The sequence below is a fragment of the Heterocephalus glaber genome, unplaced genomic scaffold (genome assembly GCF_053883595.1).
Source record: "Heterocephalus glaber isolate CG9 unplaced genomic scaffold, H.glaber_assembly_v1.0 deba00000474, whole genome shotgun sequence".
Classification (NCBI taxonomy): domain Eukaryota; kingdom Metazoa; phylum Chordata; class Mammalia; order Rodentia; family Bathyergidae; genus Heterocephalus; species Heterocephalus glaber.
In genome coordinates this window covers 215713-287801 of record NW_028258146.1, presented here as the reverse complement: position 1 = coordinate 287801, position 72089 = coordinate 215713, and the positions used below count along the sequence as shown (strand labels likewise).

The window sequence follows — 72089 nt, the reverse complement described above, 5'->3', positions numbered from 1 at the left end:
TGCAAACTATACTGCATCATGTTTAGAAAAAGCCTTAGGGATACTGAGAGTCTGAAAAGTTGATAGATTCAGTGTATTACTGTATTTAGGGGCTCAGTCAAGAAAACTGAAGCAACCAGGAGGCACCAGAGCATACTTTCCTGTCAGGTATGGAAAAAGCTCATGAGGTGATCTTAAAGTGACTAACTTGAAGATAAAAAGCTTCCCCTCATGAAGAAGTTGCCATTTCTCTAGTCTCCATGCTTTACCCACATTTTTTTGGAGGTTTTAGTTCTCCATATGTTGGTTTGTCTTTAAGTCTCCAAGCCCTTAAGAAAGTAGATAAGGCATGCAATCAGAATGAGCCTAAGTTACATGGGTGACCAAAGACCAGTGGTCAGATTGGAAACAAAAAGCAAGACTTCAAATAAACATTTAGTGAAGCACTATATTTATGTCAGTTTTTTGTTTATTCTGTTTTATATTATGGTATATGAAAACTATAGAAAAATTACAACAGATTTGTGCTCTCCTGAATCCTACACTTCTGTCCATACTTTTGTCTTCTCCCTATTTTCTGTTACTTTTAATTCCTTCTCATTAGGCGTTGTTTTTTGATGAAAGAAAATTTGGATAGAATTTAAAGGCATGATATTGGAAAGCATTGCCATGAGGGATGAATGGAGTATATATCCAGCAATGGTGGAAATCACACAAAATGAGAATAAACTGACTTTTCACACAAATATAATGAACAGAGAAAATCGTTGGAGGGAGTCAAGATCAGTGGAAAGGCTTAGGGTCAGAGGTCAAATTAGGAGAATGGTTGACAATAAAATATAGGGAGTGGAGCTCAACTGTTCATCACCTTAGTATTATTGGTTGGGAGCAGGAATTGAAAGCTATGTCCTGAACTCTTAGACCAAGTCTAGCCCATTGCCTGTTTTATGAATTTTACCGGAACAGCTGCACTCATTTACATCTTTTTTTGTGCAACAGCAGACTTGAGTAGCTACAACAGAGATTGTTTGGGGGCTGCTATTATCAAATCCCATAAACTGGGGGTTTTTTTCTAAATATGTTCTCATTTCCGTTTATTTATTTGGTACTGGGGATCACTCTGGTCCTTGAGCTTGCAAGGCAGGCGGCAGAACCACTGAGCTAAATCCCCGGACCAAAACTGGGTATTTTATAAACAACAGCAATTTATCTCTCACAGTTCTAGAACCTGGAAAGTCCAAGATGGAAGTGCTAGTAGATTTGTGGAACTGCTTCCAGATTCACAGAAGGCACCTTCTCTCTATCTCCTCACGTTGTTGAAGGGGAGAATATTTCCCTCTTCAGACACTGATCACCTTCATGAAAATTCCATTCAATGATCTTATCACCTCCTAAAGGTCATAACTCCTAATACCTTTATGTCAATGATTAGGTTTCAGCAAAAATTTCTGAGACTCCACTGTCCATACCAAAGTGTACATTCCCAAAATTGTAAAATATTTACTATTTTGCTCTTTACAGAAAATGTTTGCTAGCCTCTGTACTAGAGAATTCATACATATCAAGAGATACTGTATAGAGATTAAATCAGAAATCATGTAGAGTGGAAAAGTTGTGATAATGATGAACTTAACCTTTCACTAGGGACTAAAGCCATTATAGTTACCTTCTTAATCCAGACTGATAAGCAGAGTAATCAGTGCTCCTGTCACTTTTTTTTAAAAGGTTACATACTATTGAAAGAGAAAAAGATATGGGGTGGGAAAAATAGAAAATGATGTATAAATGATGATCCTAATTACTAGGGTGTTACTACATTTGTTGGATATTTGCAGCTATTAAAGCTTTTTCAGTATGCCAAAAAGCTTGAGTGAAAAGAAATTTAGTTGGAGTCCAAAATTTGACTAATGAAATAAGACCAACGTGGACTTTTCAAAGTTGAGTTTGATTTCTGCCACTCCCTGTCAACAATTAGAAGATACTGAAAACCACTTATACTTCCTCTGAGTTTTGATTTCTTAACCTATAAATGGGATAAAGCATCCTCTCCTCTTAAGGTCCTCATGAAGAATAAAAGAAGATAATTACATAGATAGCCTCGCCTCTATCCAACCCAGCTCCTTCTACTTATTTATGCCTATTTATGAGCACTCTGCATATATACGGTATACATATATAATAAAATGTGTAATTTTTCTTTTCAGCACCAGGTATTGAACTCAGCCCTCGTGGTTGCGAGGCAGGTGGTGGAACCACTGAGCTAAATCCCTGGCCCTGTAATATTTATTTTAATATGTATATTTTTAATGAAGTATCTAAGCATCATGCAGTAGAAGTTACTTAAAAATGAATAGGTTCCCCCAACTTATGTTTACTGATTAAGAAGTGTGACTATTCTGTTCTAGTTTAGAGAGGTAGAGCTTCACTTTTGCTTTTGCTTCTGTTTGGTGCTATTATGGCTTCTGTGAGACCTTGTCTAACCTCTTTTTCCTTCTGAATATCATTAAGTAGGAGCTATCAGATGGTTCTAGAGACACAAGTTTGCAATCTAACTGCAGTGTTAAGGGACTTGTCTTAGTTTTATTGAGATCTCTGACTCTTTGCATTTCTATGCCTGATGTTCAACTTGTCTACATGTTTATAGTTCAGCATGACTATTGCTAGTTGTAATGATCTGAATTTTTAAATATTTTTGTTACCTCATATATACTAAATTTGAGTGGTCTTATTGACTTACTGTGAATAAAGATGTTTGTATGTTTATTCTCAGAAACTTCTGTGAATTGCATTTAAATTCTCTTAATTTAGCATATTTTAAGATGGAAAGAAACCAGATACTCAGTGGTGAATGCTTTTAATCCCAGCACTGAGGAAGACTGAGACAGGAGATTGCAAGTTCAAGCCCAGCCTAGGCAACTTGGCAAGCCTCCATCTCAAAAAATAGGAAAGGGGGCCCAGGGATTTAGCTCAGTGGTTCTGGCACCTGCCTTGCAAGCACAAGGTCCCAAGTTCGATCCCCAGTACCAAAAAAAAAATAGGGAAGGGGCTGGGGATGTAGCTCACTGTGAAGGTCCTGGGTTCAATCCCAGGTACTACCAAAAAAAAGAAAAAAAAATTTCCACTAAGTAGTGGTGAGTCTTCAGGCCAAGTATAGTACCACTCATTTAGCAGGAGTGGTGGGAGGAAAACAGAGAGAATGTCATATATAAAGTGGAGTTGATCTGGAGTGTGAATCAGTGCTAAAGTGAAACCCTGGGTTTGAACCCCAACACCACAAAAACAAAACAAACAGATACAGAAACACACTAAACTTGGCAAAGTATGGGAGAAAAAAACAATTACAATACATCTGGTTTGGGGGAAGACTATGTAACATCACTTATAAATATAAAAATGAAGCCAGGCATGGTGATATATTCCAGAAACTATGTGTGATTTCATTACCCTTAAAGAACAAGACTAGCAGCAGTGAGAATTGAAGATATAGTGATCATCACTGGCGAGGTCTTGAAGGACCTTGCCACATTAATTTAGATTTGAATCTGAAGGACGTGGAAGAGAAAGAAGAAGCCTTGGGTTGTTATTTTTACAGTACTTTTTTTGGTACCAGGGAGCAAACTCAGAACCTTGCGCTTATGAGGCAGCTGGGCTAAATCCCCGGCCCTTGGGTTGTTATTTTTAGCAAATAGGATAGCATGATCAAATTATCTATTTTTAAAAGATCACCATAGCTGCGTGTGAAGAATGGACTGGGGAGTAGCAAAGTTGATGACCAGGTTAGAAGGCTGTATAGCAGGAATTAGGCGAGAAATAGTGATATTCAACATGAAGCTTTGTCTTTCTTTCCCTCCCCACTTCTGTAGAGTTTTTTATATTCTTCCATTGCTTAAAGATACAGGTACACGCATACACTGCTTGTAGATATTTTGTTTTTATTATAACATTCTCATAAGAAAAGCAGTTTTTACTACACAGTACAGAAAATGAGATGCTAAATTTTGTGATTTTCTACAGCCTGGGAGATAACGCATAACAAAATATAATTTTTAAAAAGTTAAAAACATGATTGTCATATAATAAATCTGTGTCACAGATTTATTGAACTCATTAATGATAGAATTATCAGGCTGGTATGGATAGCTCAAAAGAAGATGCCAGAGACTGAAGGAAAGAATGCTGGGATATGATCGCTAAATTAGATACAAAACTGGCTAAGGTCCTACAAGACTATTGTAACCTTTGAAGCCAACTTTTCTAACAAATCTTTTGCAACTTAATAGGTTTTGTATTCAATTTTACAAGTCAACAATGATTTAACAGTATAGCTTTAGTTAGTAGTAAATAATAAATCAGAGAAAGTTACATTTCAGTGAAGAGTCAGATAACCCTTAAATGGCCTTGTCAGAGAAAGTTCAGTTTGGCATGGAAAGTACACATAACCAGCCTTTTGTTTTATATCCAAGTTTTGGATAAATTTTTCTAAGCACTCTTCCCTGTGTTTATAAACAATTACAGATTATTATTGATTTCACAAAAGAATTAGATTCTCTGTGGTTGTTACTTAGCTCTGTTAATATACATGGTATGGCAATAAGAACAAAATGACTAATTGACTATAGGCTACTTTGTTGTGTTGTCTCAACACTGGGACTATAGTTCTGAGCACCCATTAAGGCCAGAGAACAAATTTCTGTTAAGAAGCTTTGTAAAGAAGCCAAGTTTCAGTCATTATCATTCCAAGTTTCACCATTATTTCAGAGATTTTAAAAAAATTATTTGTATTTGTATTTTTGGTCCAAGATTAAGAAACCAAACATAATAGATTCATTTCTACCAGCCTTCGCCTACAATAACAACAAATATAGATAAACTCCTTTCTTCTTGAGGTTCTCCAGGTCTGATAAGGCTCCTGTCCTGTCCCAGTAAGGACCTTTCCTTACCATTTGTAGGGCTGGGATCTTGAAAGCCATAGGATAAATGGAATAAGTACCATACATATTTCCAACAAAGATTTTGCAGGTATTGGTTCCATGTATGAAATAAAATATTCTTTCTTAATGGTGGGCTGGCTTTTCATGGCTGATTAAGAGATTTTTAAATATAACTCCAAAGTCTCATATGACAAATTTATTCAATTAATATGGTAACAAGGACAAATTTTTATAGGGTGTTTTTTGTTGTTTTTTGGTGCAGTGTGGAGCAGAACCTAAGAACAAATGTGGACTGGAGTGAGCCCAAGAAGAACAAATTCCTTCTGCAGTTATCCTATGCAAATAACTACATTGTCGTAAAAGTAAATAAACAGTAAAAAATCTGTTCTTTAATTTTGACAGTGAAAATGAAATTCTGTTGAACTTTAAATTTTACATCTAAAAATGTTCTATTTTAGTTTGCAGAAGCATAGAATGCTAAGTTAAAAGTCCAAGATAGATCAAGAGAGAAAGACTTTCTTCATATGCCCACCAGATAATTTTGAAAATACAGTTTTATACACAATGAACATGACATTTCCTGTATCAGTTTATTCATTCCTCTTCAGTTCACTCTTGTTCTTCTGAGTCTTTGGTTAGCATTCTTCTCTCAGAAAGTGATCTGCTTCTAGAGCAAAAAGAGTCCTGGAAATCCCAGCCAGTCTGACAGTCCTTTAAGCAGTATCAGCTTAAGCTTCAAAGTGTACACCCCTGAGTCTTCTCTGAGAGCTATCAATAGTGAAAAATAACAGCTATTTCCACTAAATGCTAGCATCTTCTTCCTTTTTTAAAAGGCTCAATTTCTGTTTGATTTTTTTTTTTTTTTGTACTAGGGATTGAACTCGGAACCTTGCACTTGTGAGGCAGGCGCTGGAACCACTGAGCTAAATCCTTGGCCCTCAATTTGTGATCTGTAGCTTATAGAAAAGCCATCAGGCAAAGAAGAAAGGAAAATATAAACCTATAGAGAATTATACCGAATAGCTCCATTTAATTAATTATACTAACCAATAATAGAATTCAGGGGGGTAGAATCCTTTAATTGGTATATAACATGACTATCTCAAGGGAGAATTTATCTCATTCCTCTGAGGATAAGAGCATATTATGGACAATGTTGAGAATCTCCAGAGTTTTCCAATCAGAGAAATGTACAGTCCCTGAATCATGTGTTCCAATAATATTATCTTACAAAATTAATCTAAGCATGGCTATATTCTTATTTGACACCTCTTCCCATGATTATAGCAGTGCTTAGAATAATTTTGAATAAATAATTATAAAACAGTCTGTTTTGTGTTGCTATAAGAAATACCTGGGGCTTGGTACTTCATAAAGAAAAGAGATTTTATTTAGCTAACTGTTCTAGAGGTTTAGTTACATGGGGCCAGCATCTGCTTGGCTCTTTTGATAATATGATGGTGACTGACATCATAGTGATGAATGTCAGCCAGGCTTACTTATAACAACCTACTCTTGCAGGACTTCTACAAGAATAAGAATGCACCCCCAAGAAAAAAAGGATTAATCCTTAAAAGCTTAATCACCTGCCACTGGACCTTACCTCTAAATTTTCTACAATTTCTCAACACTACCACACTGGTTATTATGTGGATTCAGCTTGACATGACTGCAGCCAGCTTGAGTTGGTATTATGATTGCCTCTGATTAACACTGGTCAGTTTTCTTCTAGTAGATTTTTCAGCATGCTATAAATAGACAAAACCACTGGGGTAATACATAGAGTTTTACAGTTGGACCCTGAGGCTAGGATTGAGCCTGCTATTTTATATTAGCTTGAGATAAACCAAGTACATTCCACCTTGGATGAAGTTACTTTTGTCCTAACCAATATGTACACCCATACTTCTGACCCATGTGCAGATCCACCTGATCTTAGGGCTTCCTAGGACCATGCTTCTATCAACAAGTTCCCAATAAATTAAAATATTCTTTGCAATCCTGGATCTGCCTACCTCTTTTCTTTGGTCTCACCAACCTCAGGGCTGGCTCTCATACCCTAGGACTGAAATGCTCCAGAACAGCAGACCAAGCTTCTAGTGTATGAACCTTTTGGGAAAACACTTAAACCATATTCAAACCATAATACATGTGAAATAAACCTAAGTAATTCTTGCATTTCTCCTGCTTGTAAGTGTCACATCATAGGGTCCAAGGCAATAGATTATATTTGGTTTATTTTTTATAATAAAGGATGGGATAAAATTGGCACATGTCAAAATTTATTTTATGATTTAGATCTAGAATGTCCCTTGAGGCTTCATGTGATCGGGACTGGGGCTTTTAAAGATGACTGGAACATGAGGGCACCACTCATCAGTGAATTAATCCAGAAATTAGTCCAGAGGTAAGTGTGCTGCAGGAAATGGGCCCTGGTCAGGGGAGACAGGGCACTGAGGACATGAGCTGGAAGGTTATTATATCACCCTGTAGAGCCATCCAGACACTCTGAGGATGCTGAAGCCATGATTCAAGGGAGGCTAGCTTCTACTCCAGCTGGCAGTAGCCCTTTGCATCATCCACGGTGCTGATTTTATGGGTATGCAGAATACAAGAGTCTTGGGATCAGGGAGGTTTCTACCCAGATTTTAAAAGAATGCCTAGGAAACCAGACTGTGTGTCCCTGAGAGTGCAATGCATAAAGCTGTGAGAGTAAAGCCAAAAGTGGGGACCGCAGGGAATTGGAGAGGCCAGGAACACGGAATGTCTCCTGAAGACAGCTGCAGGGAATTATCAAAGTCAACCCAAATGAGAGGCCATGAGCGCTACAACAAGCAATGCCATAGTGCCAGGGCTGCCTAAGCCCTTTGAAGCTCACACCTCACCACCACCTGCCCCAGATGCCAGGCATGAAGCTACAGGATTTAATGTTTGTCCTGCTGGGTTTCAGTCTCCTCTCAGTCCTATTTTTTTCTATTCTCCCTATTTCTCCCTTTTGAAATGAGAATGTTGACCCTGTTTCATTTTATGTCAGCAGTGTTTAACATTCCTTTTGATTTTCACAGGGCCTCACAGCTAAGAGTTTGCCTTGAGTCTCCAGAGGATACTTTGAACTTGGACTTTTTAGCAATGCTGAAACTATTAAGATTTTGTCAACTCTTAAAGATAGGCTAAATGCATTTAGCATAAAGAAATGAACGTGAGTCTTTGGGGACCAGAGGTGGAATGTTATTGTTGAGATCTAGAATGTCCCTCAAAGGCCTCATATGTTAAGAGGTGGAGCTTTTAAAAGATGATTGGATCATGGGGTGTGTACTCATCCATGAGTTACCATGGATGGGTCCAGAGCTAGTTGGTTCTTGGAGGTGGGCCTGGCTGAAGGAGGTGGGTCACTGGGGACATTACCTGGAAGAATATATCCCTCTCTTTGGTTCCTCCTTGCTCCCTCTCTGCTTCCTGGCTGCCATTACATGTGCACCTTTCCACTGTGCAAGCCTTCCTACCATACTGTTTGTCTATTTAAGCCTGCCAAGATGGAATAAAACTTCTGAAACTAAACCACAATAAACCTTTCCTCCTTTAAGTTGGGAGTATCAGTTACTGTATTGTGTCCCAGCACTGAGAAAGTGACTAACACAATGTAATTCTGGTGAGACACAAAATCTCTGCTGTTTGGGGAAATCGCACAGAAAGTAAAGAATGACCTTTCATTTCCTCTTGTAAGACCATCATTTAAGCAAAGATTTTACTGAATTCTAATCTTATATGAATATAATGTTTGGAATTAAAGGTTTCACAAATATTTCAACAAATAAACCTATCAAAATCGAATCAATCTGTCATTTTCCCCTCCATCCCTTCAAAACTTACCATGTTTCCTCCAGTTTTGTCTTTTCACATTTTCTTCATATTTTGTCACAACCATACATTTTACTTGAAGACAAAATTACTTTTATTCCACTTGATAAACCAAAACTACATCCTATTTCTTTACATATATGTTTGGGAGGCCCAAAGACCATTCCCATTCACTAAAATAATTCACTGAATACAGGCAGGCAAGCTCATTAGAATATCTGAAGTTTGTATTTGGTGCTGGACACATAGACACTCTTCTCTAACATGAACCTAAACCCCACACTTCAGAAGGAAAGCAGATGTTCAGAATAAACCACATTGTATGCAAAATTCAAGAAGAGTGATCCACTCTTAACAGTTCTGGAAATGGCAGGAGCCATCCCAAAGTCAAAGTTATCAGACATCAGCTGTAGGGAACAGGGGAAGGGGACATTACTAGAACCTCTGCAGTAAGTCCTAGTCTCCTGCAAGCCACGGCAGCACAAGGCAAATAACAGGAAAGGTAGAAAAATGAGACTTTGAGAAGAAGCTGAGGTTTGGGTCTGATCAGTGCTGCTCTGGGCAGCAAAGACGAAAGTCCCCAGCTTACACCACCTTCTATTCAGTACATCAGGAGAAACAAATGTAACAAATGACTTGGGACAGAGAGTTCAGTACATTGTCATAAACAAGATGTAACACACAACTTGCAGAGAGTTCAGTACATCGATGTAAACAAGATGTAATAATCCAAGAACAATGAGGAACTAAGTAGATGAAGATTTTGTTCCTCCCAGGATGTCTTCAGCTGGTGTAATCTTGTCCTGGAGTGTCACGGCATCACCAGATCATTGAGGTCTCAGTTGTGACCAGAGGCCAAAATGGAATTATGTCTCGGAATGCCATAGCTGGGCTGTAGGCAGGAGAACTAGGCTAACCAAATGATTTTTCCCTAAAATTATGTAGCATTGCTCCCAACAACCAGCTAGTGCCCAAACTAGTAAGGAGGCCTTAGTAAAGATAACACTCTTAGCTTGCTTTTTTAACTCTGCACAATTTTGTTGCCACTATTTTTCCCATATATTCCCACAACTACTCGTATTAATCACAAATTTTCTAACTAAAGTAACTGGGACATAGATGATCAAGAATGCACACAAGCAATTTAGCAGATGTGAGCAGAGTTCACAAAAAACACAATATGACCTACAACCACACACATCCTTTTACACCATTAAATGGCAAAAGTAAACACATATATATGAGGGGGATAGCCTAGGTCTGTCTATGAAAAGGGTCTACAAGCAATGACAAAGCAATGGCAATGATCCACAATCTATGTGATGAGCACCCAATAAAAACATTGGGTATTGACGCTCTAATGGGCTTTCTTCTTAGGTCACATTTCTGATATCCTTCTCCACTAAAAGTAACCAGAGCTTCTCAGAGGAAGGAAACTCAAAGAAACTGGAACACCTTATTCCAGAACATAAAGTAGTATTTTCAAAATTATGATTAGGTTACAAAGACATAGTAGCCTAACTGAAGTATGACCTTCATTGACCAAATCTGGGACAATTTGAGGAGCAAAACAGTTAATACCATAATGAATGATATGTCATTGAAAAAAATAGTAGTTCATGAATTCACATTGATAAGTAAATAAACAAGAGAGGACAGAGGGCCCTTACTTACGACAGAATATCCAATGCCAGCTGGTCAATGTGAAAGCAATGGCAGTGCTAGAAAACTAATGTTTTGCAGCAATCACAGTAAAGGCTGTTTCAAACTACATCTGAGAGTAAATTTTGCTCAAAAAGTTTCAGATTTTGGAGCATTTCAGATTTTGGATTTTGGGATTAGGGATGCTCAGCCAGTATAGTCTATTAAAATACTGTATTACAAAATTTTTTAAATTCTGAAGGCCATAACTCTCTGGTCTCAGGCATTTCAGATAAGAGTACTCAACTTGTATTTTTTAAAAAAGAATCACATTGTTCAAAATTGTTAATGGCATAAGAGACAAAAATGCCTAAGAACTGTTCCAGATTGATTAAAGACATGTAACAACTAAATATAATATACAATACTTACACAATCTTTTATGACAAGAAAAATTCTGAAAAGGACATCATTGATTTGATTTTTTGAAACTGAAATATAAGCAATAGAGTGCTTATACCTGAAGGGGGGGGGGTGATGGGGAATAAAAAGAAACCTAACCCTAACAGAGACAATATTCAAGGTTCAAGGGGACCAGGAGGACCCTGTCTTTAGTGGACAGACTCAATAATCTCCATAATTGAACCACTTATATTAGCCAAGAAGAAGCACAGGGAGAGGGGTAGTGTACTTTTCCCAGAACAGCCACTACAGTAAGAATGGGACAACAAAAAAACAAGGAACAAGTTAATCCTCACAAAGGGAACCAGTTAATAGGGATTAAGTCCTTTCCCCATACCTGGATTCCTGCATTTTCTTGATTCTCCTTAGCAGATGTTATCTTCCCTTAGGAGCACTGTGATTATGAGCTTTCCCCACACAGCCAGGAAGCATGCAGGCTTCTGCGTGTTTCCCTATTTCTGAAGCAAGTCACACTGACCTCAGGACCTTGGGACATGTAGCCTGGCCCCCACCAATCTATACATATCATGGCTGGTTCTCAACAATAGAGTATTGAATCTATGTTAATTTTACTCCAATTGACCATTATATCATAGTTATATAAAGTAATACCTTATTGCAAAAAACACATTGAGGTATTTAGAGGAAGGCATACATTTTGCAATTTATTCTCAAATGATTCAGGAAAAATATGTGCATATAGACAGAAAAATGGTAAACAAAACCTATGTTAACAATACATAAATCCATCTAAAAAGTACTTGTATATCTTTTGTAATTCTATGTTCTCTGTAAATTTCAGATTAAAAATTAAAGTGAGCATATATATATATTAGCATAACCCAAAGTTAGACCTATTCTGTAATGTATAAAAATAAGAGATAGCTATATGTCTGACATATATTTATTAATTTTTATTTTTAAAGAATTTTACTGGTACACTTTAGATATACATAAGGATCACATTCATCACAGTGATTTCTACCATACATAATATATCTTGATTCTTCTTTTTTCTCTAATCTCCTGCCCTCTCTTCAACCTTTCTTCCTCTCCTTATTTATTAATGTTTTGTTTCCATTTTTCCTTCTATTTTTTCTCTTCTTTCTTTTCCCCCTCTCCTCCTCCCTTGTTTTCCTTCTCTTTTGAACATTTTCTTCCTATTTCCCAATATCTATTCAACATATTGGCTCTTATTCACCTTTTTGGTTTCTCATACCAGAGGAACTGCAATATTTTAACATATGTGTCTGATTTATTTCACTTAAAAGTATGACCTGATGGTGCATCAATTTACCTAGAAATGCTCAAGTTTATCCTTCTTTATTGCAGAGCAGTACCCCATTGTATAAAAAGTCTTTTTTATCCATTCATCTGTTGATGAGCGTTTGGGCCATTTCCAAGATTTAACTATTACAAATTGTGCTGCTGTAAACATGGATATGCACCTATTTGTGTAGTATGATGCTTTTAATTCTTTGGGAAAGATACCAAGAAGAGGAATAGTGAGGAAAAATGGAACCTCTGCTTTCAGTTTTTCTGAGGAATCTCCATACTGATTGCCATAATGATTGCACTGTCTACACTTTCATCAACAGTGGAAAAGGCTTCCTTTTTCCCCACAGCCCTGCCAGCATTTGTTATTGGTTGTTTTCTTGATAATAGCCATTCTTTCTGGAGTGAGATGGAATCTCAGTGTTGTTTTAATTTACATTTCACAAGTGACCAGTGATGTTGAACGTTTTTTCATATATTTGTTTACTGTTTGTACTTCATCTGATACATGTTTATTTGTTTCAGATGCCCATTTTTGGATTGGGTCTTTCAATTTGGGAGGTGCAATTTTTTTGAGTTCTTCATATATTCTAGATGTTAGTCCTCTGAGGAGTAAATGGTAAAAAAAATTTTCCCATTCCATAATTTGTCTCTTTACTCTGTTGGTGATTTTTGCGGTGCAAAAGCTTTTTAATAAGATGTAATCCCAGTTGTTGATTCTTTGTAATATTTCCTGTGCTATGGGGGTTTTACTCATAAGGGATTTACCTACACCTGTGTCTTCCAGAATTTTGCCTATTACATCTTCCAGCAGATTTAGTGCTTCTGTTTTCATATTTATATTTTTGACCCATTTCAATTTTAATTTAGTGTATGATGAGAGATATGGGCCTAGGTCTAATCTTCACCATGTGGAAAGCCAGTTTTCTCAGCACCATTTACTAAAAAGGTTAACTATCTTCCAAATGTAGGTGTTGGGCCCCTTTGTCAAAGATAAGGTAACTGAGTGTGTTTTGGAGATTTTCCTGCATCTTCTAATCTGTTCTATTGATCCTTGGGTCTGTTTTTGTTTTGGGGGGTTTTTGTTGGTGGTGGTGGTGGTGGTGTTTTCCTGTGCTATGCTGTTTTTATGATGTTAGCTTTGTAGTATAATCTCAAGTCAAAGATTGTGCCTTTGTTGTCCAGAATTGTTTTTGCTCTTCTAGATTGGGGAGATCAGATGGGAAGAATGAGGCCTAATTGGCTTCCTCAGTGAACACTGAGAAGAAAGAGGGCATGCAAGCATGCTAACATGCTGCAGGGAAAAGTAAAAACACCTAAGGCTAAGTTGTTTACCCAGAGAAGTACCATGGAGGTTAGGAGACAGATGAATCCTGTGTTAGTCTAATTGCTTGTGCCTGTGTCTGAGGAAATAAAGCCAAGGTGTGCCTGTTATTTGGGGCTCTATGTCGAAGGGAGTTATGACCCTCCCTAGTTCCCCAGATTTCAACTTTTTTCTGTGTCGTTTTATTTTTCATCTTTGTCACCCCTTGGTTAGGTTTGAGCCCAGCTTATAGCCTGGTTCCTACACTAGATCTCTTCTAGTTCCAAATGAAGTTTAGACTTCTTTTTCTCTATTTCTATGAAGTATGTTGGTATTTTGATCAGGATTGCATTAAATCTGCATAACAATTTTAGAAGTATGGCCATTTTCACTATATTGGTTCTTCCTACCCAAAAACAATGGATATCTTTCCATTTTCTGATATCCTCTTTGTTGTTCTTCTCAAAGTACTGTAGTGCTCTGTAGTAAAGATCTTTTACTTTGTTCCTTAAATTGATTCCTACGTATTTCATTTCTGATGCTATTGTTAAAGGTGTTTCCTTAATTTCTCCCTCAGTGAATTTCTTATATGTGTACAGGAATGCCATGAATTTTGAGTGTTGACTTTGTATCTGACTACACTACTGAATTTGATTATTAAATCTAGAAGGCTTTTGGTGCAGTTCTTGGGGTGCGTTATGTAGAGTATCATGCTATCTTCAAATAATGACAATTTAACTTCTGCATTTCCTATCTTTATTCCTTTTATTTCTTTCTCTTGTCTAATTACTCTGGCTAATGTTTCCAGAATTACATTGAATAGGATCAGTGATAATGGACATCCTTGTCTTGTTCCTAATTTTAGAGTGATAGCTTTCAGTTTTTGACCACTATGATTTTCACTGTTGGTTTGTCATAGATGACTTTTACCAGGTTGAGACTGAGCCCATCTATTTCAGTTTTCTGTAGGGTTTTTAAAAATTAGGAACGGATGTTGGACTTTGTCAAATGCTTTTTCTATGTTTATTGAGATCATGAGGATTTTGTCCTTGGTTCTGTTAACGTGGTGTATTACACTTATTCATTTGTGTATATTGAACCATCACTGCATGCCTGAAATGAATCCTACTTGGTCATGGTGTATTATCTTTTTGATGATTTACTGCATTCTGTTTGCCAGTATCTTATTGAGGATTTCTGTATCTATGTTCATTTAAGAGATTAGCCTGTATGTAGTTCTCTTTTTTTTATTTGATCCTACCTTAGTTTTGGTATTAGGGGAATGCTTGCTTTCTAGAATGAGTTTTGGAGTATTCCCTTTGAATTTCATTAAATGTTCTCTACATTTCTTGTAGAATTCAGCAGTGAATCAATCAGGACCTGGGCTTTTCTTTATTGGTAGGTTTTTAATTACATCTTCAATTTCATTGACTGATTGGATTATTTAGAATTTTTAGATCTTCTTGATTCAGCTTTAGTAATTCATTTGTATTTAGGAATCTGTTCATTTTTTCTGTATTTCCATCTTATTGGAGTATAAGTTCTCAAAGTAAGTATTGATGATCTTCTGAATTTCTCCAGGATCTATTATGATTTCACCCTTTTCTCTCATAATTGCATAGATTTGAGTCTTCTCTTTCCTTTTTGATAAGTTTGGCTAAGGGTTTGTCTATATAATGTTTCAAAGAACAAACTCTTCAATTCATTGATACATTGTATTGTTTTCTTAGTCTCAAGTGCATTAATTTCTCCTCTGATCTTTATAATTTTCTTTGCCATGCCTGCATTGGGTTTAATTTGCTCTTCTTTTTCTTGTAGCTTGAGGCTCAACATTAGATTGTTTTTTTCAGTTCATTCTGTTTTTCTGATTTGGAATTCACCACTATAAATTTCCCTCATAGGACTGCTTTTATTGTGCCCCATAATATGCATAAGATAATTTCAATACCTTTGCATTTACTTAAGCATGTTCTATAAGCTAGTATGTGGTCTATTTTGGAGAAAGTCCTGTGTGCAGCTGAAAAGAATGTGTATTCTGATGTTGTGAGGTGAAACACTGTGTAGATATCTACAAGTCCATTTGTTCAAAGGTTTGGTTCAGCTCTGCTACTTGTTGCTTTTATTACTAGTAAATATATCTATTTTTGACAGGGGGGTGTTGAGGTCCCCCATTACAAGTGTAATAGAGCTTATTTGATCTTTTCATGTCTGTTAATCTTTGTTTTATATAGTTTAGTTGCTAGTTTTTGGTGCACATATATTTATGATTGTTCTTTCTTCTTGGATTTTTCCCTTCACAAGTATGTAGTGATCTTCTTTGTCTCTTTGATCAGTCTTGGCTTGAAATCTACTTTGCTGCAAGTAGAATACCTATCCCTAATTTTTTCTGAAATCCTGTCACAGGGAGTACTGGTTTTCATCCTTTGACTTTCAGTCTATGAATTTGTTTTTGAATTAAATGTGTTTCTTTTTTAAAAATTAATTTTATTGGTACATTTTAGGTATACAATATAATGACATTCATCACTGGAAATTTGCACCTGTACATAATCTCTCTTGGTTCTTATTTTTTTCCCCATTCCCCTGTCCTCCTTTCAACCCCTCCATCCTTCCCTATTTACAAAGACTCTTTCCTTTTTGATTTTCTCATACTAATTCCATTTCCTTCTTTCCTTTCCCCTATCCATCCCTCTTCCCTTTCCCCTTTGCCCCTTTTCTTCCTATTTCACATTATCTATTACCATTATCTATTATACCTACTTCACATTATCTATTATACCTAAATAGTCCTTATTTACACTTTCAGTTTCTCACACTAGAGAAACAATTCGGTTTTTACACATGTGTGTCGTATTTATTTCACTTAAGAGTATCACCTCATTAAATGTGTTTCTTTTTTGCACCATATTGTTGGATCTTCATTCTTGATCCATTCTGTGCATCTGTTTCTTTTGATTGGTGACTTGAAATCATTTACATTGATAGTTATAACTGATATGCATTAACTTATCCTTGTCATATTATCTTCCTGTCATTGGTTGTCTTTCTTTCCCCTGTGTTTAATTGCTTTTCTTTCCTGGTGGATTTATTCTATTGGGGTTCATGGAACTGTAGCCTTCATTATCTTTTTCTAGAATATCCTTCAGAACATTTTGGAGTGCTCATTTGGTAGTCATGAATTTCTTCAGCTGTTCTTTATCATGGAAGTATCTTATTTCTCCATCAATTTTGAGAGATAGTTTTGTGGGATACATCAATCTGGGTTGGTGGTTGTTTTCTTTTAGAGCTTGAAATACTTCACTTCCTTGATTCTCCTTGACTCTCCTTGACTTAAGGGTTTGTGTTGAGAGGTCTGTTGATTCTGATTGGTTTTCATTCATAGGTAATTTGTTTCTTTTCTCTAACAGCTTTTAATATTCTGTTCTTGAGTTGAATTTCTGGAATCTTGACTATTATTGACATAGGTTTTCTTTGATCATGGGGTTCTATGTGCCTCAGTTATCTGCATATCAAACTTCTTTTCCATTTCTTGGGAAATTTTCTGCCATACTTCTGTGAACAGGTTTTTTTAATGTCATTTGCACTATCTCCTAATTTTTCTTTAATCCCAATCACTCTTATGTTATTCTTATTTGCATCATCTAGCAGCTGTTGGATTGATTTTTCATGATCTCTTGCTATTTTAAAAAGTCTTTCTTTTCATGATTGCTAACCACCAGCCTACCTTCTAAATCTGAAATTCAGTCTTCACATTGGTTGATTCTGCTGTGTATACTTTCAATAGAATTTTTAATCTTCTGGATATCTGTTTGAATTTGTTTCATGAATTCCATTTCTTTTTCCTATGTTGGGCATTGATAGTTTCCATCACTTTCCTAAGCTCTATTTTTTAAAACTCTACATCTACTCTAGATTCACTGGTCATGTCCTTCAATATGGTCATCATCTCTTTAGTATTCTGAGAAATTATTTCTGATTTGTTTTTTCTAGAGCCTCCTTCATCTGCTTTGTTATTTTTGCTGTTACTATTTCAGATAGTTTAAGTGGATGGGTTTTGATTTGTTCCATCTCACCGTCCCCAGGTTTGCCTTGGGCAAGCTGGAGGTCTGGAGTTGCATCTTGCTTCTGTGTCTCATATTCTATTTTTTTTAATTTATTTTCTGTGTTGATGCTTATAAATTGCTTATGGTAGATCTTTATTATTAGTATCAAAAACTCCTTAAGAAATGACTGCTCTTCAGATATGTCTTTTAGGTGTAGCTGGCTTTGGGCTTGAGTCTGTCACAAGATCCCTCCTCTTCAATTTTTTAGTAAGGAGAAGTTACTGCCTATGTGGCCTAGCCCCTAATTCTTTGGTACTAGACTATAGTATTGTTTATGACCCTCAGACAATCTTGCCTTTGGCATACAAGGAAGAATGACTGGTTAAAACAACTATATCACCTTGGCTAAAGTATTACAATCAGTAATAACAATAGGATCAAGCCCAACCTAGAAAACAATAAGCTATGGTAACTATTTGCCACCTTTAACCATACGAACAAGATTTATAGTTATATAACAAAATCTAAAACTAACCAGAAATTTATATATTGTAAATATCCCTTCAATTGAGTGATTTTACCATCTAGAGAGAAAATATAAAAGGGATAAGAGAGGGCTGGGGATTTAGCTCAGTGGTTCTGCCACCTGTCTTGCAAGCACACAGTCCCGAGTTTGATACCCGGTACAAAAAAAGGGGGGATAGGAGAAAAAATAAGGAAATAGAATAAGATCAATAGATTAGAAGCAAGGTGAAGGACAAAGGAAAATTACCTAAGCTTTTGGAGACTAGTGAATACAGGAGGGAAAAAAGGAAGAAAAAGATAAGAAGTGAACAAAAAACCTAAAAATAATGTTCACACTCATGAATAAACAAGAATATATAATTTAAAGAGAGAGAGGGAGAGAGAGAGATTTCTAGCCTATGGTTATCTTCTGGGGTCTACAGTTTTGTGGTAGTGTCCACTTCAGGGCATGTCTCTGCTGTCACTGGTGGACAACGGAGACAGGCAGAGCCCAGATCCATATTGTATGATCCCAGCAAGCCTGCAGTAGGATTAGTGTGAGATGCAGTATAATCACAGCAAGCCTGCAGTAGGAAAAAATGTGTGTTGCCGATTCACCTCCACAGAAGTTCAAACTGACCCTGATCACTGATTGTGAGCTAACAGTCCTAACAGTTTTAGCATTGCTGAGAAGTACAAGTCCAAAGTCTCCTCTGATATTTAAGGCAAACTATTAGCTGCAAGTCCCTGTACAAATGAAATGAAAGTTAAACACTTCCAACATTCAATGGGATGAGATAGGCATTTCCATTTCAAAAAGTACAAAGAAGGGTATAGAAAGGAATGGGAACCAAGCAAGTCTAAAATCCAACTGGCCAAAGAGTAACTCCTGTGGTTCCATATCCATCATCCCTGGAAATCTGTGTCCAAGTTGTGAATTCCAAAGGGCTTGCGTAGCTCTACCCATATGGCACTGCTGGTGATCACAGCTCCCACAGTTTCTCTCTTGGGCTGGCTCTGCTCCTTCCTTGCAGTTTTCTTCAGATGATCCACATTCCTGGCTTCTCCAAATTTCTGGGGTATTCTAATATACCTTTATCTTCACACTCACAGCTTCAACACTGCCCTATCGGGGTTCTCTGCCTGGCCTCCCACACCTTCTTCTGAAATCTGGGTGGAAGCCTTCCTGACCCCACAACTCTTGCATCTTGCAAGTGTCTAAAACCAACACCACATGGATGATGCCAAGGTCTGCCATCAGCTGGAGCAGTAGCCAGGCTTCCTTCTCCCTTGGCTGTAGGAGTTGAGTGCCTATGAAGGCAAAAGGAACAGCTTCCCTAGGCCACTGGCATTCTGGAACATGGGCTGTGGGGCTCTCTTCTAAAAGCAAGTCTTTCACCTTTGCAACTCTGAGGCTGAAAAGGCTGGAGTCCTGCTGGTTCTTGTGATTTCCTCAGGCCATCTTTCCTGTTGTCCTCTGACATGCTTGGTTGTTTTTGCTAGTCTTTTCAGCAGCCAATTTCTCCTCTGTTCTATCTTTGCAGACTGCAACTTTAATGGAGCTTCCATTCTGGCCAAACTCACAAAGTTGTGAATCATTCTCCTGGGCTCATGGCTCTTGATTCTCAGCATAAATCTGGCTAAAAGCCCCTGACATTATCCATGTCATTGACTCAACATTAGAATACCCTGAAAGTTCTTCTGCAAAATTAAATTACTCCCCCACCCTTAATCTTACTCTCAGGCAAAGTCTCTGGACATGAGAAAAATGCAGACAAACTTTCTGCCAAGGCATAATACACATTGTCTGGAGTCCAACAGCCACAGCAGTTCTTCTTCCCAGCAGAAACCTCCTGAAACTGGTCTTTACTGGCATCATTTCTGTCAGCATTCTGTTCTGAGCTTTAACCAGAATCTCTCATTGCGTACAGCCAAAGGCATTCCCACTCTACTTTTTCAGCTGGCATTTCAAACCTTTCCTAACTCTTCCCCTTCTCACAGCAACAAAGCCAAGCTCCAAAAGCTCTTAAACCACATGGTCAGGTACATTCACAGCAATTTGTTACCAAATTCTGTTTTAGTTACATTTCTCATGTTGCTGAGACAAAAATAACTGACACCCAGAGTTAAAGGGGAAAAGGTTTATTTAGCTCAGTTTGTAAAGGTTTCAGTTTGCCTGGCTCCAAGGCAGGGTGACATAGCAGATAGGCAGTTCAGAGGAGAAAAACAGTTCATGGCAAGCAGAAGGGAGCAAAGCAAGCAAGAGATGACAGCTCTTTCTATCCCTTATATCTTATCCAGGCTACTTAGGGCATGTAGCACTTTATACCTTTAATCCTAGTGCCCTTGCTCCTAGCCTTGCACCAGGAATTAATCCTAGCATCACACACTCTAGATCTAGCCACCTCTGTAAAAACCCCATTTATGACTGCAAGAGGCTTTGGGTGGACATCTAGACACAAACTATAATGATAATGCACACTGGTTTTGTGATCATTAAATACATATAAAGGGCTTAGAACTGTGACTAGCCCAGAATGAATTCAATAGATATTAATCATTATTATGATTCTAGGTCTCACAAATTTAGTTTGCTCTACGTGTATTAGTGATTAGTAATTGTCACCATATTAATGGTGATGACATGGGAGTGAGTCATCATGCAAGGAACAGACTAAAGGCAAAAGAGCACCACAATGGATACTTTACACATAAGAAATAGATCCAGAAGAGGAGCCAGATGTGGCACATCATGAAAGTAGAACTTTTGGGCCTCGGGATGGCATAGGATTAGACTACTGAGAGGAAAGCTTCCTGTGCTGAGGGGAGCAGCTTCAAAGTACTCCAATGTTGTCAGTGTTCTCAGTAAACAATACTGAATACTTAGAACAGAACTGTGGGCAGTGCAAGGAAGAATATTAGCAACAGAAGCACATAGGGTGAGGGCAGGGTTGGTTTTTCCTTTTATAATCTAGCAAACACAGGCAATGGCATGGCCACCTGTGTACCAACATGGTCCCTGCATTTGAATGTTTTAAGTAAGTTATAAGGGCTGGCTGTCTTTACAGTGATCACTGTCTATCTGGTGCTTCTAAGTCATCTGTCCATTTTTTAGTACTTTTATACTCATTCTTAACATGTTTTTATTTTAGGACAAGATCTGTGTAAACTTCCCTTGTGTTAGTCACAGACAGTTGGTTTCCAACATAATAGAGGTCTACCAAGCTGATAAACCCTGTCAATTTTTTAACTTAAAGGAAAGCCCAGCTAGATGGGACCCTAGGACTTTGCAAGCCTAGAACTCCTTGTAGGCCAGGAAGGACACCCATGCCTGGTGGACACCCATGCCTGGTGCACACCCATGCCTGGTGCTGTAGGCCCTGCAGACACTTCCATTGTGTTCTATTGGGGCTCTTGTCAAAGACTAGTTGATGATATAGGTTAAGATCTATTTGTGGACTCTCTTCAGTTCTACTGGTCTGTGTTTCTGCTTTTATCCAAAACATAAGGTTTTGAGTGCTCTAGCCTTGTAATGTGATTTTTAAATCAGGAAATGTGATGCTTCCACATTTATTTTTCTTTCCTATTACTGCTTTGGGTATTCAGGCTCTTTATGATTACAAATGAAATTTAGAATTGTTTTTTCTATTTCCCTGAAACATGTCATTGGAATTTTGATAGGGAGTTGTAGTAAATCTTTACATTGCTTGCCATAGTATGGACATTTTAACAATATTAATACTTCCAATATATGGACAGGGATATCTTTCTGTTTATTTGTGTCTTCTTCATTTTCTTTCATCAATCTTTCACTTTTCAGTCTAATCTTTCTTCCCTCTGGTTAATTTTATTCCTGTGTTTTAACTATTGAAAATGAGATTGTTTGATTTCATTTTCAGCTAGATCATTGTGGGGAGAACCTGGCCAAAGGAGTTTTTGTAGTGAATGCAAAAAAGAGAAAAGGGACTGGAGCTGGGGATTTAGCTCAGTGGCACCATGCCTGCCTTGCAAGCACAAGGTAGTGAGTTCAATCCCTGATATAAACCAAAAAAGAAAGAAAGAAAAAAATAAAGAGGTGCACAGGTGCAAAAGCAACAGCCAGAAACTGGCCAGGATTCCATCAGTAAGTGCACGTGGATCCCAGCAAGAAGCACTCATGGACCAGAGCTTCATAGGTGCACACAGATCCCAGTTAGGGCCCTGCCCAGACCCCAGAAGCTTGGCCCCACAGGCCCCAGCCAAAGGCCCACCTGGAAAAGAGGCAGGCAGGCAAGCAACAGCCAGAGGCCTACCCAGATACCATTGGTAAGTGTGTGCAGATCCCAGCCAAAGGCCCATCCAGACAACAGCTACATAGGGGGTCAGGCCCCAGCCAGAGGCATACCCAGATACCATCCCAAGTGTGCACAGGCCCCAGATAGAACCACACCAGAACAACAGGGCAGTGCAGGGATCCAGAAGGCCACTGTTCTGAGCCCAGAAATTGGCACAGTGGTGAGCAGCAGAAAAAAAGCCTCTGTCTGAGAATAGAAGACCACAGGTGAGCAAAAAGTCACCTCAAAAAGGCACAGCAGGCTGCATCTGCTGAAATGAGAAGACACATAATTAAGTCTCAAAACCAGACCTCCAGATCACCTAAGGCAACCCCAAAGGGAAACAAGATGGAACAACTGGATACTCAACCACCCTTACTCCCTAAACTGGCAAAGAAAGATCTGCAAAAAATGAAGTCAGAAATAATTTCTCAGATAACAACAGAGATTGTGTCCATAGTGCAAGACATAATTAATAACTCTAGAGCAGACACAGATAAAGAAAAAAAATAGAGTACCTGAGGAACATGATGGAACCCCAGCATAGGAAACAAATGGAATCCATAAAAGAGATGCATACAGATATCCAGAAGATTAAAAACTCCGTTGAAAGTTTACACAACAGAATATGCCATGTGAGGACAGAATATCAGATATAGAAGACAGGATTGCAGTTAGTGACCAGGAAAAGAAAAATTTCTTTAAAATAGTAAGGGATCATGAGAAATCAATCCAGCAGCTTCTAGACAATGCAAAGAAAAAAATAACATAAGAATGATCAAAGTCAATGAAGAAACAGGAGAGAGTGCAAATGACATAAAAAGGTCTGTTCACAGAAGTAATGGCAGAAAACTTCCCAAGTAGGGAAAAAGAACTTGACATACAGATAAGTGAGGCATATAGGACTTCAACTAGCCTTGATCAAAACAAAATGTACACATAGACATATAATAGTTAAGATTCCAGAAACCCAACAGAACAACAAAATTCTACAAGCAGTTAGAGAAAAGAAACAAATCACGTACAAAGGAAAACCCATCAGAATCACAGCAGACTTCTCAATGCAAACCCTCAAGGCAAGAAGAGCCTGGAGTATTTCAAGCTCTAAAAGAACAAAAGCTCCAACCCAGATTGATGTACCCTGCAAAACTATCTTTCAAAAGTATTTCAAGCCCTAAATAAAAAAAGTTCCAACCCAGATTGATGAACTCTGCAAAATTATCTTTCAAAATTGATGGAGAAATAAGATACTTTCATAACAAAGAATACCTGAGGAACTTCATTCTTTAATTAGTTTTGGTTTGAAATCTACTTTGTCTGCAAATAAGATTGCTAAACCTGCTTTTTTCTGGGTTCCTGTCACATGGAGAACTGTTTTCCATCCTTTTATTTTCTTTTTTTTTCTTTCAAATCATTTTTATTTTCTTTTCTGAATGAGAATACATCTACATATAATTCTTTAGAAATGACATGCTTGACTGACAACCATGTTTTGTTGTTTTGTACTTTGTCCTATGCCCCAAAATATAGAAAGGAGTCAAAAGAGGGGAGGGCAGGGGAGAATACATCTGTATCTCTTCACAGTGCAGTACTTCCTGTAAATTATCCTATATCAATATCACAAAGTATAATCCTTTTTTATTCTTCTTTTCCAAAGTTTTTTAATATTCTTATTTATTTACATTTCCATCTAAATTTTGATGTCAGATTCCCTGTGCCCATATACTGCTAGAGTTTTTATTGGAACTGTATTAAATCTATAAATCAAATTGGGAAGGACTGACAGTTTTAAACCAGCTGGAAGAGAGGTTAGATAGAACTCTTGAAGACATTCGTGTAGGAAAAGATAGGAATCTCTTCTTATTAAAAAGCTTCTGCACAGCAAGAGAAGCCACCAACAGCACAAAGAAACAACCCACAATATGGGAAAATTTTTTCATCAGCTCTTTCTCAGACAAAGGTCTACTATCTAAAATATATAAAGAACCTAAAACAATCAGACCTCCAAAATTTAAAGACCCAATCCAAAAATGGGCATCTGAAATGAACAGACATTTCTCAGACAAAGAAGTAGAAATAGCAAATAAATATATAAAAAAATGTTCAACATCACTGGTCATTGGAGAGATGCAAATGAAAACAATGTTGAGATTCCACCTCACTCCAGAAAGAATGTCTGCTATCATGAATTGAACCAATAACAAATGCTGGTGGGGCTGTGGGGAAAAAGGAAACCTGCTCCATTATTGGTATGAGTGTAGACTGGTGCAAGCACTGTGGAAATCAGTATGGAGATACCTCAAAGAACCAGGATTATAGGGCCCGTTTGACCCAGCTATTCCCCTGCTGGGTATCTTCCCCCAAAAATTAAAAGAATCATAACACGGCGATATATGTGCACCCATGTTCATAGCAACACAATTTGTAATAGCTAAAACTTGGAAACAGTCCAATTGCCAATTAACTGGAGACTAGATAAAGAAAATGTGGGCATTTTTAATAAAATGGAGTACTACTCAGCCATAAAGAATGAGAAATTAGGACATTTATAGCTAAAGGGATGCACATTGAGGGGATACTCTTAAGTGAAACAAATAGGTCACACGTGTAAATACTGAATAGTTTCTCTGGTGTGAGAAACTGAAAGTATAAATAAGGATCAAAAGGCATAATAGATAATGTGAAATAGGAAGAAAAGGGGCAAAGGGGAAGGGAAAGTGGGAGGGGTAGGGGAAAGGAAAGAAGGGAATGGAATTAATATGAGAAAATGAAATAAATGGAAACAAAGTCTTTGTAAATAGGGAGAGGTGAAGGGGTTGAAGGGAGGGCAGGGGAATGGGTGAAAATAAGAAACAATATAGAGTATGTAAAGGTACACATTTCCAATGATGAATGTCATTATATTATATACCTAAAATGTACCAATAAAATTAATTTTAAAAAAGAAAAAAGAAAAATAGAAAAGGGCTGAGGCTGTAACTTAGTGTGAAGTCCTTGGGTTCCATTTCCAGTACTGCTAAAATGAATAAATGAGTCGATGGATAAATAAATGAATGCAGGGAGACATTCAGCAGGTGTACATATTTTCTAATACATGAGAGAATCCATATGATAGAGAGACCCTTTAGATGTAATTAACATGGGGAGACCTTCAGAAGTAACTCAAGCCTTACTCTACACATTCAAAGGCATACTAGAGAGAACCTAATGGTTGTATTGCATGGGGCAGATTTTTTTCACACAGCCAACCCATCAGTTAACTCATATGGAGAACACTAAGTGTAATTGATGTGGGAAAGCTCTAAGAAATAAGCTATTATACACCACAGATTTCATAGTAGGGACAAACCATTTAAGTTCAGTGAACACATAAAGGCTTCCACATTCTTAATCCCTTATTGCAAATTCATATTGAAATAAAACTTTACCAGCATAATGAATGTGAGAAATAATTCAGGCTAAGATCTCAATTAATTGTTCATTAGAGAATTTATACTGGGAAGAAACTGTACAAATGGACTGAATCCAAGAAAGCATTCACTCACCCAAATAAAAAATCTCACAGAAAAGAAGAAGAAAAATAAGAAATTTTCATAAGAAAATTCAGATTGGAGTAAATCAAAAAGTAAAATATACCAACTGTGGGAAATCTTTCAGAAGTAACTCATATCCTCTATTGTACATCAGAGGACCCATTCTGGAGGAAAACTATATGAATATAGTGAATATTGGAAAGCTTTTAGTAGTATGTCACAGCTCATTCTGCATAAGCAAACCTGTAATGATGAGAAAACTTGAAAATATAATCAATGCAGTAAAGTCTTCACAAGTACTTTAGACCTTTAATGTCCATGAAAAAATACATAATGGACAAAACCCTTTTAAAGTTGATAATTGTGGAAAGTTATTCAGCCAAATTATGCCTGTTATAGAACCTCAAAAAATCATGCTGGTGAGAAACCTTATAAATATGGTGAATATGGAAAAGCCATCAAAAAGTTTTTACTGTGCATTTGAGAACAAGCACTGGAGAGAAGTCTTCATACATGTAAGGAATGTGGGAAGAGTTTTAACAGCTTACACGTCATTGAATAATTCACACTGGCATGAAGCTCTGTACATATGTGTAAGGAATGCAGAAAAAACTTAAGGACTAATTATGCTGACTTAACTGTGGATCAGAAAGTACACAGTGGAAAATTCTTTTTTTTTTTTTTTTTTTGGTACCAGGGATCAAACTTGGGACCTTGAGCTTGCGAAGCAGGCGCCAGAACCACTGAGCTAAATCCCCGGCCCTGGAAAATTCTTATAAATGTAATGCATTTGAAAAGGTTTTCAGGAGTGGCTAAAGCCTTACTATATATTAAAAAACACTTTAAAGATTATGAATGTAAAGAATATGTCATTTAATGTCAATTCTCAAAGCAGCATAAGACACATACTAAAATAAATTAAGAAAACCTTCAGGAATTATATAGTACTTTTATCAAAGACTACATTCTGGAGAGTGAAAACTTAGAATTTAGGAAGTAATTTTATATGTTATATATATACATATCAAATCTTAAACTTTATTAGAAAATTTAGGGCCGGGGATTTAGTTCAAGTGGTTCCACCGCCTGCCTCGCAAGCGGAAGGACCCGAGTTCGATCCTCAATACCCAAAAAAAAAAAAACTTTATCAGAAAATTTACATTTAAGAGGCTAATCATAATTGATATGTTTTTTAAATTTCAATATTTTATTTATAACGTGAAACTATTTTGGTATCAATAATTTTCTTAGATATATTTCCAAAACTCCCTTGGCTACTTATTCCATCAAAGGATTTGGAGGTTTTTCAAGGAATTTAAGTTTTAGGTTACGTTTCACACATCATAATTATTTGAATTTTTTTGACACATTTTTTAGATACCATAATCATACCCTCTGCTTTCACTGAATAGTTTAGAAAATATTTAATGCAATAAAGCAATCATTTAATTCAGTAAATGTAGGAAACTGTATTTTGAAAGTATGTGCAGATTGTCCCTGACTTATGAGGGTGTGACTTATAATGTTATGATTTTACAATGTTGAAAGAATAAATATTCAGTAGAAATAACACTCTTATTTTTAATTTTGATCACTTCCCAGGTTAGTGCTATTTGGTTTATTATTCTCTTATGATGCTAGGCAGTGACAGCCATAGCTCCCAGTCCACCATGCAATTGCAAGAGTAAAAAGCCAGTGCTCTATACCATATTGTATTCTTAAGCTATGATAATCAACATATTAGGTGTATTAAATACACCTTCAACTTACGTTATTTTCAATTTATGTTGGGTGTATTGGGATATAATCCCATTATAAATCACAGAGAATCTGTATTCAACTTCTTTTAAAAGTTGTATTCTTTTCTTTTCTTTTCTTTTTTTCTTTTTTGAGACAGGCTGGCCTTGAAATCACTATACAGCCAAGGCTAGCTTTGTGGCAATCCTCCTGCCTCAGCCTCCTGAGTGCTGGGATTACAAGTATGTACCACTATACTTGGCCCAATCTCAAACTTTAAAGAACTAGAAGGCACTGGCTCTATGATTTCTTTAAAATAAATATAATAGTGTTAATTAACACAGTGAGAACCTGGGTACAAAATTGTAACACTTATATTCTATCACAAAAAAGACATGTAAAACATTTTAAATTTGAAATCTTTTTATTACAAAAATAATAAGAATGTGGAGAAAAAGCAGTCCTTATAATCCCACCAACCCTAAAAATATTGTACATGATTTTTGCTATATTTACTGTTTTTCAAAATAAAAGTAGCCTGTGTTTTTATTATAGCAATAACATTTTTTGTAATAAGTATAAAAATAGGAAAAAAATGTTAAGAAAGTAAGTGACCTCAATCCTACCTCCCAGAAGTATTATAATGTGTTTATTCTGGGCTTTATTTATAATATATTTATATTCTTTATTTTATAATGCATATTTATATTTTGGACTTTATGATAACTCATGAGATAAAGGAATAAGTAACTTTATATTTCACTTTCATTTTAAAAGAAAAAAGTGAGAGTCACAGTCTCCTTCTTTTAGATAAAAATTCAGGCAAGTACCATAGCATTTTAGAAAAAATTCCTATGATCATATTTGTAAAAGTACCGTCATCTTAAATCCTATTACCCAGAAGTATTAGAATGTGTTTATTCTGAGCTTTATTTTGCAAAATATGTTTATATTCTGGATATATATGTTACAATTCATGAGATAAAGGAATAAGTAACTTTATAATTACTTTCAACTTAAAAATGAAAAGTGAGAGCTAGTTCTCCTTCCTTTGGATGAAAATTCAGACAAGTTCCATAATATTTTGGAAAAACTTCCTGTGATTATATATGTAAAAGTACAGGCACAACATAAAAAATCCAACACATTATCCTATATAATTAAAGGATTCAGTTGGAACTAGAGTTAAAGTTACATCTGTACTTCTCTAGTTCATTCTTGGTTCATACAGGTAATCCTACAGTTCAAGAGAACATGAGCAACTTCATCATCTTCCTTTTCCCTTATCATAAGCTGCCTAGAGTTCCTCCAGGATTGAGCTAGCTGAGGAAGGAGAGATAAGAAAAGACCATAATAGACTGGTACCATTGTAGGCTTGCTTTGTGCTTTCTGAACTTTGCAGAGGTTTAAAGATGGCTTAGTATTTCTATGGGTTCTTAAGGAATATTTTGTTGTTCTGTAATTCTCTTGATGTATGCTAATGTATATATACACTATTTGCCTATTCCTTCCTCAGTTCTTAGCTTCCTCTGCTAAAGTTTCCATCTACTCTCTCAGGCCAGCCCTCAGATACAGGATTCAAGATGCTCCTCTTTCCGTCTCTCATGTGGCCTTCATTTGGTCCATGCTCATGTGACTTACATTTTGCCTCAAAGAACTGAAAGATGAATAATTCATCTTTCACTTTTTCCCTCATAAACCACCTCATATTAGCAATTAGACATCTCATCTCTTATCCTTTGGATTTCATAAGAAGAGGTCATACATCAGTCTTTGTAGCCTTTGGCTGCAGAGAAAACATATCAAATACTCCAAGAGAACCTCAGAAGTCTTTTTGTATTCTCTAGCTCTTAACCAGCTATAACTTTAGTGAGGAGGGAAATTTTAGGAGCCATCTAGTCAATTCTTAGCCATCTATTTTAAAATCTGAATCTATCAGGTTCTTTGTTATCTATTGGCACTTATCTTGGAGTCTTTACTAGCATTTTCATTTATGTTCTAGATGCTTTTCCTCAGATATTTTGCCCCCAAATCCATTATGCATTTGTTTTAAATAAGTAATATGTACATATATATGTAACTCAGGAAATCTAAGAAGTATGGCTCATTGAACAAGATGTTATTCTTGAGTTGATATTTAAGTTTATTCTGTTCATTGTTTACCTTATTCTAATTTTTCAGTAATAGATATAATGGATTACAATAATATCAGCATGTTTCCCTTTGTACATATCTCTTTTTGTGTTTTTAATTGTTAAAGAGACATAGAAATTAAAATTAACTGTGCCAAATATATAATGATTTTTATGATATATTTCAACTTGCTTTCAGAATAGTCACACCACTTTACAATGCCACTATGAATATATGAAGATACTATATTCACTAATCTCACAATACCAAAATGTCAACTCCTCTTTTTATTGTATGTAGAAGGTTGAAGTTCCTAAAAGTTTGAAAGACATTATCTGACTGCATTTATCTCATGGGTTTTTGTTTTATTGAGAATTCAACTCTCAGCAATGGCAACACATAAATAGATAATGTTGGGGAGGTCGGATAAGATGACAACCTAGGAAACTCACCTTGTTTTTCCTCAGGTTTCAAGATCCTGATCAGAGTACCTTCTAACTTACCTTTGTTTCATATATAATATCAAGAGTTTTTAGCTGTAATTATCATGGAAGGTGTAGGGAGAAATGTGTCTACACCATCTCATTCCACTACTAAGTTACCTTCATTTATGAAAAATATTTTGGTGGGTATGAATTTCTAGGCTGACCTTTCACTTCTTTCAGTACTTTAAAGATGTTGCTGCAGTATCTTCTGATATTTTTTTTTCTGATGAGAAGTCATTATCTTTTTTCTTTTGTTTTTCAGATGTCTCTGTTCCTCAACAAGGAAACTGAGGAGGAGCAAAGATGCAGATCTTTCTAAAGACCTTGTAGGTAAGACTATCACCTTGGAGGCCAAGCCCTGGGACATCAGCCAGAATGTCAAAGCCAAACCCCAGATAAAGAAGGGCATCCTACCTGACCAGCAGCATCTGACATTTGCAGGCAAATAGCTGGAGGATGGTACACTCTCTCTGACCACAACACCCAGAAAGAGTCTACCTGCCCTTGCTTGGAAGGTAGCATCATTGAGCCTTCCCCACATCAGCTCACCAGGAAGTATAACTGTGACAAGATGATCTATCAAGTGTTATGCCCACCTGCATCTCTGTGCTGTCAACTGCCACCAGAAGTTCAACCATACCAACAACTTCTTCCATAGAAGGTGATCAAGTAAAACCCTTCACCAGCTCCTCATTCCCTGGAATGGCATCTCCCTGCCCAGGCTCCATGGCATTAGGACCTCAATAAAATTTTGAGACAGTGTGGCTAAAACTAGCTGGGAAAGGAGGTGTGACAAGATCCGGGAACACATGCACAGTACAGTTCTCAAAACCCTGCATGTGGACTTCTTTAGGGAACTTGAGCAGGTTTTTGATAGGATGACCTAGATGTGAAACCAGTGTGGGAAATATATAAAAGAGACAGTTGCCATTAAACTCTTGCTACCCTGCCTGCTCAGAGTAGCCCACTGTACACCATAGGGTGTATTTTTTTAATTTTTTCCTCCCTTTTTACTGGATCAAAAGCTTTTCTGTAAAGCGCATTTTCCCTTATCCTTCTGGTTTTTTCTATCTTTAATAAATGTGAAACTCTGCCATTGCTTATGATTGTTTCGTTCAATTCTTTGTCCAGGACAGAAAGGACCTATAAATCACCTCTAAAAGGAGACTCCACACCCTAAAATCTGGTAACAGTTTCACTTATGTTGACTGGGGAACGGTCCCTTGACTATTGGTTTATAGCAATTTGATTATGATGTATGTTGGTATGAATTTGTTTCTGTGGATTTATAATTTCTATCAAATTTTTAAATAGCCATTATTTTTAAAAATATCCTCTCTCCTCTATAACATTCTTATTCCACATTGTTATACTGCTTGATATTGTCCCATAATTCACTTCTGCTGCTTATTTTTTCATCCTTTTTCTCTGATTCATTTTTAGGCAGTTTTTATTGTTACATCTCTAAATTCACCAGTTTTTTCTTTTTGAAGTATGTAATCTGCTCTTATGCCTGTGTGTTCTATTTTCTTTTCACATGCTGAACTTGTGATCTCTAGAAGATCAATTTCCCACTTACGTTTTCCTCTCTGATGGTTCAAGGGTCAATGGGCTATGTCAAACTTACCCCAAAGTATCCACTCATTGTTTGAGCTCCGGAGCCCAGTTCTGCACTGTTTAGTGTCACTGAGCTTTATAATTCCCTGCAGATCCTCACTTGGAGGGGGTGACCCTGTGTGGGCATTGTACACAATTAAAGCAGCAGAGAGAAGTCTTTTTCAATCCCACAAGTGTAGGAATGTATTAGAGAGGAAATGAACCCATTACTGAGGAAGCAAGCAGCTGTGACATCCTCGAGGATTCTATTTGACTAGCTGTGGAGAATATCATCTTTGGCTATTCATATTATAGAACCACGGCAAAAGACATAATATATTATTGTTTAGATGAGCCAAAAAAAGAAAACTCTGGTTCAAAGACCCAAAACTTATAAGGAAGGCATTGGCTTTTCAATCAAGAACGTGAGTGAAAGATAAACGAAACCTTGGGCACACATCAACTCAGCTAGCACCTGAGGTTTTAACTATGTTACATGAGGTCTCTGTTCTCAGTGGGTTTTCTTCTCTTGTACTTTTTTTCTTTTGGTACAGGTGATTGATCCCAGGACTTTGACACTGAGCTACATGCCCCTTATTTTATGTATGTATGTATGTATGTATGTATGTATGTATGTACCTTATGTACTTATTTAGAGACAGGGTCTAGCTAAATCGCTAACTTGCCTTGGGCTCCAGTACATGATCCTCCTGCCTTAGCCTTCCAGAGTACTGGGATTACAGGCTTGCATCCCGTACAGTGGCTTTCTTTATTTGCACAGAAATGTTCAAGGCAAAGATTGCATCAGTCTTCTTTGTGTGGGTAGTGTCTAGTGCTAGTGCTTGACAGATAGACATGGCCTCTCAAAACAAATGCCTTCAATCTGACTGAATTTTTGGGTCACCCAAAGATAAACACAGCCAAAACCTTCATAAAGGAGGACAAAAGCAGAGGGGGAGAGAGAAAGGGGGCCGGTCTCGGCGCTGAGGATTCTGGGAGCTGTAGTTCCGGTGCCCAGCTGCACAGGCGCACTGGACTGCATGGAGACCGCCCTGCCGAGCCCGCGCCATTGCCGGAAGGGTTCCCGCCCTGCTCTGCGAGCGCCCTCAGTCTTCCAACAGAGTGGCCGCCAGGTACTAGTTCCCGGGACTCTAGGCCTAGGTTCCTCGCCGCTCCTCCCTCGGGGCTGGGCTCCCGGCAGCGTCTGGGGCGTGGCCGTTCCCTGCTGGGCCGCTGTCCCTGAGCGGATCCGCCCACCCAGAGAAGCGATTGGGGCTGGCCTTCCGGCCCGGGTGTGGGCTCTGCCTACTCGGCCCTCTTCGCTGGGTTTCCTTTCCCCAGGCCGAGGCGGGGACCTCGGAGGAAGGCTTGGCGGGCCTTCCGGCAAGGGGCTGGGGCCGCGGGGCCTGGGCTGGGGTTCCACGATCTGACCTGACGGATCTTCCAGCGGGACCCCGAGGACAGACATGGGCAGTGAAGGAAAAAGGACAGGGTCACTGGAGAATGTCCACTCTGGCTTCCGAACTGACGAGTAGACCAGGGGTTCAGTCGGTGACCTGCGCTGTGCTCTCTCGTTAAACCAGGCAGTTTTCCCTTGCTGGCTTGTGTTAAAGCATCTCGAATGATTACCTTTAAATCACTTGTCACTCGCTGACATGACAAGGCATCATTGCATTGGTTGGGAAATGGTGACTGGCCCAGGCGCTGAAGTTCTCAGCAAGAACATGGACCTGTCATTATTTTTAAGTAGCTATGACGGCCTGGGAACCACAGCAAATTAAGTTTCTTCTTAAGTCTCGATAATTCTGCAGAGCTTGGAAAGACAGAGCTTGGTTGAAATCAACATTCAGAAAAAATATCGAGGGAAATTATGACTTTGAGGAAATACCTAGATATCTTCTGCACAATGTCAAAAGGCTAAAGTAGAAACATAATTGGTTACCCTTATTTATTAATAACCTATTCGTTGTACTTAAGAGACTGGCCCACTGTCACATTGCTATGTTAGCCAAATCAAAATTAGAAATTGTAGGGCTGGGGATTTAGTTCAGTGGTTTCGCTGCCTGCTGCGCAAGCTCAAGGACCGGAGTTCAATCCCCGGTTCCAAAAAAAAAAATTAGAAATTGTGGAGCCCGGGGATTTAGCTCAGTGGCACCACATGCCTCGCAAGCGCAAGGTCCTGAATTTGATCCCCGGTACTGGGGAAAAAAAAAAAAGAAAGAAATTGTGGTTTGCACATCCACCCTGAGATTTTATTCCTACACCAGACTCTCATTTATGTACAGATACTTCTTACTGTCTAGTTGGAAAGTATAGAAGAGTAGAAAGTAACATTATAGCTACAGGTACTGGAAGTCTAGTAGAGTTTTGGTTTACTGCAGACTTTTTTATCTGTGTATATTTACACAATTACTATTGAGCTGAATATATTTAATTTTAAGTAGCGTAGTTTATTCTGATTACAAAATAAATTTTAAAAGGTTTATTGCAGAGCTTGGCTGTTACACATTTTACTAGCATAATCTATGTGACATATTGCTAAGGAGTTTATTAATTTTTACAGATTTAAAAAGAAATAATAGCTCAGGTCATTCCTAATACATTTTAAAGATGCAGAAAACCATTACCATAGTTCCTTGGAATTGGAAATTCGTTGCTTTCTGTTAGGTCACTTTAGTGCTTATGGGAAAATGGTTATATTTAGTATCTCTTAGCTCATTTTCTCCTCACAGCCTTATAAAACTGAGCTTCTTAACTTGGAGATCAGTGTATGGGTTTGTGGGGAGGACAGTCTTCAAACCCCCTGAAATAATATTCAACATCATATATGAATATGCAGTATTCTGTGGACACTGTTAGGTTCTCAAATGAGCCTGTAACACCTCTCCCACCAAAGTTAACATTTACTGGTGTTAAAATTTGTTAGAACAGTTTCAATTAATGTTTGAAATTATGATGTTCAGTCTTATCAAGCTTTGCTTCTGTGAGGTGAAGAATGTTTCAAACACCTAGGTTGAGGCAGAAGCTCAGCCCAGATAACTTGTGCAAGGCCAAAGATTTGCCTAGGCTCTGAAGTCCTCTTGATAAGATATTTCAATTGGGTTGGACATGGTGGTATACACTTGTAATTCCAGCACTCAGGAGGCTGAGGCAGGAGGATCACCAAAAATTTAAGGCTAGCCTATGCTACATATGGTGAGATCAAAGCAAGTCTGAACTACTTAGGGAAACCCTGTCTCAAAAAAAAAATTACTTGCATTTTCAAGTACGTGAAAAGGAGTCCAGTACTGGCTTTAGGACAGTATCTTTTAAGGTAAGAACCTGAGTTGCCTGCTGAAACTGGAGATTTCTGTGCCTCACATCTGGAGTATGAATTCTGATTTACATTTTGGATGGAGCCAAAGAATTTATCCCCTTTTAAGTAAGCATGCCTGGTGAGTTTTGGACCCTCAGATTTGAGACCCCTCTAATTATATGTGGAGGTTTCCTGAGCAAAGATTAATAATTTCCATTATATTTTCTTCTTCTTTTTGTCCCCACCCTCCAAAGGGATCCATGATCTAAAAAAAAAAAAAAAAAATATCCAGAGAAACGTCGGCACAAGGGAAAACCATTTTGTTGTAACCTCAGGGCTTCAATATGAAAATCCCCCCAGATGTGTTTCTTTACTCAGGTCTTTAGGTCTCAGCACCATAGTCCCAATTTTTTTGGAAGATAATTTATTTTTTAAATTTTATTATTTATTTATTTTTCTACGTGTTTGTAGTACATAATGTTTACATTCTTTGTGTGGAGTTGGTACATGCACATAACACATCTTGATTTCTTTTTTCATCCCCTTTTCCTCTCCCATCTCTTGATCCCCTTCCCATTTGAGAAAGATCTATCTTCCTACTTATTTTATTTTGCTCTTTCTCAGAAACTTTGTAGTATTTAAGCTAGTATATCTGATTTATTTCACTTAACATTATTGTCTCAAGTTGCATCCATTTTCCTACAAATGACTCGTTTATCTTTCTTTATGGCATGGTAGTACTCCATTGGGTGTAAATACCACATTTTCTTTATCCATTTATCTGTTCGTGGACATATAGGACTTCCAAGATTTAGCTGTCATGAGTTGTGCTGCTATAAACATGGGTATGCATGTATCACTGTAATATGTCTTTAACTCTTTTAGGAAGATACCTAGAAGGAGAATAGCTGGGTCAAATGGAAATTTAGTGTTTTAAAGAATCTCCATACTGATTTCCATAGTGGTTGTACTAGTTTACATTCTCATATTATTTCTCCTCACCAAAATCTCTCTTTTTGTGCTTAGTAAAACCTAGTGACATAAACAGCCTATATTTTTAAGATGTTCACATATTTTCTTGGTTTAAACCCTGCTCTTCCTTACCCTTCTAATTAATTTTCTTTCATGACCATTCACTGTTATTTAGGAAGTTAATTTGGCAGCTTCAATAGAATCTAAATAACAGTGGTTTAAACAAGACAGTTGTATCTTTCTCATACAATGATCTGAGTTGATAGCCATGATGGGATGGGTGGAGGTAGGAGGCTCCTGACCCAGGTTCATACCATCTTTTTGTTTCACACCTCCCAAGGGGCATTGTTTTCCTCTCTATGGTGGAAGGTGGTTCACTCCACTAGTATCTGCATTCTAGGCCATTGAAAGAGGAAAGGAAGAAGTGGAGGGTAAGCACCTCCCCTTTATTTTTTATTTTTATGTTTTTATTTTGCAGTATTGAGGATTGAAGCCAGTGCCTTTGCACTAAGCTACATCCCCAGTGGGGTTTTTTTTTTAAGCAGGGTCTTGCTCAATTGTTCAGACTGAGCTCAAATTTGGAATCTTTGCCTCAGCCACTCAGAGTTGGGATTATAGACACATACCACCACATCCAGCTTCAAATACCTCCCTTTGAAAGATGTGGCCAGGAAGTAGGATACATCTCTTTTATTCAGATCCTATTTGCTATAATTTAGTGACGTAGCCACACCTGGCTGCAAGGGAGTCTAGGAAATACCTCTAGCCAGTAGTTTGTGTTTAAGTAAGATTTCAAGTCTCTGTTGTTGCAGGGCGAGGCCCCTGGATATTTCAAGGCAATCTCTGCTGCATCACCACTTAAATTTTCTGCTCTTTGAGTCAGTTTTAGGAAATTTTTTAACAGAAATTGTTCTTTGGGAAATTTTATTGACAGTTTAAAAGTGCTTGTTATGGCTCCTTACATATATTTTTGGTTTATGTCTTTTGTTTTGACTGGCCACTGGCTTGTATATTTCATTATTTAGAGAAGGAGCTCTTGACTGTCAGCTCTTTATGTTTGTATTTTTATCCATGACCTTTTAATTCTCTTGCTTTTCCTGTGGTTGGTTTGTTAATTCTTCTTTAGTTGAATTTTTTCATTCTTTTTAACATTTTTATTTGAAAGTATTTAGGGATAGAAATTGAATTGCTTTAAAGCTTCAGAAGCAATTCAGAAAATTTTAATTTATAGTAGCCTCATTTTCTAACTCTTCAGCAATTACATTTTTAATTTTTCTCTTTGACTCCATAGCTACTAAGGAAGCCTTGTTTTAATTTTCAGATGATAAGTTTTTCCCCCTTTCAGACTTCTTTTTACATTTGTAGTTGTAATGATCACAGGAAAGAATGTAGTCTATTCTTCTAAACCAGAAGTAGAAAAGTAGAGTCAATGCCAGGCACATCTGAACAAAATCACTGCCATCCTATTTCTCTACAATATCAAATGTTTATTAGGCATATTTTTTCAATATAAAAGGAAGACTGCTTAATGCTTTGTGGCTTGAATTCCACTTTATCTTCCATTATCATTAATCCTGCTTCCTTTCTATTTGGGTTTGCCTCATGTACAAACAGTAGATAGAAAACTGTTTGAAAATGAGATTGGGAGGGTCATGCCAAGGTTTCTAATATCATTTAAACTTTGATGTTGTAGTGTTCTCTTTATATGAAGCTATTTAAGTCTGGCTTAATAATTTGACTCTTTCAAGAAAGCTAGGAAAAAGGAGATTCTTAAAATATTTCATTATTAGATGAGTAGGAGATTGTGTCAAGGAAAGATTTAATTATTTTCTTTAGCTTCACACTCCATGTTGTTTGAGTGGAGAAGGTATAGGCCAGTGGTGGCAAAACCTATGCACCACACATGTTATTGTGTTTTTCTTTTAAGACAAAAGAAGTTAATGTAGAGTTGTTTTTTAAAAACTAAAACAGCATTCAGGTTTAATTGCAGTGTTGGCACTTTGCAACAAATAAGTGGGTTTGGGGTTGCAGTTTGGCACTCAGTCTCTAAGAGGTTCACCATCAGTGGTATAGGCTTTGGAATTAAACTGATTTGGTATCATATATCTGCATGGCCTTGGGTAAGTAGTTTGAATTTTCTAAGCCTCCGTTTCCTCATTTACAGAATGGAAATATAATTCCCACTAGGTTGATGTGAAAACTAAATGAGAAAATATTTTAAGAGCTCCTAACACAATGTTTGACCTTCTAGGAGTGACTGTGTTTAATAGCATTATTATCTCAAGTCTCTAGAAGTATGGATCTTTGTCCCTCACTGATTTTGTGGGTTACTCGTATGTTCCCTTAGGGAGGTCAGGCTCACTTGTATGTTAGGATTCCAACTCACTGAGTCTGAAATTCCCAAGGCAAGGTTGGTTTTCATGGTTTATTTCTCCTCCTCAGATATGGCCTTGCAAAACTCTACACTTTCCAAAGAGGAGAACACAGAGGCAGAGATTATGGCTGCTGTGGTTTTTTCTGTTGGACCTCTGGTAAGTTAGGGTCTTCCCTTTTTTTGACTGTCTGTATTGAATTGAGAGCATGTATACATTTCCTAAAATCATGTGACTTCTCTACCTCACTCAGATTCTTTCTGGGAACAGAACTAAATTGTTTGATCCATGAAAATTAGGTTCATCAATAATAAAAGTTAAAATCAATAGATCAAAAAGAAATAGCTACATAATTTATTGAGGTGGATGGCAGTTGCTTAGCTTATGACTGTTATATAAGGAAAGAAATGGAACATATATTCTTCATGAAAAGTTTACAAGGAGAGCTTGATTTAACCTGATACCTAATTGCAAGTGGGATTTAAATTGTCATAAAGTATTTGTGAGGTTGTTCCAGGTGAGAATCGAGTCTAAGGGCAAAGCTCTGAGGCAGAGAATAGTGGGTAACATAGTGATTCAAGTTGAAAAGTTGTAAAAAGATAGAGTGAGGGCTAGGGATTTAGCTCAGTGGTTCTGCCACCTGCCTTGCAAGCTCAAGGACCCGAGTTCAATCTCTGGTACCAAAAAAAAAAGACGGTGAAAATTAGATATTTGATCTGAATTTTTTTACATTTTTCTAAAGATATTTTAATGTATATATGTGTATTCTTATGTGTGTTTGGATGGATATCAAAGTGATTAAAAACTGTTTTAGGAGTTTTGAAGAAGATTCACAAGAAAGGTAATACCAACAAATATAATTTATTATAGTAGTTATCTATAATCTGTATTAAGGATCTTTTATTTTTTGTTAAAAACACCCTGTTAAAAGACATACCTTTCTCAAACATGTGTGTGTTTGTCATCTCAAACAAGGTGAAAGAAGATTATGATTGTTACAACGGGACCTTAATTTTACCCCTTACTAAAACAATAAAAGAGGTTCTCCATGTACATTGCATGGCTCTGCTACAGGTCAGAGGCAGCCTGTCACTGAATAATCTAATCCTGTGTCCCTTCAGAATCCTGAAATTACCCATCCACATGAAAATCTGCACCTTCAAGCAGAAGAAGCAGAATTGGTGAAGGTAATAACCTGCTATCATATGTAAGAGGAATAAAGAGAAAGTTCCTCTTACTGTCCCAAATTCTCAATATTCATAGTTTATTAGTTCACAGTGAATATTTGATAGGTATAGTAGCCTCTGGGCTGGTAGCATCAATTTGATTTTCCTTCTCCTAGTTGGGGCGACCTTAAATCTGGCAGATGGTCACATAAATTACTAAGGATAAAGTATCCTATCATCACATACCCTGACTTTTGCTTTGTTTAAGAAGATCCAATAGATGTACACATATCAAGAATATATCAACATCAGCAGAAAGAACTTTAAGATGAATTTAAATTGGTTTAGATTTTATTTCATTTTATTTGTTAAGCATATTTTCTTCTTTATGAACATAATATCTTCTGATTTTCTTAGAAAAAAATCAAAATCAGAAATTCATTAAGAAAAATTACCCAAAACTTAGAAAGAAGACAGGAAGATAAATAAAAACCCTTTCAATGTTATAATAGACCATTGTCTAATAGGCCTAAGGGTCATCTAACACAGCAGGGGAATATTATATTCTATTCCTTGACTTATTATTTACTATTGACTAACATTCAAACCCTCAAAGAGACACTAATTTGTAGAAGACTGAAAAGTTGTAAATTATTTTTATCTCGGTGATAAGGTAATCCCCAAAATTACTATTTATTGCTCTATAGGACATTAATGAGGTTTATATCTAATTTTACAATCTTATTCTAGCATTCTTTTTTCCTAATCTATACATCTGTTTCTTTTGAACTAGTTTTGTCAAGCTGCTAATTCCTCATTGGTGCTTTAAGTAAGTCTTTGACATCTGTTCACTATGCTTTTAAGGAGAATTATGTTCTTGGTTTTGAAAATTTTACTTTGAAAGTTGATTTTATTCCAGAAATGTTTTGTGTAAAATTCAGTTTTTCTTTTTGCTTCTATGAAAAAATACATTTTGAGAGTCATTCTTACACATAATATTTTTGAAATGTAGTACTGAGCTAATGACTCTTAAACTTGTCTTTTAACATATAATTATATATGTTATAATATATGACTTAAAATTAAAGATAAAAATATTCATAGTTTTAGACTTTGAATCTCGAACCTTAGGAAAACACTGTACTTTTGTCATGGTGAACAGTTCATATGGTTTAGTTCTTTTTTCTGACAGAATGAGTCTCTGGACTCTGTCTGGCTCCTCCTTAAATATTTTTTGGGGGGGAGTACCAGGGATCGAACTCAGGACCTTACACTTGCGAGGTAGGTGCAGTGCCACTGAGCTAAATCTCCAGCCCTTCCTCCTTAAATTTTGAATCCTTTTTATGAGTACTAAACTTAGTGTTGTTTAATTTTGGAGTAGAACCAATATTTTGATGACTGTCAACAAGTCATTATTTTATTGGTTTTTATTAGTATTTGTTTTGTTTTATCAAATAACTACTAGTGATATTTTTTGAATAGTTTTCTTTTCCCTAGCACAGTTCTTCAAAAGAAGAAGTTTCATTGCTAACCATTGTCCTTTATTTTACATGTACACATTTTTTTTAAGTTCCCTTTATTGAAGAAACCAGGTCATTTCTACTTCAGAGCAACATTGTCCAATATACAAGCCACTAACCTCATGAGACTATTGACCACTGGAAATAAGAGTAGTCCAAATTGAGACACGGTAAAAATTTAAAACGCATACCAGATTTCAAAGACTTAATATGAAGAAATAATATAAAGTATGTCAATAATTTTTGTATTGATTCCTAAAGTTATAATTATATATATGTAAATAAAATACATTATCAAAACTAATTTTCACTCATTTCTTTTTACTTTTAATGTGTCTACTAAGAAAATTTAAAATCACATATATGGGTTTCCTTGTATTTCTATTGTACAAGATTGATTCAGAATTTCACACAATGTGAATTTTATTGATTGCATCCCCATGGGATTATTTAACATGCCTTTCTGCCCCTGTATTTCCTTTAAACTATTAGTTAAATCCTTGATCAGATTCAGATTTTGATTTTTTATAATATTTTGGCAGTATCATTTCATATTGCTGGCGTTTAGCATCAGAACATACATGATGTTTGACACTTTTTCTTCTGTTAGCATCCCCTTGTGATCCTTTAATTCATGAGACTTTGTAACATGGTGATGTTCTAATTCTCCCTTCCTCCTTTTTTTGTAAGCTGAAGTAGTTCCACAAAGAGAAACCTCCCCTCATCATTTATTTAATTATACTTGATCACTATACAAACTATGTATAGTTTGCATATATAGTGGTGCCAAACCAATAGCACATGTGTTGTTTTTCTTTTAAGACAAAAGATGTTAATATAGAGTTTGTTTTTTTCTAAATCAAAACCTTAGTATTCAGGTTTAATTGCAGTGTTGACACTGTGATAAGTAAGTGGTTCTGAGTTGCACTTTGGCACTCAGTCTCTAAAACGTTCACCATCATTGGCATAGGAAAAAAAGAACAAAACATTGGGTTTTTTTCTCTCTTTATTTACCATTTTTCAGACATTTTCCAGTGGATATTAGTAGGGCTTTTAGTGGCTTATTATGAACTTGCAAATGTAAGTAATATTAGATATTTTAAAACTCCATTGGCGTTATTATCCTTATTGACCCATCATTGGTCAAGTTGTCACATGTATCTTAGACATGACCTGAGGAATCTTTGATAGCTTTCTTGCTTTTTAATGTACAAAACTTTCGCAGGCCTGGTTCATTTTAGTGGGAAGTTATTTGTAGAGGCCACAATCTGGCTTGCATAATACTTACCTTATTAGTTATTGTTCTAGACATTTGTAGGTGGATGAAGCTAGGAAAGACACTTTAGTTTTTTCCTTTACCATAAAATAATTAATAGGGCCAGGGATTTAGCTCAGTGGTTCTGCCGCCTGCCTTGCAAGCGCAAGGTCCCGAGTTCGATCCCCGGTACCAAAAAAAACAAAAAAAATTTTTTTTAAATAAAATAATAAACCTGTGCTGATACCTCCAATTGAAACTCAGAATTGTAAATTTTTTAAGTACTCTCATCAATATTACACATATCTTCTTTCTTCCATGCCAAATTTTTAGTTTTCAATAGCATCAATGTAGTAACTTGCTTTATCCAACATTATACATGCAACACTTATAGAATAGCATTTCTGACACTAACATCAATATGATTATTTATTGAAAACATTTTATTTTGCTTTTGTTTTGTAATTTTTTTTCTTCTCAGGACATATCACAGATAAAAAAATTACTGGTTTTTTTTGGTATCAGGGATTGAACTCAGGTCCTTGAGCTTGCGCAGCAGCTGGCAAAACCACTAAGCTAAATCCCCAACCCAAAAATTACTGTTTTAAAGTCACTCAAAATAGTTTCTGATGAATGGCTGTACAACGAACCGCGTATGTTTTACTTTTAACTTTTAGGGCTTGTTTTAAAAACTTTTCTGTTTTAAAATTATCTATTTACATGGTTCCAAAGTCAAATATACAAAACAAATATTCAGAACTGTCTACCTCCTACTTCAACTTCTTGTTTCTTCCTATAACCAATAGGATATATATATATCTATATCTATGATATAGATATATATATATCAGTTTATTATATCAGACTAAAGAACCTCCCCGAAGTCCTGTGCTTTCTTTTCTTTCTCTTATAATGTCTAAATGATAAAATGTATCTTTCTTTTTTTTGGTACCGGGGATCAAACTCGGGACCTTGCATTTTTGAGGCAGACAGCGGCACCACTGAGCTAAATACCTGTCCCCAGCCCTAAGCCATACTGTATTGACTATTGACTGGAACTGAAGGAAGACTGATACCAGATAAGCCAGCTTTTAAGGGAGAAAAGATGATTTAGATGGAAACTACTAACAGTTATAAAATATTTTAATGATTCTTAGGGAAAGAGACAGCCATGCTGTTTAACTCCAAGTAATATAGTAGGACCAATACTTAGAATTTATAGTAAAGTAGATTTGAATTAGTCTGAAAAAAAAACCCTTCTATTAGGTGAAACTCTGATAATGGTTTTAAGTTCTTATCATATATCCTGTAAGGATTGAAGAGGTTGACCTTTTTTTGTTTGTTTTTTGTTTTTTGAGACAGGATCTCACTATGTATTCTAGACTGACCTTGAACTCACTAGATAGTCTAGGCTGGCCTTGAACTTACTGCGATCACCCTGCCTCAGCCTCCCAAGTGCTGGTGTTGAGATTACAGGTGTGCCCCACAACGCCCAGCCAAGTTGACCTTTATAATCATTTAGTGATTCTGTTTTCTGCAGTTCTTCCCTAGTTTTGTGTTTCCTGTCTACCTAACAAGTCTAATTGTACACAGTCTCAGTGATTGCACTATATTTATTTTAGGAATCAGTGACATTTAAGGATGTGGCTATAGACTTCACGTTGGAGGAATGGAGGTTAATGGACCCTACACAGAGGAAACTGCACAAGGATGTGATGCTGGAGAATTACAGGAATCTGGCCTCCCTAGGTGAGGATAATTTATTTTTTCTGTTGATGGATTTGCCCATTTGCCCATTTGACTACATTTGCAAGGATATAGACTAGAGCCTCAGAAGTACTTTAATGAACTTGGTTTAGATTTGAGGCATTCACAGTTTCTCAAAATTAGAGCACATTGTTGAAAGTTGTACACTTCCTCTTAACTAAATGCTGTGCTCATTATGTAGTAGGAACCATGTTTTTTTGGAATCAGAGATTGTTGAAAGTGCCACAGATTTAGGACCAAAGTTTCTTCTGATTCCTTCCATAAATGGAAATTGTTATCACTGCATCTAGAAAAAAGAAAGAAAGAAACGTGTTCATTTTTTTTCTGAACTTAGATTATTTTCATGAGCTCCCCAAATTAGGATCATTCTGCTGAGCTCCCTTGAGATGCTTTGTAATGCTCTAGGACATCACTGGATAACAGAACATTCTGTTATAATAGGGATGTCCAGTATATACCTGTGTTTTCCAGTATAACAAGTGCTAGCCACTTACAGCTTTTGAGCACTTGAAATTTACTAGTCCATCTGAAGAAGTGAATTTTAAATTTTACTTAATTTTAATTATTTTCACTTCAGCTTTAAATAGTCACATGTGCCTGTTGGCAATCATATTGGACAGTGTAGCTCTAAAACTTCCTGTAATGACTGCCCTATGCAGATTAAGAGCTGGAATTGAATTTGGTAATAGTTTTTGCTTGTAACTTCAATTAAGTTCTATTTATTTTTCTCTGAACAGGGCTTGCAGTTTCCAAACCAGATATGATATCTCATTTGGAGAATGGAAAAGGACCATGGACAGTGGTGAGAAAAATTTCAAGAACCCCCTACCCAGGTAAGTTAACCAAAACCATAAAAATGGTGCTTCTTTCAAATAATAAGTCATGGTGAGACACTCAACAGAATATATGAAGTATTTTTGATAGTATTTGTCCAAAGCTGCCCCAAAGAACACATCCCCCTCCCCATTCCTCTCTCTCTGCCCATCCCTGTCACTGTGTCTCCTTTCCCCAATCTTTTTCCTCCACCTTTGGCTCTGTGTCCTATCTGACTTGACTTTCTTGGGCATACAATTTTTTTCTTCCCCCATTAAGTTTATTGGTACATTTTAGGTATAAAATACATTTACATACATCATTGGGATCTTGTACCTTTACATGATGTATCTTGGTTCTTATTTTTTTCCCCTTCCCCTGCCCTCCTTTCACCTCCTCCACCGTTCCCTATATGCAAAGATTCTGTTTCCATTTTTTTCTTTTCTCATATTTTTTCTTTTCCCTTCTTTCCTTTCCCCTACCCCTCCCATTCCCCTGATTCTTTAGACCTTTACATCCTATTACACAAGATCAATTATACATTTTTTAAATTATAATATCAAGATCTAGGAGACATTACCACAGATTTTACAGAATTTAAAAGGATATAGAAAGCATATTTCAAAAATCTGTTTTGAAATAAATTTGACAACTTTTAAGAAGTACCTTGGAAGACAGATTAATGAAACTAACTCTGGAGGAAACATAAAATTTGAATACACCTATTAAAGAAAGTATATTCCTATCTTGAAAACCTACCTATGTGACAACAACAGGCTCATATACATTTTAACTGATAAATTATATCAAACATTTAAATCAGAAAAAAGAAAGGAACACTTCTCCCCTCATTATAGAAAATCAACATTGTGCTAATCCTAAAACTGGATAAAGATAATAGAAGAAAAAAGTATGAACATAGATAGAAATTTATTTAACAAAACAAACTATTAGAAGTCAGATCTGGCAGGATATAGAAAGTGGTTTTATTGTAGGGATGGCAGTGTTGGTTCAGCATTGGAAGATCCACCCCCAAAAGTCATCATTTTAACAGAGGAAAGGAAAAAGCCATATGATCCTGTCACTAGTTGGAGAAAAAGTATTGGACTAAATTCTACAGCTGTTCATGGTAAAAGCTATCAGGAGACTAGAAGTAGAACAGAACCTTCTCAACAGATCAAAGACATATACTCCATACTTCCAGCAAAAACGCCTTATATGAATGGAGAAGATAAAATACTTTCTCCCTAAGGTGGGGAACAAGGGCAGATATGCTTACTCTTCATCTGTCCATTAAACTTTGAAACATAGGCCCAAACCAAAATAGTCTGGCAATAAAATGACACAACTAGGATAGGATTGGCAAGGTAGAAGCAAAATTGGGGCACATAATTTTTACAGAAGTTCTTCATTTCTTCCTTAGTCAAGCACTCATAACATACCCTTGTAGTTCTTTCCATTTAACTTTATATTTTTCTCATTTGTTTCACCATTATTTGACATTTATTTCTCTGAAAATAATTTCTTAAGCTTCACCACTAATTAATTTTGAGTGAAATCTGTTTACTTTTGATTTGACATTCTTCACCTACAAGACTGCTGCAGGACTATGGAGGACCCTCTTCCTCACATTCAGGTACTTAACTAATTGAGGATACAGAAAGGAAACCAATTGAAAATCAAAATGCAATGTTCATTTACCTAATCAGTATTTATTATGTAACTATATGCTGTGAACTGGGTTAGGTACTAGGGCAACAGCAGTGAGTAAGATGTAACAGGTGCCTGTACTCATGAAGGTTTAATTTCAACAAACAGATCATTAATAAGTAAATAAAAACTAAACAATGATTGTAATGCCTTTTAGCTATGAGATAAATGGGAAGATATGAAAGAGTAATGGTGAAGCTGATGAAGATACCTTCTCCATATGAGGTGGTTGGGGGAAGCCTTGGAGGAGATGACATTAAAGTTGACCTGAGATGTCAGAGAAGCCAGCCAGGGGAAGAGAAGAGAATTCCAGGCAAGGGGAACAGCAAAGCCTCAAGGACTTGATAGGGCAAAGATTGTAATATGTTCTAGAAATCAAAAAGAAGCATGTGAGACTGAAGCATAAGTGTAGAGAGACCTGTATTGAATGAGATTAGAGGGGTGGACAGAAACATGCAGGGTTTAGTAGATGATGGTAAGGAGTTTGGAGTCCACATGAGCTGAGTACAAAAACATGGAAAGGTTTTAGTTAAGAATTTTTAGAAAGTTGTGGGTAATTTAGCTCAGTGGTTCCACCACTTGCCTCACAAGCGCAAGGACCCAAGTTTGATCCCTGGTACAAAAAAAAAAAAAAAAAAGAATTTTTAGAAAGTAACCCTGTTTATGAAGATGGAATTTAAGGGCTTAAAACAGGCAATAAGTTAAGAGGAGGTTGTAACAGCCTAGGCAGGAGATGATACTAATTTTGATTAGGGATGATTGTGGTGGAGATGGAAAGAAATAAATGGATCTTAGTTCATTGGAGAGTTCATTTTATTATAATGCCATCCATACTTCACATATTCATTGGATATAGTCTTTTTAAATATCAAATAGTATTTATACTTAAAGCAATGGCCATTTCTGGCGCCTACATGTACAATTCCAACTTCTCAGAAAGTTGAAGCAGGAAGATCACAAGTTTGAGACCAGGGTGGACAACAACTTAGTAAGACCCTGTATCAAAATAAAAAATTTTGAAAAGAGCTGAGGGTGTAGCTCAGTGGTAGAGTATTTGCCTAGTATACATGAGGCCCTGGGCTTAATCCCCAGTACCAAAAAGAAACAAACAAAAAAATGAGCACGTGAAAGGTAAACATGGAGATAATTTTAGATGGGTCCTGTAGAGATTTTTTTTCTCCCTTTTGAAGAGGGAGAGAAAAATGGGGCAGTGCCTACTGGAAAATATGGAGTAAAGAAAAGCACTCTTGTTTTTTTTGGTGTGTGTGGTTTTTTTCTTGTTTTGTTTTTGAGACAAAGTTCTAAGACATGTTTCAGTGCTAAAAGGAACACTTCAATGGAGAGGGAGAAGTTGGTGTGGCAAGACAAATATGATGCCACTGAAGGAGTAAGGTGTTTGAGAAGGTTTAAGGTGACAAAATCTAGACTGAAAAGGAAGGCATTTAGCTTTGATAAACAGAGAAGTCAGCTCCTGTGTTCTAACGCTTGCCAAGATGGAAAAAGCGGATACAGATGTAGGGCAGGCAGTTTGTGGGAAGGTCAGGGAATTCTGTCATGATAACTTCCATTTCTCTAAAATGTGAGACAAGGTTATCAAGTTATAGTGAGAAAGAGAAGAGTTGTGAAAGGGAGATTCTGTGTTTTATGGCATATAGGATTCACAAGGTACATTGAATTAATCTTGGCCTGAAGCTTTTATTGTAGAAAGTATTTAATTATGGCTCATAGTACTTGTAGAACTATTTTTAGTACTTGTTTTTATTTCAGCATACCAAATTTTGTTTAGGAATTAGTCCAGTTAATCTAAAATTTAGATTTATTAGCATGCTGTCTATCCTCTGTTTATCTTTTAAATATCTGTATAGAATAGTGAGACCCTATCTCAAAAAGAACAAAAAAAATTTATATTGATCTTTTATATAGAAGTGAAATCTGTCTTTGCATTCTCAGTAGTGAACTTCTTGTGTCCTCTTTCTTTAATCTTAATTGGTCTTTCAAGGGTTTATCAATCTTATCTGGCATTTAAAGAACCATTCTGTTTATCCTTCTTGGGCCTTCAGTTTGTTTCATTACTTTCTATTTTATTTCATTATTTTTCCATTCTTAGGATTTAATTTGCAGATTTTTGCTAAATAATTTAAATTGTATAGTAATAATTTATTGATTTTAAGTCACTCTTTTTCTAATAATGTAGGGCTATTAGAACTATATGACACTTTTTTTTATACAGCATCTTCATAATTTCTGAGTTCAAAGTATTTTTTGTTTTTCTTTTTTTTTTTTGGTATCGGGGATCAAACTCAGGTCCTTGTGTTTGTGCAGCAGGCGGCAAAACCACTAAGCTAAATCCCCGGCCCTTCAGAGTATTTTGATGTCATTGACAATTTGATGTCTGGTTATTTTCAAGTTATTTTTAAAATTTTGTGCTATGTGGCAATTTTCTAGTATCTTGACTTTAGTTCTCATATGGTCAAAGGATATGCTCTATATGATTTTAGTATGAAAATTTCTTAAACTTGATTTATTTGCCACATGGTCAATTTTTACAAACATTCTGTGCACTTAGAAAAAACACTTATAGATCTTGGATACAGTGGTCTAGATATTTCAAGACATCAAGTTTGTTAAGAATGTTGCCAAGATCTATGTACTTACAGCTTATTCTATCAGCTATTGAGACTTTTTAAGTCTCAATGAGACTTAAAATGTTTTAGTTTATCTGATTTTTGCTTTATATATTTTGAATCTGTATGATTAGTTAAATACAAAGTTAGAACTATATATCTTTTTGGTAAATTGGATCTTTTGTCATTATTAATTGTTTTTGCCTTTATGTCTTTTATGCCTGATATTAATATTAAACGTCTTCTGATTATTATTGATATGGTATACCTTTAATCTGCTTATTTTTTACTTTTTATATATCCTTATATTTTATGTATCTTTTTTAAGAGACATATTGTTCATTGTTTTTAACCAGCCTGACAATTCATGTCTTTTGGAGTATTTTGTCCATTTGTACATAATACTTTTCATAATGTTTAACTCTGCCATCCAACTGTGAAAATGCTTTGCTTGTTCTGTGTGTGTTTTCTTCCCATTTATGCCTTTTTTTAGATTTATCATATTTTATCCTTGGCTTTTTTTTTTTTTGGTACCAGGAACTAAACTCAGGACCTTATACTTGCCAAGCAGGCGCAGCACCATTGAGCTAAATCCCTGGCCCTCATATTTTATTCTTTTTACCCCTTCTAATCAGTTTTAATTATATAATTTTTAATTATCTATGTAGTGATTAACCCTGAAACTAAAGCATCCTTCTTTTATTTGACACTCTAGTATAGGTTTTTCCCTTTTTACAAAATATACAGGGAACATAGAGCCAGATTATCCCATTTAATGTCAATATATTTTTTGAAGTTTATGTATTTTAATACTTTATATGCCAAATTTTGTAAGACATCACATGCATTCAGTGATCTAACTTCCTTCCTGTAGGCCCCAGCTCCTAAATTTCCACCACCTCCCAGCTTGAAATGTTAGGCTAGAAACTAAGGCTTCAACAGATGGGTCTTTGGAGGACATTCAAGATCTAAATTATAGAGTGGGGTTATAAAGTATTTGTTGCAACTATTCTGCTCTGCTATTGTAGCACAAAAGCATCCATAGATAATGCATTAACCACTGCATGTAGTTGTATACCACTAAAATTTTATCTACGGACAATTAAATTGAACTCTGTAATTTTGACAGGTAGCAATATATTTTTTGATATATTTTAATCATGTAAAAATGTAAAAAATTATTCTTACCTTACTGGCTATTCAAAAATAGATGATGGATTAGATTGGGCTGTAGTTTACAACCTCTAATCTAATCGTTACTCCTTCAAGAAAATCTTCTTTTCTCTGTGACTACTTTTAATTTGGTTCTGCAATTTTACTATGTGCTTTAATGTGTTCTTTTAATTTCTCATACTTGCAGTTTTGCTTCTAAAATTTGCAACTTGATTTTTTAATCCATTTTGGAAGTTTTTCAGGCATTATTTCTTTAACTTGTCATTTTCACTTACTTCTCTTCCTAGCTTCCCAGAACTCTGATTACATCTGTTGTACACATTTTCATTTTATTTTGTGTGCCCATTAGGCTTTTTCAATGTGTTTTCAACTTTCTTTGCTTTGATATGAATATTTTCCACTGACCTGCATTCTGTTAACTTTCTTATATGCTATTATCTACTGTGCTCTTGATAGGGAAAAGTTTTAGATAACTTAATAGATTGAATATTAAGGTAGTTGTAGAAGCAAAATAAGTAATGTGTTCTTTTAAGATTTGCTTTTCTCATAACTCTCCATGTTTAAGGTGAAGATAATCTGACTCTTTAACCAGTAACTTCATTAATCTAACAGTTGCAACGCCAGGGTGAATTTACAATGTATATGTGCCTATCTTGTGTCTGTGACTTGTAAATAGGAACTGGAATTGTATTTACACATCAAAGACCACTAGGGATGAGATAATGGCTAAAAAGGATATAAAAAGGGAAACGCTGAACAAAGGGTTGCATGGATACTAACCAGACTGGTTTCTGGCAGTCCCGCCCGCTTGCAAGTAGAAATTTTATTATTTTACCCGAATTCTGAGTGTCCGTGTATTTCTTTCTGAGATTTCCAGAACACTCTTAGCCCATATATGAATTCTTAATTTAGTTTTCAATTCTAGAGTTTCCATTTGGTTCTTATTTTATACTCCTAATTTTTTGATGAAATTGTTAATTCTTATCTTATTGTCTTAAATATACTTATCATGGTTATTTTAAAGTTATGTCTGAGATATCAGTTATCTGAATTCATTTTAGATCTTTTTGTTCTATATTCCTGATTTTTTTTCTTTTCTCATTTTTCTCCTTGTTATGTCTGTTATTTTTTCTTGTCAACTCTTGACTATGAAACCTATCGAAACAATTTAAGGTTTGGGATTATGTAGTTTTCTCCATAGAGGATTAATGTTTTCTTTTGGTGGGCTGCTAGACTAGGGTCTCTAATATTTCTCAGTCATCTTAATTAAATTGGAAATTTAAATGTGCAAGATCTTATTCCTTAAAGAAGTTGGTGTGTTTCTTAATCATTCTATATTTAGAAGTTCCAGCCAAACTCTAGAAGTTCCAGTGTTTTCCACTTTGGTGGACAGAAATTCACTGTCTGGCCCTTGAGTCCATTGAAAGTTTGGCTTACCTATTTAGTCTCTTAGCCACTTCTTAGACAATTAAGATATATCTGTATGGGAAAGAGCATCAAATACCAGGATCTCTTTTTGGATTTCATTCTTCTTGTAATTTTTTAGGCCTTCTTAGCTTGCAGATGCTTTCAAACAGGCTTTGTTTCTATATTTTGTCCAACCCTTCTCTAATTATTCTCAGTAATAATGTTAGTCCAAATTACCCATTCTAATATCACAAAAGTGCAATTCTCTCACATATGAAAGATTATTTTTCTGTGTTTTGTTCTTTGTCTTTGGGAGTGATATTTCACTTTCAAGGAAGATGAGAAATTAGCTTACATGTATTAATGAAGCCTCTGCAAATACATTTATTAAAGAAAATTTCTAATTGCTAATTAACATAATAGTGATATTTCTGCACCCTAAGCTTTTAGAATTTTATAACATTTTATTCCAAATGTATCTGCTTTCCAAATGCATTTCCTTTTGACATTTTAAATTAATTAGTTCTTGCATCCCAAATTGGTGTTACAGATGTGTTTTCTTTAGTTTTTATTCTGGCAGCAAAATTTTCTGACAGATATTGGCAATATAATGTCTGAGGACAACAAAAAGTATCCTCAAAGTAGTTAAAATAATTGAAATATACAAGAAACTAAAGATTAAAAATAACATCATAACAATGTTCATTTAGACTTTATAAAAGTAATAACAGACAAATTTTATTGCTTAAATGGAAGTTTTCATATATATATATTTGTTTGTTGAGACTGGTTTTCTTTATGTAGCCCAGGCTGGCCTTGAACTCTTGGTGATCCTCCTGCCTCAGCCTCCTGCATGCTGGAATTACCATGCCTAGCTCTTAAATGCAGGTTATAGAGTCATAAAAATCATTCTACTAAAAAAGGTTTTGATCCAACTTGTTTTTAAATATTCAGGCATAATTGCCTGAAAATTAATTAAAAGTTTCAAAAGTGATGTAATTTTAAAAAATAGTAAATTGCCTGTACAAACAAGTCATAAGACCATACCTTACACTAGAATTTTTTAATGAATTATTGGAAAATCTTCAGAAATGCTCTTAGGACCCATAAAAACATTGCCATACCTTAGGAGAATTACCACTATTTGAAAGGTCAGTAACTTCCTATAAGTTTTTGACTAATTTGTTCAATTCACTTTTTGAAAATCATTGTCTTTCTCCATAAAGTTTTATTAAAAGGTATATAAAAGTTGGGAGTGGTGGTTCATGGCTATAGTCACAGCACTCTAAGAAGCTGAGGCAGAAGAATTGCAAATTCCAGCCCAATCTGAGCAACTTAGTGAGACACTGTCTCAAAATAAAAGAATAAAGTGCTAGGGATATAGCTCAGTGCAAAAGTCCTGGGTTTAATCCTCAGTACTGCCAAAAAAACAAAGAATGTATAAACAGACCTTAATAAACTACTTTGCCAGGGAACTACTATGCCAGGGAATTTTGAGAGAGCCTTGACACCAAAAGCAAGAGTAAGAACAAATAGAAAGAAAGTGTGAGACAGATATATATATGATTTGTGAAATAAATGAGAAGAAAGGACTAGTGCCAACTTATAAAGAAAGCATTCTGTAGAGGTTGGTGCTAAAGCTAAGGAGAAGAAAAAAATATTGGAGAGGCTTAGAATGCAAAGTGGGTTTTCAATGATTTTTTAATAGAAAAAAATCTCATTAAATTTGCCACTTTTGTTCTTTGCTCAACCACTGTCCCTTAATCCTACCTAGAAAACAAGGTCGGCTGGCAAGCAGTTAAAACTAAATATTCATTTTTCATTTGTATTATCATGTTTTCTGAGCTTTCTCCATTTTAAGAGTTACTTGATTTTTCTCTTTTTTCCTTCTAGACTTGGAGACCAAACCTGCAACCAAGAATGCTGTGCTAACAGAGGATATTTTTGAAGGTTTATCACAGGAGATTACAGTAGAGAAACTCAGAGAAAATGGTCTATGGGACTCCACAATGGGAGGATTATGGAAGTGGAGTGACAGGATTTTTAGATGGCAAAACAGTCAGGAGAGTCATTTGAATCAAAGACTGGTAACACACAGGAAAACTCCCACTGGTCAAAAAGGCTTCAGATTTGGATCTCCTCCTACAGAACCAGGAATTATTACAGAAGAGTCCCATGGAAAATGCCAAATACATGAGGAAAGTTTCACAGAGAACTTAGATTTGATTGCAGATGACCATTTGGGGAAGATAATTTATAAAAATACAGAAGGTAGCAAAACCCTAAGACAGATCTCAGAACTTACTTTGGGAAAAAAATCTAATAATGAAGAAAAACCATATAAATGTAGTACATGTCAAAAGGCCTTTCGTTATAGGTCATTATTCATTCAACATCAGAGAACTCACACTAAAGAAAAACCATATGAATGTAATGAATGTGGGAAAACATTCAGCCAGCCTTCATATCTTAGTCAGCATAAGAAAATTCACACAGGAGAAAAACCCTATAAATGTAATGAATGTGGAAAAGCCTTCATTGCTTCTTCATCACTTATGGTACATCAGAGAATTCATACTAAGGAAAAACCTTATCAGTGCAATGTCTGTGGAAAATCTTTTAGTCAATGTGCCCGTCTTAATCAACACCAGAGAATTCAAACTGGAGAGAAACCCTATAAATGTAGTAAATGTGGAAAAGCTTTTAGTGATAAATCAAAACTTTCAAGACATCAGGAGACTCACAATGGTGAGAAACCTTACAAATGTAATGATTGTGGAAAATCCTTTAGAAATAAGTCATATCTTAGTGTACATCAGAAGACCCATACTGAAGAGAAACCATACAAATGCCACGAGTGTGGGAAATCTTTCAAGAATACCACAATTTTTAATGTTCATCAGAGAATTCATACTGGAGAGAAACCCTTTAGATGTAATGAATGTGGGAAAGCCTATAGAAGTAATTCAAGCCTTATTGTACATGTCAGAACTCATACAGGAGAAAAACCCTATGTATGTAATGAATGTGGGAAAGCATTCAACCGCATAGCAAATTTCACAGAACATCAGAGAATTCATACAGGAGAGAAACCTTATAAATGTAATGAATGTGGAAAAGCATTTATTAATTATTCATGCCTTACTGTACACCACAGAATGCATACAGGAGAGAAACCCTATAAATGTAATGAATGCGGAAAAGCCTTCATGCGTTCTTCATCTTTAATCATACATCAGCGTATTCATACTGAAGAGAAACCTTATCTATGTAATGAATGTGGGGAATCCTTCAGAATAAAATCCCACTTAACTGTGCATCAGAGGATCCATACTGGGGAGAAACCATATAAGTGCACTGATTGTGAGAGAGCATTCACTAAAATGGTAAATCTCAAGGAGCATCAGAAAATTCATACTGGAGTGAAACCCTATACATGTTATGATTGTGGGAAGTCCTTCAGGACTAAGTCATACCTTATTGTTCATCAACGGACCCATACTGGAGAAAAACCATATAAATGTAATGAATGTGAGAAAGCTTTCACTAATACATCACAGCTCACTGTTCATCAAAGAAGGCACACGGGAGAGAAACCTTACAAGTGTAACGAGTGTGGGAAGGTTTTTACAAGTAACTCAGGCTTCAATACCCACCAGCGAACACATACTGGAGAGAAACCATTCAAATGTAATGACTGTGGGAAAGCATTTAGCCAGATGGTGCATGTCACAGAACATCAGAAAATCCATAGTGGAGAAAAGCCCTATAAGTGTGATGTCTGTGGAAAAGCCTTCAGGAGGGGTTCATACCTCACCGTGCATTGGAGAACACATACTGGAGAAAAGCCCTATACCTGTAAGGAATGTGGGAAAGGTTGTATTACTCTATCACAGCTAACTCTACATCAGAGAATCCATACTGGGGAGAGGCCATATAAATGTGAAGAATGTGGAAAAGCCTTCAGGACTAACTCAGACTTCACTGTACATCTGAGGATGCATACTGGAGAAAAACCCTATAAATGTAATGAATGTGGGAAAGCCTTCAGGAGTAGCTCAAGCCTTACTGTACATCAAAGAATACATCAGAGAGATGCTCAGTTAGTATAGAGAACAATAAGTCATTCGTCCAGGTGTCAACTCCATAAGAAGACTGCTAGAAACTAGGTTTTATTAATATAGGAAGATCTTCAGTAGAAATTCACTGAAAAATACACATTTAAAAGACACTATAAATATAATGAATGTGGAAAAGCAGTTATGTTTAGAAAATACAGGATAATTCACACTAGAGAAATACAATGCACAAATGAAAACTTTCATCTGGATTTCATGCTTTGCTCATTCAACATTATCTAAAGTTAATTGCCTATGCATATATTTGGCAATGTTTTATTTGTCCACCTTTTCTTACAAATCTAAAGGTACTTTTATGTTTTACATCAAGCCTTTATCATATATATATATAACAAATTTTTTCCTTACTCTACCATGTCTATACTTTTTTATGTATTAGTCACAACATTCAAATTTTTACACTAAAGTACATCTTTTTAGGTCGTTGATTTACTTTTTTAATTAAAAGATATATCCTTGATCTCTAGGATTAATATATATGTAGTTTTGATTATTTTTTAATTTTAGGTCTTTAATTCATCTGGGCTGACTGGCTCTTCACAAAAGAGATACTCTAAATGGCCATTAACCTATCAAAAATTTTGGACCTAAATATTACTCAGGAAGATGTAAATTTAGACTACTAATGAGATCAGACTTTCATGTGAGTTGAAAGAAATTAAACCATGTACTCTAAACTTAAGGATTATGTAACTCATTTTTCCACAAGCAATCCAGCAATATACATTATCTTAAATGTTGTTTGACCCAGCATTCTCATAAAATAAAAATGTCATAAAATAAAAATATTGTCAATGCAAAAAAAACAGATAAATAAACATTTTTGTTGAATTATTGTTTTTATATGTGGGGAATACAAGCAAAGTTAGTGTCAATTAATAGGGAAATGCTTAGATAAATTGTTATAACAGTATTTTAGAACAGCCTGAGAATTTTAAAAATGAGTTATATCATACTAATTGACTTGAAGATTTTGTTAAAGTATTTTGATAAATTATTACTTTATAACATATATATATATACAAGATTTCATTTTTGTTAAAGTGTTATGTTTATTATGTATGTGTGTGTTTCTGTGATTAAATGTGCATGAAAACAAATATGGAAGAATCTACACCAGGCTGTTGATATTGGTTACCTTGAGAGGAACAAGAAAAGAAAACATGGGGTTAGATGAAAAAGATTTTCAAAATGGAAAACTGTAAATGTAGCATGTATATAAAACTAATATTATGTATTTATGTGACTATTTGAGAGAGATAAATGAAAAAATGATCTCCAAAAGTTAGTAATAGTTATTTCAGAGTTGGTAGATGATCAGATACTGTTGGGCTTTTCTGTGCTTTTCTTTGCAGTGTGCATGTCATATTTATGTAAAAAGGAAAAATTTTTTCTTGTGAAGCTAATTTATTGAACACCTACTATTTTCCAGGATTGACTTTAGGTACCGGGTTTACATTGATCCAGAAAAGGTGTGCATGGATCTCAGAGCAAGAGAATTGGTTTTGATATTGAAAAGATTCCAAAATAATAACTCAGCGCCTCATTCCTCCCAACCCACACTTCATCTGCAGGTGGGAATGGAAATTCCAGTTGAAATGTATGTCTCTAATATCTGGAATTTGTGTCCAAGTTTTGAGACTAGAAGACCACAAACGTCAAAAGTATTTGTCAATTTCAACGTGGCAGGAAAGGAAAGGTCAGGATGACAAAAGGAGGCATGCTATCAGATGTGTCTTTGTACAGCCGCAGAACATTACATGATGAAGTAGAGAAGAAATGACAAGAGTCCCTAAGTCTATAAGGTCTGGAAGGTGGGGGAATGCTTGGAGAGGTCTGGAGTCAAAATGAGAACCCAGAGGCTGTGGCCCTGATGTTGGAAGGCTCTCACAAATTGAACCTGAAAGCCAAATAGATCAAGACATGGTGGCTATCCTTCATTGGAGGGTAAAGAAAGACCAAATACCCCTCTGATAGTGCCAGAAGTATTTAGTACAATGGGGTTATTGGATGATATGATATGAACTGTTGCCCATTATGAAAGATTAATTTCACTTTGTGGTTAAAAGTGACCATTTCTGGTTGAATTTATAGTGAGAATTATCTTCTTTGGATACAGTTAATATACAGCTTTTAAACTGAAAAGTTTGAATGTCAGACCCTGAAATACCAACCTTGCTTCCCAACCCTGCCTTAGCAGCAAAGCATTTCAAAGCAGGGAACATAGTACACAAGTTCTAATAACGTAATATCGAAGTATTCATTGAGTTAGGGATAGGGTTGACATAGGCCACCTTGACTTGAGCAGTTTTAGCAAAGTTGTTAAGGTGACAAAGTCAGTGTGCTACTCAGGTTCCTGTTGCTGTTCAAAAAAATACCTGAAATAATGAACTTACATAGAGAAAAGATTTATATTGGCTCAAAGATTGGAGGTTCCAGTCGGTGATCAATTGACCTTGTTACTTTGGGCACATGGAAAGGCACACATTATGGTGAGAGTCCTTGGTGGAACAAACTTACATCATGAAGCAGGGCAGGGAAGAAGAGAAAAAGAGTCCATGGTCCCTTCTATGGACATGCTCCTAATGACCTAAGGTCCTCCCAAAGGTTCCACCACTGCCCAATAGCACCATTTTGGGGACCAAGCCTTTAACATAGTACCACTTGGGTGATACAACAGCCTAATTCTAGTGTCTCTTGGTGTCTCATTATGGGTCTGATTTGCATTTCTTAAGTAACTAATGATGTTCAGCCCCTTTTAAGTGCTTGTGGGCTTTTTGAATATTCTTTCTTGACAAATACCTGTCCAAGAATTTGGGCCATGTTTTTTATGGGAGCTCTGGCTTTCTGTTTGTTGGATACCTCATTCTGGATTCAAAGTATCTTTACATGCTTGTATACAAATAGCATCTCCACAGCTACAGCATGGTTTTTCACTCTCTAAATGATGCCCTTTCTCCAGAAGTTCTTTATTTTGAAGAATAATTTTTCTTTTCAAAAACTTATTGGCACTCCAGTTTAAGAAATCTATTCCTGACTCAAGGTCATAAAGATATTTTCCCATGTTTTCTTCCATGTACATATCTACTGTTTTTATTTTTATGTTCTATGATCTCTCTGGAAATAATTTTTATATGTTGTTTGGGGTAGAGATCAAAATTGGTATTTTTCATATAAATATATAGTTCATTCAACATCTTCCATTGAAAATATTGCCTTCTCTTACCTTTAGGTTATAGTGAAACATTTATAATAAAGTATTATACATATGGAAGTTCTTCTGAAGTAACATCTTCCATTGTTCTGTTTATTATTGCAGCGATACCAAATGTTCTTAATAAAAACTGGTAGTATATGCTTTCTAGTTTTTTCCTTGTTCAAAATTGTCACTGCCCTTCTAGGTCATTGACATCTGTGTATCCATTTTTTAATGATTTTTTTCAAGTATCCCACTTCCAAAAAATGATTTTAACTAGTATTACACCAAGTACATACATTAAATTTGAAATAATGGACATCTTAACAATATTGAAACACCCAACCCATGCTACACCTTTTCACTTGTATAGATTTTAAATTTCAATAGTGTTTGTATTTGTGCAATATGAGTCTTTTGGGTTTTTTTCTGTGTTGCTAATTTTCAGTTGTAGAAATGTTAGCCTTTGTATTTGATACTTTTTATATTTTATGTTATGATTTCATTTTCACACTGTTGCCACAATATAAATACAGCTCATATTTTTGTATTTATGTTTATATGTGTATATATAGTAGATTTTTTAAAGCTGATATGTGATGATCGTGATAAATTCATTTAATTATAAATTTATTCATTCTTCCTATATACACAGTATGTTATCTTTGATGAAGTAAAATCCACTTCTTCCTTTGTAATCTTTATAGTATCTTTTCTTCCTTGCATTGCTAGGACCTCCAGAAGCAGAGATAGATATCTTTGCCTTTTTCTCAGAATCAAAAGGAAAGCTAAACATTTTACCATAGGTGTAATGTCAGACAAATATTAGATGAGGTTGACCATGTTTTGGAAGTTCCCTAAGATCTTAGCGTTCTGAACTTTGTTATGGGCAGGTGGTGAATTTCATTAGATACATTTTTTTGCAACTATTGTGATCATGATTTTGTTTTAATGTGCTTGAATTACATGAATTAATGTGCTTGAGATGAATCCCTAACCTTAGCTCTGTAAGGTAAAGGGACACATGTTTAGAAGTCAGATCAGCCCATCCCAGAGGTCTCTGAGAGAAGAGTATCCATGACCATATCTTCCAGAGGACCTGCCGGGGCTTCCACCTTCCATGTTCTCACCTCAGACTTAAACTAATCTCAAAAGGACAGGTGGGGGCCGGGGACTTAGCTCAGTGGTTTCACCACCTGCTGCGGAAGCACAAGGACCTGAGTTCGATCCCCGGTACCAAAAAAAAAAAAAAAGGACAGGTGGCATTCCAGTAATATGTGCCTTTGAGTGTCACTGCAGATTGATCATCTTGGACCTTTGCTGGCCGTAGGTGGTGATTCCCTTTTGCATTACAGAAGTGTGTCTTGTCCCACCAAACAAATGGATTTCTGCATATTCATTGTACCCTTGGAATATGGACCCTCCAAGATAGTATAGATTCTAAGGAACACTTTTCTGGTTGTGGTTTGTCTGTGTAACTTTTACTTGTTTTTCTTTTGCTTGCAGGAAGGTTCTGCTAATTCCTTGTGACTTTAGTCATAGGAGTCATGGAATAGCAGTTCCAACACCAACAGGATGAAAATATGGAACAAAACAGGGCATATATTTTTACCTATAAACTGTGGACTGTCTTTTTCTCCTAACCAAAACTAAAATGAACCATTCCCCTCCAGTATTATATGGCCAATAAGAAATCTGATTGCACTGAAGTGAAAACATCCAGAATAGGTAAATCACAGGGATAGAAATATGAGTGAAGACCAGTAACTAGCATCAGGGTAAAAGCTGCTTATGGGGTACAGAACTGAGGAAAATGTTCTGGTACTGGACAGTTGTAGAATTTGCACAGCACTGGGAATGCCACTGACCTGATTGTTACAAAAAACTTTCTGAAATTACATTTAAAGTTAATATATTTACATAAAACTGGGACATGTGGGTATTAATAAATACAACCATCAGTGCAACAGCAAGGGAGGGAAAAATGCGAGGGAATGGAAGCCGGCCACAGGTGGAGGACAGGAGATGACACTTGCCATGGAGCGACCAGGAACCCCAGGTCTGGGCTTGTGAAGAAGTTGTTCTTAGTGCTGGCTCTCAGTGCTACTGTGGGGTCAGAGGACAGTACACTGGGAGGTCCACCTGGGTGTGCACATCCAGCCAGGAGCAAAGGAGGCATGAGACAACCCTGGGGGAAGACAAATGGGTAACAGAGTTTGAGATCCAGTCTTTTGTCCCTCACTGCCTAACCCTAATATGGCAGTCCTGTCCAGACAACCCTGAGGGGATGACAGAAGATTCCTTGGAGGGAGAACTTGAACGTCACCACCTCTGCCTTCTTCAGTGAAGTTTGACCCACATCTCTCTGCCTCTGCTCACTGAAATGTGACCTCTGTGCAGAAAGGGATATGTCCTGTGGGATTCTCTTCATGGTCACAGGGCACATGTTCCATAAATGTCTGAGAAATGAGAGGTAAATTTGCATAAAATCTGGCTCAGCGCTTCACCACTCATAAATGTCAATTCTTCCCCACTAGTTGAGTCAAACAGCAAAGAAGACATGTTAATATAGGCAGATAAGAACAACCAGCTTGGCTGCAGACAGGCAGGTCTGCCCATGCCCTACCAAGGTCCCCAGTCGCACCGAACACACGCCGAATCATCCCGCTGCACACAGGAAGGTCTGTGCACGCCCTACCAAGGTCCTGAGTCACGCGGAAGACACCGAAGCCCCTGGCTGCAGACAGGCAGCCACCTGGTTCCACACTACAAAGACGCAGAGGACACCAGACCACCAGACCAAGGTACTGAGTCCCACTGTTCCAGGCCCAGAGGTAGGGGCTTCTGAGCCGTCGTCCCACTGCTCCTGGTCCAGAGGAAGGGACTTCCCGGTCACCATCCCTCCCGCTGCTCCCAGGCCAAAGGAAAGGGCTTTTGGGCCACCTTCTGTCCCGCTGCTCCTGGCCCAGAGGAAGGGGCTCCCAGGCCACCATCCCTCCCACCACTCCCAGCATAGAGGGAGGGGCTTCTGAGCCACCATCCCACTGCTCCTGGTCCAGAGGAAGGGGCTTCCCGGCCACCATCCCTCCCGCTGCTCCCTGCCCACAGGAAAGGGCTTTTGGGTCACCATCCCTACCACTGCTCCCGGCCCCTGTCCCACCTCTCCCAGCTCAGAGGAGGTAATCCATGCAGGTGCTAACAGCTCCCCGCCCCAGTTGAAATGAGAAAACACGTAAATAAGTCTCAAAACCAGACTTCCAGATCACCTACAGCAACCACAAAGAGAAATGAGATGGACCATTCTGATACTCAACCACCTGGACCCACTGAACTGGCAACAAAAGGGGATCTGGAAAAAATGAAATCAGAAGTAATTTCTCAGATAACAGGAGAAATTGTGCCCCTAGTGCAAGACATGATTAATAAGTCTAGAGAGGAGCTCAGGAACATGATGGAATCCCAACATAAGAAACAAATGGAATCCATAAAACAGATGCAAATAGATTTCCAGGACATGAAAAACTCCACTGAAAGTCTACACAGCAGAATGAGCCAATGTGAGGACAGAATTTCAGATATAGAAGATAAGATTGCAATTAGTGACCAGGAAAAGAAAAATTGCTTCAAAATTATAAGGGAACATGAGAAATCAATCCAGCAGCTGCTAGATGATGCAAAGAAGAATAACATAAGACTGATTGGAGTCAATGAAGAAACAGGAGAGAGTGCAGATGACAAAAAAAATCTCTTCACAGAAATAATGGCAGAAAACTTCCCAAGCAGGGGAAAAGAGCTTGATATACAGATAAGTGAGGCATATAGGACTCCAAATAGCCTTGATCAAAAAAAATCTACACATAGGCATATAATTGTTAAGATTCCAGTAACACAACAGAAGAACAGAGTTCTCCAAGCAGTCAGAGAAAAGAAACAAATCACATACAAAGAAAAGCCCATCAGAATCACAGCAGACTTCTCAACACAAACCATCAAGGCAAGAAGAGCTTGCAGTGACATATTCCAAGCCCTAAAAGAAAACATCCTCCAACCCAGATTGATGTACCCTACAAAACTATCTTTCAAAATGGATGGAGAAATAAGATACTTTCATGACAAAGAGCACCTTAGGAACTTCGTGAATACCAAACCAGCACTCCAAAGAATTTTACACAATATCCTAGGAACAGACATTGAGGATCACAACCCCAGGAAGCAAAGCAGAATGAACCCATCTGGCATGACAAGAAATTAAATGGAAAGGGGGAGAACCCAACAAAAACAAAAAGTCATGGCAATGGCAAGTCAATATGTTTCAGTTATAACCATCAACGTTAATGGTCTCAATTCACCAATCAAAAGAAATAGACTGGCAGAATGGGTCAAGAAGCAAAATCCAACAATATGCCGCATACAAGAAACACACTTAATTCAAAAGGAAATTCATAGACTGAAAGTTAAAGGGTGGAAAACAATACTCCATGAGACAGGAACCCGAAAAAAAGCAGGAGTAGCTATCCTCTTGGCAGATCAAGTAGATTTCAAACCAACACTGATTAAGAGAGACAAAGAAGGACACTACATCCTTGTAAAGGAAAGAATCCAAGAGGAAGAGATGGCAATCATAAATATCTATGCACCAAACACTAGTGCACCCAACCATATAAAACAAATACTAACGGACATGAAAAGTCATATATGCACTAATACAATTGTAGTAGGGTACCTCAACACCCCACTGTCACAAATAGATAGATCAACTAGACTAAAAATAAGTAATGAAATACAAGAACTCAATCGAACTCTTGAACAAGTGAACTTAAAATGTTTACAGAGTCTTCCACCCCACAAAATCAGAATACACATTCTTCTCAGCTGCACATGGGTCATTCTCCAAAATAGACCACATACTCACACATACAACATGTTTAAGTAAGTGCAAAGGAATTGAAGTTATCCCCTGTATATTATCAGACCATAGTGCGATGAAATTGGAGATCCATAGCAAAAGAAACTAAAAAAATTTCATAAACATGTGGAAATTGAACAACACACTTCTGAATAACCAATGGGTCACAGAGGAAATTAAAGAAGAAATCAGACAGTTCCTTCAATTAAATGACAATGACAATACAACATATCGGAATCTAAGGGACACAATGAAAGCAGTCTTATGAGGGAAATTCATAGCAGTCAATACGCATATTAGGAAAACAGAACGAGCCCAATTAAACAACCTGATGCTGCATCTCAAGCTTCTAGAAAAAGAAGAGCAGGACAACCTCAAAGCTCATACAAGGGAGGAAATTATAAAGATGAGAGGAGAAATCAATGCAATGGAGACTAAGAGAACAATACAAAAAATCAATGAAGCCAAGAGTTGGTTCTTCAAAAGAATCAACCAAATTGACAAACCTTTAGCCAACCTTGTCAGAAAAAGGAAAGAAAAGGCCCAAATCCATGCAATTAGGAATGAAAAGGGTGAAATTACAACAGACCCAGCAGAAATCCAGAGGATCATCAATACCTATTTCCAGAACCTACATGCCAATAAGATGGACAACACAGAAGAAATGGACAGATTCCTAGATACATATGAATTAGCAAAGTTGAACGAAGAAGACCTAAAAATTCTAAACAACCAAATATCAACCAATGAAATTGAAAATGTAATTAAAAACTTACCAACCAGGAAAAGCCCTGGTCCTGCTGGCTTCACCGCTGAATTCTATAAGACATTTAGAGAGGAACTGCTGCCACTATTGTTTAAACTCTTCAATGAAATTGAAAGGGAAGCAGTACTCCCAAAATCATTCCTGGAAGCAAGCATCACTTTGATCCCCAAAGCAGAGAAAGACCCAACTGCAAAAGAGAACTATAGGCCAATCTCACTAATGAACATAGATGCAAAAATCTTTAATATGATACTGGCAAACAGAATGCAGAAGATCATCAAGAAGATCACACACCCTGATCAAGTGGGATTCATCCCAGGGATGCAGGGATGGTTCAACATATGCAAATCAATCAATGTAATACACTATATCAATAGAGCCAGGGACAAAAAACATGATCATCTCAATAGATGCAGAAAAAGCATTTGACAAAATCCAGCATGCATTTATGATAAAAACCCTACAAAAAATTGGAATAGATGGTCTCTACCTCAATCTGATAAAAGACATCTATGAAAAACCAACACCCAATATCATACTAAATGGTCAAAAACTGAAATCCTTCACACTCAAATCAGGAACAAGACAAGGATGTCCACTATCACCACTCTTGTTCAATATAGTTCTGGAAACAGTAGCCACGGCAATTAGACAAGAGAAAGAAATAAAAGGAATAAAGATAGGAAATGAAGAAGTCAAACTGTTATTATTTGCAGATGACATGATACTCTATATAGAAGACCCCAAGAACTCCACCAAAAGTCTTCTAGACTTAAAAACCAAATTCAGTCAAGTAGCTGGTTACAAGGTCAACACACAAAAGTCAATAGCTTTCCTCTACACAAATGACAGACTCACTGAGAGAGAAACAGGGCAAATAATTCCTTTCACAATAGCATCTAAAAAACTGAAATACCTAAGAATCAACCTAACAAAAGAAATCAAAGACCTCTTCTCTGAAAACTATGGCACTCTGAAAAGAGAGAATGAAGATGATATCAGAAAATGGACAGACATCCCTTGCTCCTGGGTAGGAAGGATTAATATAGTGAAAATGGCCATACTTCCAAAACTGCTATATAGATTTAATGCAATTCCAATTGAGTTCCCAGCAGCATACTTCTTGGACCATGAGGAAACAATCCAAAAATTCATTTGGAACAAGAAGAGACCCAGAATAGCAAGAGCAATTCTAGGTAACAGAGACAGGCAGGGGGTATCACAATCCCCAACCTGCAACTATACTACAAAGCTACTGTGATAAAAACAGCATGGTACTGGCAAAGAAACAGACCTGAAGACCAGTGGAACAGATTAGAAGATGCAGAAACAATGCCAGACACACTCAGCCATCTCATCTTTGACAAAGGAGCCAAACACTCTCACTGGAGGAAAGATAGCCTCTTTAATAAATGGTGCTGGAAAAATTGGGCTTCAACTTGCCAAAGATTAAAACTAGACCTATATCTCTCACCATGCACTAAACTAAAATCAAAATGGATTAAAGATCTAAATATTAAAATAGAAACTCTGAACCAGTTGGAACAGAGGTTAGGTAGAACCCTTGAAGACATCGGTGTAGGAAAAGATTTTATGAACAAAACCTCAGCTGCCCGTGAACTAGCACAAACAATCAACAAGTGGGATCTCTTCTTATTAAAAGGCTTCTGCACAGCAAGAGAAACCACCAGCAGTGTGAAGAGACAACCCACAATGTGGGAAAAAGTCTTCACCTGTTCTTCTTCAGACAAAGGTCTACTATCTCGAATCTATAAAGAACTTAGAAAGATCAGACCTCCCAAATTTAAAGACCCAATCCAAAAATGGGCATCTGAAATGAACAGACATTTCTCAGACAAAGAAGTAGAAATAGCAAATAAATACATGAAAAAATGTTCAACATCACTGGTCATTCGAGAGATGCAAATGAAAACAGTGCTGAGATTCCACTTCACTCCAGAAAGAATGGCTGCTATCATGAACTCAACCAATAACAAATGCTGGCAGGGCTATAGGGAAAGAGGAACCCTGTTCCACTGCTGGTGGGAGTGTAGACTGGTGCAACCACTGTGGAAATCAGTATGGAGATACCTCAAAGAACTAGGACTGGAAGTCCCATTTGACCCTGCTATTCCACTGCTGGGGATCTTCCCCAAAGAATTAAAAGAATCATACCACAGTGATATATGTGTGCCCATGTTCATAGCAGCACAGTTTGAAATACCTAAAACTTGGAAACAGCCCAAATGCCCATCAACTGGAGACTGTATAAAAAAAAAATGTGATTTCTTTATAAAATGGAGTACTACTCAGCCATAAAAAATGAGAAATTAGAGACACTTATAGCTAAGTGGATGCACATTGAGGCGATACTCTTAAGTGAAGTAAATAGGACACCCGTGTCAAAACTAAATAGTTTCTCAAGTGTGAGAAACTGAAAGTGTAAATAAGGATTAAAATGAATAATTGATAATTTGAAATAGGAAGAAAAAGTCCGAAGTGGGAGGGGAAGGGGAAAGGAAAGAAGAGAAAGGAAAAATTATGAGAAAAGAAAAAAAATGGAAACAAAATCTATGTAAATAGGGAGGGGTGGAGGGGGTGAAGGGCTCACAGGTAATGGGAAAAAAATAAGAACCAAGATACATCATGTACGGGTACAAGCACCCAATCATAAATGTAAACGTATTTTATACCTAAAATGTACCAATAAAAGAATTTTTTTAAAAAAATTTCTCTGGCTAGAATTTCCAGTACTGTTTTGAATAGAACTTGCAAGAATGACCTTCCTTGGTTTATTCCTGAGCATAGAAGTCTTTCAGCCACTGAGCCTGGTATGACTTTCCAGCAACATCCATGAGCCCCAGATGTTGCATACACCTCCATGTCATGGGTCCTGCTGTTCACCTGAGAATTGCACCTGACTGCAACATGTTCAATGTGGGCTCTGTACCACACTGGCCTGCTTGTCAGTAGCTTCCCTGAGTGGGAGCAGGGGCCACAGACCTGTAGAGAGAGCATTGAGGCAGGATGGCCAGACCTGCATCCATCTGTCCAGTTTACAGTGGACAGCATGGGATGCTTTGCTGAGAAACTGAGTTATGGAGCAGGAGGGCTGGGCCTGGGCCTTTCCTGCCCCCACCCCACCCCACCCCGGTTCTCTCTCAGGTACTATGATGGCCTCCCTGGTGGCTGATCCACATGGTTAGCTAAGTGACCTAGGTTCCGGTCACCGGGAAGGAGACCTACACTCTGCACTTCACCGGGGCACTGAGCGGGGGACATGTTCTCTCGGGTTGTGGGAAGGGATGGTGTGAGGGAAAAGGAGATGGGTGGTAGCATCTAGTACATTAAGGTAATACACACATCAGACAGAACCAGGGTGTTTGTGGCTGTCCTTTCGGACGACAACACTATAAAGAAAAGAAAAGAAAAGAGGTGATTATAAGGGTGAGAGTGGTTGTCTTTGAAACAGGAAAGCAGCTGCAACTGACACCTGGAGGCTTTGGGCTGCTGGCAAGGTCTGTTTCTTCCCCTAGCTAGAGGGACCAAGCCTGCTCACTTTATAATGAATGATTCACTACATTTTTGTTTTTGCTGTTTTTCTGTAACTGCACTACACAATTAAAAAAAAAAAGATTTCACAAACATAGGTGGACACGTATACCTGGAGGGAAATAAAGCTGGAAAGAAACACATTAAAATGTTCACAGAGGATGTAGGATTGTTGGTTGCATTTATACATTTTATTAAACTTTTCTATAATGTCCAAATTTTCAAAAATGAATTTAAATTTTATAGTGTGGGGGAGAGGCTCAGGGCATTCTGGTTTTATGCTAAGTTACAAAGTCACTGACAAGTATAACCTCAGCATAAGTTTCCCCTCTTTCATCACTTTTGCAGAGAACAGAGCTCCCGGGAGCGCGGGCGTCCCCCAGTCCTGCTTCCCCGCGCGGAGCGGGCTGCGAAGTCTCAAGCCGCCTGGCCTCACCAGGATAGCGGATCCTCAACTCTGCGCCTGATTTGCGGCCCTTGAGACACATCCTGGACGCCTTTGAGACTGCGGAGGCCCTGCCCGTTCAGTCCCCTCGGCCTCGTGACCCTCCCTGAAGCATGCTGTCAGAGCGGAGGCTGCAGCGCTAGATCCCACGGGTTGGGGAGGGACCGGGCGTCCGGCTTCGCTCCGGGCGTCTCGATGGTTCCGCACAATAGAGCTCCACCCCGACCCTTCGCTCCCTTTCTGTTTCATTTGATACTTACGCCAAAAGCAGAGGAACTGCGCAAAACAGCAGCTAGGAGCTGAAGGATGAAAGAATCTTAAGGGATCAAAAGTAGATCAACTCCTGTGACCCCGTGGCGCAAGGGTAGCGCATCTGACTCCAGATCAGGTTGCGTGTTCAAATCACGTAGGGGTCACGGTGTTGCATGTATTCACCCTACTCATGAAAGTTTCAAAAACACACAAAAGGGATATCATTTTCAAATCCTATACATTTGACTACCCATTTTGCATATCTTTTCCAAGTCAACAAAAGGGCAGACTGAGAACATGACAAAATCATCAGCAATGTCAAGAAACGGGTAAAAGGCAAAACCAGCTCAGGGAAAATGAGATAGAAATTATTTTTAAACACATGAGACAAATAGTTTCTTTCATAATAAGAGAAATGCAAATTAAAATCATATTCTTGGCAGTGCTGGGGACCAAAACTAGGGCTTCACACATGCTGGGCAAGCACTCTACCCCTGAGCCACATTTCCAGCCCTTTGCAAGTTGTTTTTAGTCTATGAGGTTGACATGACTGACCAGAAAGTTTACACCAAATTGTATTGTGTATACCTTTAAATTTGTGAAAAAAAGAAGAGACCATGAAACCCAGAAACAGAGAAAATTAAAATAATTATAAAAGAATATTTTTCTTTCAGCCAGTTTAGTTTTCTAATGTATTTGTCAATATTGCTTCATTGCTTCTGTTTGTTTGGTGTGTGTGTTTTGTTTTGTTGGTGCTGGGGATGGAATCTAGGGTCTCACAGGGGCTAGGCAAATGCCCTACTATTGAGCAACATCTTCAGCCCTTTTTGTTTTTTAAGACAGGGTCTCAATAAGTTGCCCAGGTAGCCACCAACACCTAAGATCCCTGGAGAGGTCTTTCCAGAGGAGATCTTCCCAGACCTGGCCATGATGAACCCACCATCACCTAGTAAGTTTTGGGAGGGCATCCTACAGCAGGTCTTTCCGGGGCTGGCCATGAGGCTACTACAGAGACCTAGGAGCACAGAGGAGGTCTTCGAAGTGCTGGCTACCAGGCCAACAAAGACAGAAAGAAAATCAGAGGAGGTCATATCTGAACTGGCAATAAGTTGCTCAGAAATAGTAATGTACCCAGGGGAGGTCTTCCCAGGCCTGTCCTCCAAGCACTGAGCGACACCAGGAAGCCCAGTGCACATTCACCCTGGCCTGGCCACCACTGTGAGCTAGTTCCCTGCACAACTCTAGCACTTCTTCCTGAGTGTGGGAGAATTGGGACCATGAGGGACAGTCCTCCTGGGCAGGAGCAGGTGCTGGGATGTTGTGAGCCTGGTATCCAGTCACATTCACTCCAGGAGAGGGCTGGCAGGTCGAGTGGTCCAGTGCCTAGTGTTAATCCACAGCCCCCAGAGACATTTCCTCTCCTACCAGAGTAGAATCCTGTGATATAGGTATACAGGTGATCTAGGATACAAAGGGTTACCTGGAGCATAAACACCCTAAATGATGGGTTGTCAGGGCTGATGCTTCCTACTGGCTGATGAACACTGTCCATACATAGCTTCACAAAGGACACTGCACTGGAGCAGGTTACTGGGGTCTTTTATGCCATTTTCTTGCATCAGAGACTGGGGCTCTAAAATACCAACAAGGCCCAGCTCAGCCACTGATAATGGTGGGAATAGAAGAGACGCCTGCCTGGGCTTAGAGGAGGACTATAAGGGCCTTGGTGACCAGACACCAGTCTCAACGTCTTATTCCACATTGTGTAGAGGGCAAGGTGGACTTCATATCCTGCCATACCCAAATACGCTCTATTCTGCCCTCTATTTGGCTAAGCGCAAGGTCATTGTCCACATATCGCTGGGAACACAGGAAAAGTATGATACCCTACCTCTTCGCTTCTTGTGATCATTTGTGTTCTGCCATTTCACATCATTTTAACTCCTGCACCTAGGTGTCCATGTGGCACTAGCCTGACTGTCCTTTTACCCTTTTTCTAGCTCTTACACATCATCAGACTACCAGAGCTGTGTTCATCAAAACCATCAAGACCTCTTGCCTCTCTGTCCATCTGTCTGTCACTTCCTACCTTTTTTTTTTTTTTTTTTTTTTTTTTTTTTTGGTACTGGGGATCAAACTTGGGACCTTGAACTTTCAAGGCAGGCAATGGCACCACTGAGCTAAATACCTGGCCCTGTCACTTGCTATTTTAAAAACCAACACTACAGGTCAGGAGCTGGGTCATTCGGACCTGAACCACATTCCAGAAGAGAGTTGGTGACCATAGCCATTCATCATTTTATGCTAAGGTTCCTGAACTTGATTCCTTTCTGGAGCCGTTTCAATGGCACCCCATGGAACAGCCTGTGTGTCCTCATGTAGAGAAAGAGCTACCCACAGGGGACAATTCTTTTTTCTCATCTCTGGAAAAGGACATCATCTCAGGAAATGTAGGTTAATGCTTTCTATGCAGGCAGCTGCCACCTTTCCTTGGCTAAAATATTGGCCTGGAAATGCTTATATTTCTAATTATTCCCTTCTGCAACTTAACTTTTAACTCTGACAAGCACATTTGTGTTGGAGCTCTCCTGTCTCCACTGTGACACAAACCACTAAGGACTTTTTGGTTTGATCTAAGCTTTAATCTGCCCCCCTCCTGGTGGATCTTGGTTTGGCTACTGAGTGCATGTCTCCCTACTATTGTGCAACAGATTGGAAAGAATTCAGCCAGGGCCTTGCAGAAGTCTGGCCAGTATGGTTGGTGCAGGCAACCTGGGCACTGCCTGTCATAGAACCCCTGGTGCCAGCTTTCTTAGGCAGCCAACCTTTACCCAATGCCTCCTTCCCAAGCACTTCCGAGCCCTTCACATTCACCCAAAAGGCCAGGATGATTGGGAAGGAGAGTTTTACTCTCTGCAGCACAGTGTGACTGGGCCACATACAGCTCCAAGTCCTGAGAATGTCCC

At 37.2% G+C, this 72089-nt stretch overlaps 2 protein-coding genes across 11 annotated transcripts in view; both read left to right on the top strand.

Moving 5' to 3' along the window:
- Znf286a (zinc finger protein 286A) overlaps positions 1–6914 on the top strand; it is a 22734-nt gene extending 15820 nt beyond the window's left edge. For 5 of the 6 annotated variants that reach the window (XM_021248976.2, XM_021248978.2, XM_013067809.3 and 2 more), the window contains one exon: positions 5173–6914. The gene's annotated coding sequence lies outside the window, so the exon portion shown is untranslated. The remainder of the gene's footprint in view (positions 1–5172) is intronic. The other variant, XR_015448587.1, reaches the window with a different exon arrangement.
- Positions 6915–32800: 25886 nt separating this feature from the next.
- Znf624 (zinc finger protein 624) lies at positions 32801–69783 on the top strand. Of its 5 annotated transcripts, XR_002391215.2 has the most exons (10): positions 32801–32926; positions 38503–38591; positions 39554–39619; positions 43996–44122; positions 44878–44973; positions 53761–56649; positions 57439–57580; positions 60709–60930; positions 61740–62006; positions 68775–69783. XR_002391215.2 is itself a non-coding variant. In XM_087204381.1 (6 exons), the coding sequence occupies exons 2-6, from the start codon at positions 38505–38507 to the stop codon at positions 55977–55979; spliced, it is 2595 nt and encodes an 864-aa protein (XP_087060507.1). In that variant the 5' UTR covers positions 32801–32926; positions 38503–38504; the 3' UTR covers positions 55980–60690. The 5 variants fall into 5 exon arrangements, 3 of the variants coding, with proteins under 3 accessions (XP_087060507.1, XP_021104630.2, XP_021104631.2); XR_015448586.1 differs by having other exon boundaries at positions 53761–57580; XM_087204381.1 differs by lacking the exons at positions 60709–60930; positions 61740–62006; positions 68775–69783 and having other exon boundaries at positions 53761–60690.
- The last annotated feature ends 2306 nt before the right edge of the window (positions 69784–72089 follow it).

What these genes read in the sequence shown, in the direction of transcription:
- Znf624 (XM_087204381.1), top strand. Translation starts at nt 38,505, where the DNA reads ATGGCCTTGCAAAACTCTACACTTTCCAAAGAGGAGAACACAGAGGCA. An exon ending in AAGAAGCAGAATTGGTGAAG is followed by an intron (nt 39,620 to 43,995) that starts GTAATAACCTGC and finishes TATTTATTTTAG; the next exon opens with GAATCAGTGACATTTAAGGA. An exon ending in CAGGAATCTGGCCTCCCTAG is followed by an intron (nt 44,123 to 44,877) that starts GTGAGGATAATT and finishes TTCTCTGAACAG; the next exon opens with GGCTTGCAGTTTCCAAACCA.